Source organism: Palaemon carinicauda, chromosome 19 (genome assembly GCF_036898095.1).
Source record: "Palaemon carinicauda isolate YSFRI2023 chromosome 19, ASM3689809v2, whole genome shotgun sequence".
Lineage (NCBI taxonomy): Eukaryota > Metazoa > Arthropoda > Malacostraca > Decapoda > Palaemonidae > Palaemon > Palaemon carinicauda.
In genome coordinates, this window is record NC_090743.1 from 2,744,470 (window position 1) to 2,809,332 (window position 64,863).

Genomic DNA, 64,863 nt, shown 5'->3' on the forward strand with positions numbered 1-64,863 from the left:
CTAAATAAGAAACTGGAAACAGGCCATATTTGGCCTCAACTTTTGAAGGGGGCGGGGGGAACCTAGCCATTGTATGTCATAAGTTTAAGAAAAAAAGGCCCAAGTTTTTAAAGAAGATAATGCAAAACTAAGTCCTTATTTGCTTTAGATTGTATTGAGATATCACTGGAGCTCTGCTCTTCTCTGCAATATGCCCGAAATGTTGTTACTGTTCTTAAGATATTTTATTTTGCCATGTTTCCTTTCCTCACTGGGCTATTTTCCCTGTTGGAGCCCCTATGCTTTTAGCATCTTGCTTTTCCAACTAGGGTTGTAGCCTGGAGCTCTGCTCTTCACTGTAATATGCCCGAAATGTTGTTACTATTCTTAAGATATTTTATTTTGCCTTGTTTCTTTTCCTCACTGGGCTATTTTCCCTATTGGAGCCCCTATGCTTATAGCATTTTGCTTTTCCAACTAGGGTTGTAGCCTAGCAAGTAATAATAATAATAATAATAATAATAATAATAATAATAATAATAATAATAAAAAATGGGGAGGGTTGGTGGCAGGAAAGGCATCCGGCCATTAAAAATTAGCCAAAATAGCTATTGTCAGTGAGTATAATAATAATAATAATAATATAAAGTTAGGACTTTTCCCTTATTTATCCTTAGCTTGAAGGACAAATCCTTGTATAGCCAGTGGAACAATGGCCAGAATTATTTAATTAAAACAAGACGTTAAAGAGATGTCCTTCATCTGGTGATCTGGAAAACAGACCGCACGAAATGATAGGTTAAAGGATATTTCCATTTTCATCTTTAATGATTTGTACGTCTTGTTACATCCTGCCTGACTTTTCTTCTCGCTTCTGCAATTCTGTGCGCTGTTAAAAATTTGCAACATTCATTCCAGGATTTTTGCCATTTTTAAAAACAGATATATTGACGGAAATGAGCGATATTGCGGTCACCAACCCGTAATTTTACAAAGGTGAAATTACGGTCGCCTGTATTTTACTGAAATACGGTTGAGAAAAGGTATATCATTACGGATAATAACCGATTAAAATTACGTTTTTTTTCTAACAGTGTAGATTGTCTTTTCTCCCTCTGGTGTTCCCATCATCTCATGGCCCTCTCTCTCTCTCCTGGCTTCTCCCTTTGCAATCTCTACCATTCTCTTTATTTCCCTCTTTATCCACCTATATTCCTCCCTGGTTTGGTAGTTGTTACCTCCTTCCCACCTTCTCCTATACCCTTTTCTTTCCAACATTCTTTTAGCTCCCTGGTTGTCTCCTATACCCTTTTCTTTCAAACATTCTTTTAGCTCTCTGGTTGTCTCCTATACCCTTTTCTTTCCAGCATTCTTTTAGCCCCCTGGTTGTCTCCTATACCCTTTTCTTTCAAACATTCTTTTAGCTCTCTGGTTGTCTCCTATACCCTTTTCTTTCCAGCATTCTTTTAGCCCCCTGTTTGTCTCCTTTACCCTTTTGTTTCCAACATTCTTTTAGCTCCCTGGTTGTCTCTTATACCCTTTTCTTTCCAGCATTCTTTTAGCCCCCTGTTTGTCTCCTATACCCTTTTCTTTCCAGCATTCTTTTAGGTCCCTGTTTGTCTCCTAAACCCATTTCTTTCCAACATTCTTTTAGCTCCCTGTTCGTCTCCTATACCCTTTTCTTTCCAACATTCTTTTAGCTCCTAATTTGTGACTGGTTGTCGGCACACTTTCAACTCTCCCTCGGAATTGCATCTTCTGATAATAAACAAATTAATTACAAATACGAAAGTGATTTAAACACTTTCTGTCATTGTGTATATTTGTAAGCATTTAAATTCATATCTTTTTTTAAGGAAATAGAGCGAAATCCTCACGGGTTTAAGAGGAAATGAAAAGAGGGATAGGAAATTAGAAATCTGGAAGAAATGGCCTTCGCTGAGGGCTAAGATGATTGCCAGGATCTCGATTAGTCAAGAGAAAATCCCAGTGGATTTGTTTTCTGGATTACCCCTCCCCCGGGGGGCATTCTCATGCCTCACTATCCTCTCCTCCCTTCCCCTTTAACCCTTGGGGGGGGCGGGGTCCTTTATCAAATCCTAAGCCCCTCCCCCTTCCCCTACCCTCGCCCCTCATCGATCTTTAGTTTCTTCTCTCGTTATTGACAAGTAAGATAGTTTTTGAGATCGTGTACGATAAGGTTTCGAGTAAGAACAAATCCAGCCGGGTTTCATCCTCGATTTAAAGAGTGTTTTGAAGATGCATAACTACTCCTACTGCTACTATAGCCAATTCTTTTTAGCGAGGCAGCATTGCACCGATTCACAGGGGTGCCCTTTTAGCTCGGAAAGGTTTCCTGTTCGCTGATTGGTTGGAGAAGATCATTCTAACCAATCAGATAGCAGGAAACTTTTCCGAGCTGAAAGGGCACCGTTGCGAGTCAGTGCAAATGCGCCTCATTATAAAAAATTGACTGTAGTTGTAAGTAATGGAAAGGTTACTGTAGTAAAACTACATGGATTTTTTTTTTTTTTTTTTTTTTTTTTTTTTAGTATTTCTGGGCATTTTAATGAGGTTGAAAAATAAAACACATCATTAAATGATAGGAGTAGGAAAATTGCACGGGATTTTTAAAGATTTCTGTGCATTTTGATGTGTTTGGAAAATAACACATCACATGAAATGATAACAGTAACAAATTTACGTTGGCTTTTTAACGATTTCTCCAGATTTTAATGAGTTTGAAAAAATAATACACCATAAAATGGCAGTAGTAGTAAAACTACGCAAGCTCTTGCACGTTTTCTATTTATTTTATTATGTTCAACATAATCGAAGATTATGGGTATGCATTCACCCCTCTCTGTTTTGTCTGTTTGTTAGTTTGTCAATTTGTTTGTTTGTGAGCAAATTTACACAAAAACTAATGTCCCGATTTTGACCAAAGTTAGTAGTCGTGTTGGGGAGGAAAGTACATCAAAGTATAAGTACGCAGCACTACTTCGAAAATAATAACAATGTTAAGTAAAGTAAATGGCAGATATTTTGTTTAATTTTTTGTTTGTGAGCAACTTCACACAAAACTAATGTACCAATTTTGACCAAAGTTGGTAGTCGTGTTGGGTATGACTCAAAGATGGAACTGTAACATTGTGGATAAAGTACATCAAAGTATAAGTACGCAGCAGTACTTTAAAAATAATAGCAAAGTTAAGTAAAGTAAATGGCAGATTTTTTTTTTTTTTTTTTTTTTTTTTTTTTTTTTTTGAACATCACTCAAAAACCATTGAACTAATTTCAACAAAACTTAGTGGAACATATGGGGATATGACCCAAGAACAAATCCATTAGATTTTGAAGAAAATGCATCGAAGTTCAAGTACCTAGTGGAGTTAAGAGCAAAATAAATCTGCTTGCCCCTTTAGTTATATCTGTAAAATTCTCTCATACCATAACAATCGTTACTATAAATCTAAGTAACTGACTGATTGTGACCTGTAAAGGTTTAAAGGTCGCTCATGAATGGCAGAGGCAAGGGACAGTGACATTGCCCTAGCGATCAGGACAATGCCCTAGAGACTGACCATATATTATATGATCAGCGCCCAAGCCTCCTCTCCACTCAAGCTAGGACCGGGGAGGGCCAGGCATAGGCTCCCCCAAACCCCCCAACCTTAGCTCACAAGGATGGTAAGGTTGCAGACACTGAAGGAACTAACGAGGCTGAGCGGGACTGATTGACCTGTGGTAAGCGGGGCAGACCCTTTGGTGCATATTACTAAATCCAGGCATGAAGTAAAGGCGAATAGAGAAAGAAAAGAAGAGAGAGTCATAGTTGCCAGGGAAAGATATGTACTGTATGTATATACTGTACATCATATATGATTTAAGAATTAATTATTATTCATAATCAATTATTGGTTGAGATTTAAGTGGAACAGGGTGTATTTGAATAATAGAAAATAACGTATAATTATTTATTAAAGTTTATTTATAGGTTTCAATATGTGCAAGAGCCATAACTAAATGATTCTTTATTATTATTATTATTATTATTATTATTATTAGCCAAGCTACAACCCCAGTTGGAAAAGCAAGATGCTATAAGCCCAAGGGCTCCAACAAAGAAAAATAGCCCAGTGAGGAAAGGAAATAAGGAAATGAATAAATGATGAGAACAAATTAACAATAAATCCTTCTAAAGATTAATTATGCTCTCTCTCTCTCTCTCTCTCTCTCTCTCTCTCTCTCTCTCTCTCTCTCTCTCTCTCTCTCTCTCTCGACGAGAAAGAGAAAGAGAACTGTACATAGGATTATCACTACAAAATATTTGCACTTTAATAATAGCTATAACTAAGAAGGCCACATTGAGGTAATCCTCGCCCGCGAAGTAAATCTATTGATAGACTATTCACTCTTTTTATTCAATCCTTCTTCTCTTGCCTATTATGGTCTTTAAAACGAATTTACGACAACTACATAAAAAAGTCCAGTAACGCCATGTTGAAAAGAGGCGTGTAAATCCCCTAGATTTATCGCGAGAAATTCACCGAAGCAAACGGTTCGTGAGAATGGACTTGAATTTACTGCCACATCTTGATCATTTATAACCCGAAACTCCCAGCGCTATTTCACCCCTCATTACTCAATTCCCAGTTTTGTTTTTGCCAGTAAGTGCTGGTGAAAATACGGGAAATGAGTACCGGTCGGAATTAGTTCTCTTACCGGACTCCGTATTTAGGAATCATTTTCATATCCAGGCTCCGAGTTCTGGCTCCACTTTCAAACACTCGAAACACAAACAAAACGCTCCTACGCCTCCTGTCTCACAATGTCTTCTCCCCTCCCCCCATAACCTCCCCCTAACCCCCCACCCCCCTCATTTTCCCCCCTTCACCCATGAGAGGTATCTTCGACCTGGCCTGACCCCTGACCTTCGCAACACCAACCATACTCGCCAAGCATTGAACTTTATGACATATGTATAATGTATCCCATTGCTTACTCCGGCAAGTGTCTCGTCCACCATTGCAATGAAAATCCCCCTAAATATTAGGTATTGTGACTGAATTGCATTTATTTATACATATTTCTTCCATGAAATTCGAAATATTGAGGTGACTGATCTTATGTGTAATTGGGTTGCCGTCCCAAATAAATGGACTAAATTAGCCACCTCTCTGTTAACCTGGATTTATTGTCTGTTGGGCCGCTTCCTCCTCCTCCCCCCCCCCCCCTTCTCCCCCTCTCCCCCTCCCCCCTCGTGTTTCTCCACCGAAATTCCCCTCAGATTCAATGCGAATTTCTGTTCGAAACACCGCACACACGCTTGCAAATTTGGTGGGTTCTTAATCGTTAGATTAAAAACCTAACCAAATCTGACCGCACACTCGTGTCACTTGCTTTGAAGTATTTGGTGGGTTCTTAATCGTTAAATTAAAAACCTAACCAAATCTGACCGCACACTCGTGTCACTTGCTCTGAAGTATTTGGTAGGTTCTTAATCGTTAAATTAAAAACCTAACCAAATCTGACCGCAAACTCGTGTCACTTGCTCTGAAATCTCCCCTTGGTTATGCCATTCGACCCAACAAAAAAAATCCCCCAAAATATTAATCCGGATTTAGATTCTAAGGTTCTTCTGCATTAACCAAAAATATAATCCCCCATAAATCCTTTTCTTGGCCGATTTCTCCGTTTCAAAGAAATCCCCCAAATCGGGATTTCTAGTCGAAGGACTTGAGCCCTGATGGGATTTTGGATAAAGTAAACAAAACCGATCTCTCTCTCTCTCTCTCTCTCTCTCTCTCTCTCTCTCTCTCTCTCTCTCTCTCTCTCTCACAGAATTTAGGTAAGGTTTCACATTGTTTACCCTTACATTGTCTTAGCTTAGCTGCCCTGATCCCATCTCTCCCTCGCTTAGTGCATGGTTTCTCTCTCGTGTTTATTTTCCTTGTAATAATTATAGCTCTGTTTAAGATTTTTATTCTATATCGTTCAACGCTAATGACAAAGCAGTTCACTCTCAATTGTTCTTTGCAAACATTTCAATAGCTAATTCGCTTATGTGTTCTTTGCAAACATTTCACTTGAAGATGTTTTTAGATAACAATCACTGGTGTTTGATGTTTTTTTTAAATGTTCGCCAAATGTGTGCCTCCTATCTTGTCGAGCCAATGAATGTGACCAAACATTAATGCTTTATTTTGTACATGTTACTAATATGAACATCTGTTATCCTATCAATCCATTTCCAGGATCCTGCAGGACCTCCAGTCACCTCCGTCGGTATTCATTATGGCCTTGTCCTATTTTTTCTCCAGACAGATTAGTCCTTGGAAGTATGTGACTATTTGTACTTGTGGAGGAAACGCCCCATTCGACAAGAATCCAGTATTGTTTAGTGTTTCGATTTAAGTAGCTCCTTCTTGGGGCCTTTTAGTTTATAATATTCAATTTATATATATTATATATATATATATATATATATATATATATATATATATATGTGTGTGTGTGTGTGTGTGTGTGTGTGTGTGTGTGTCTTACTTTTAACTGTAATCATACAGTTTAACATGTTTCTTCAAAAAGGCCTATGAAAGAAGCAAAGGAAATATAAATATATCATTAGATTTCGAGCAATCCACATTGACCCTCTTCAGGGTGTAAAGAGAGCCAAAGTGCATTGGTTAAAATATAGTGTTTTATTTATATTTCCTTTGTTTCTTTTATGGTACTATTTTAAGAAACATATTTATATATATATATATATATATATATATATATATATATATATATATATATATATATATATATATATATATATGCTGTAAGTGTTTTCATTTTGATCGTTGTTCCAAGATTTTAAGTGAATGTCATTTTTGTGCATTAGTGTTTTTATATCTTCATTTGAGAACTTTTTTTTTATCTTTTGTTTCAAACAAATAACTCTTCGCTCATTCCTATCTTCAGCATATAGTAGTAACCATTTTTAGATAACTTTTTGATTATTTTTTTTTATTTCGGGTTATCTTAGCCAAGATAATAGATAATAAGAAGACATATTTTATTATCTGTAAGATTAGTCAGTGCTCCAAGGTACAAAGTATTTACTTGTAAATAATTTTCCAAAATGGCCATATTTACATGAAAGTTTTTTCTAAGATGGCGGTCTTTTCAAAATGGCATTTTTATCATAAATTTCTATTCGACATTTAACGAATATTTGATTAAGGTATTTATAGATGCTGTATTTTTAGAATAGTATAGTCCTCGGATCAGTTTACACATCATCATAATCACCCCCTACGCCTATTGACCGAAAGGGCCTCGGTTAGATTTCGCGAGTCATCTGTGTCTTGAGCTTTTAATTCAATACTTCTCCATTCATCATCTCCTACTTCGCGCTTTATAGTTTTCAGCCATGTAAGCCTGGGTATTCCAATTCTTCTAATGCCTTGTGGAGCACAGTTCACACATATGTACCAATAACCATTTCAGTTGCTTAGCAAGAAAGTTACACAATTGCCCTCCTCTGCTGTGACCAGGCCAACAGATTACAGTGGCCCAGGCTGGCTAAGGACATGGGATTGGCAATTCAAATAGCCTATACATGGTCCCTGGTCCTTCTAATCTAAGGACCCTTTTGTGGGCCATGAGATGGGACCATGTTCTTGAATATATCTCTAACCTTTACTGTTATTGTAACTTCTTACTAGGATTTAGGGTTGCCAATTTGTGAATTAGATTATGTTGTTGCCATATACACCCTAAAATGCTATTTTCTGCCTTTTGATTCATATCCATACTGAATACCCATACGTCATTAGACGTTATCCAGTTCCATTTATTGAGGGATAAATGCACGTCTACTGACGCTAGCCATCACGTCGGGGTTAATTCCATCCTATTTCTCTTCCCTTCTTGCAATCTATGATTTGTGTGTTATATATCCTCCCCTCCCCAGCCAAAATAGGTTTAGGATGCCACCCCCTCCCTATCCAAAATAAGCTTAGAATGTCAATCCATCCCCACACAAAATAAGCTTAGAATGCCAACCCCCTCCCCACCCAAAATGAGCGTGAAGTGCCACCCCTCCCCACCCAAAATAAGCGTAGAATGTCACCCCCCTTCCCAGTCAAAATAAGGTTAGAATGGTACCCCCTCCCCACCCAAAATAAGTTTAAAATGGCAACTCCTCCCCCCACCCAAAATAAGCTTAGAATGCAAACCCCCTCCCCACCAAAAATGAGCTTGGAATGCCACCCCTTCCCCCACCCAAAATAAGATTAGAAAGCCACCCCTTCCCCACTCAAAATAATCTTAGAATGGTAACCCCCCCCCCCATCCAAAATAAGCTTAGAGCGCCATCCCCCTTCCCACCAAAACATGGAATGGCACCCCGTCCCCACCCAAAGTAAGCTTATAATGCTACCCTCTCCCCCACTCAAAATAAAGCTTAGAATATCACCCGTCCACACCCAAAGTAAGCTTAGAATGCCACCTCCTCCCCCTCCCAAATTAAGCATAGAATACCACCCCTCCACACCCAAAATAAGCTTATAATGCCACCCTCTCCCCACCCAAATTAAGCATAGAATACCACCCCTCCACAACCAAAGTAAGCTTAGAATGCCACCCTCTCCCCACCCAAATTAAGCTTATAATGCCACACTCTCCCCACCCAAATTAAGCTTATAATGCCACCCTCTCCCCACCCAAATTAAGCCTAGAATACTACCCCTCCCCACCCAAATTAAGCTTAGAATACCACCTCTCCACACCCAAGATAAATTTAGAATGCCACCCCGTCCCCACCCAATATAAGCTTAGAATACCACCCCTCCACACCCAAAATAAGCTTAGAATGCCAACCCCCTCCACATCCAAAATTTGCTTAGTAACACCCCCCCCCCAAATACTTAGAATACCAACCCCCTTCCCACTCAAAATAAGCCTAGAATGCTAATACCCACCCAAAATAATCTCAGAATGCCACCCCCTCCTCACCAAAAATAAGCTTAGAGTGCCACCTCCCTTCCCACCCAAAACAAGCGTATAATGCTTAACCCTTCCCACCCAAAATAAGCTTAGACTGCCTCCCCCTCCCAAGCCAAAATAAGTTTAGATTTCCAACGCCCTCCCTAACCAAAATAAGCTTAAAGTGCTCACCCCTCCCCACCTAGAATAAGCTTACGCTTAGAATGCCACCCCTCCACACCCAAAGTAAGCTCAGAATACCACCTCTCCACACCCAAAATAAGCTTAGAATACCACCCCGTCCCCATCCACTATAAGTTTAGAATGCCACTCCTTCCTCTTCCCCTCTCCTTCAAGAACCATAAGCATGAGCAGCATTATTCATTCAAATGTTTTCTTTTTATGCTTTTTATATATTATGCTTCTTCTTCTTCTTCTTCTTCTTCTTCTTCTTCTTCTTCTTCTTCTTCTTCTTCTTCTTCTTCTTCCTGTCTTAATTCGTTACCATGAAGCGGAGTTTCTGCTCCTGACGGCGTACCCTTTTTTTCCTCCTTTTCAAGGAAAAAAAAATGTTCATTAAATTCGTTGCATTCTCAGGCAGCGAAACAAGTTCCTGAGGAATGAGGTCGTAATACCGTCTGTTATTTCAACGTAATGTGTCCGTTATTTCATCGCCTGGTGCGGATGTAATTCTATTCCAGTTCAAGGAGAATTTTTGCCAAATGTTTCACTCCGTTTCTTAGTTATCATTGGCTGCGATGTTGGCATTTGCGAATCTCGGTCTCGGCTTGGTTTTCGTTCTTTTGATTTTCTTGTTCCGTAGGAAATAAGTACTGAAAGTAGTTTTACTTTCTTTGCTTTAAAGACTGCTTTGCTGGTCCATAGTAGTTTTTCTTTCTTTAATTTTAGTCTTCTGGAAGCGTTTTAATCGTTAAAGATGCATTTAGAGCAATGATCTGGCTGTAATTTTAGTCTTCTGGAAGCGTTTTAATCGTTAAAGATGCATTTAGAGCAATGATCTGGCTGTAATTTTAGTCTTCTGGAAGCGTTTTAATCGTTAAAGATGCATTTAGAGCAATGATCTGGCTGTAATTTTAGTCTTCTGGAAGCGTTTTAATCGTTAAAGATGCATTTAGAGCAATGATCTGGCTGTAATTTTAGTCTTCTGGAAGCGTTTTAATCGTTAAAGATGCATTTAGAGCAATGATCTGGCTGTAATTTTAGTCTTCTGGAAGCGTTTTAATCGTTAAAGATGCATTTAGAGCAATGATCTGGCTGTAATTTTAGTCTTCTGGAAGCGTTTTAAGCGTTAAAGATGCATTTAGAGCAATGATCTGGCTGTAATTTTAGTCTTCTGGAAGCGTTTTAATCGTTAAAGATGCATTTAGAGCAATGATCTGGCTGTAATTTTAGTCTTCTGGAAGCGTTTTAATCGTTAAAGATGCATTTAGAGCAATGATCTGGCTGTAATTTTAGTCTTCTGGAAGCGTTTTAAACGTTAAAGATGCATTTAGAGCAATGATCTGGCTGTAATTTTAGTCTTTTGGAAGCGTTTTAAACGTTATAGATGCATTCTGTTTCTTTATTTTAAAGACTGCTTTGCTGGTCCTCAGTAGTTTTACTTTCTTTACTTTGAAGACTGCTTTGCTGGTCCTCAGTAGTTTTACTTTCTTTACTTTGAAGACTGCTTTGCTGGTCCTCAGTAGTTTTACTTTCTTTACTTTAAAGACTGCTTTGCTGATCCTCAGTAGTTTTACTTGCTTTACTTTAAAGACTGCTTTCCTGGTCCATAGTAGTTTTACTTTCTTTACTTTAAAGACTGCTTTGCTGGTCTTCAGTAGTTTTTCTTTCTTTACTTTAATTTTAGTCTTCTGGAAGCGTTTTAAACGTTATAGATGCATTCTGTTTCTTTACTTTAAAGCCTGCTTTGCTGGTCCTCTGTAGTTTTACTTTCTTTACTTTGAAGATTGCTTTGCTGGTCCTAGCACGTAGTGGAACCCTACTCTCTACAAGATTCTGTAGAGAGTATCACACTGCATAACTGTGTTTATTTTTTAATCCATAATATCAAAACATTTGGAAAAGAAAAAAGTCTTCAGTTTCTTCTTGATTGAAATATATCTCAGTATTTCTTTACAAGACCACGCTCTCCATATACTAAAATTTATGCAAAGCTTTTGTTTTTTTCAATTACTTTTTCATAATTAGAAACAATTCTCTACATGGGAAACAAGTTATGATTATGAAAAACTATAGAATTATAAAAATAAAACTAGCTTGGTTTCCTCACTAAACAACCTTAAACTGACATCGACAACATGGTCAACCAAACAGAAGTTCGTGATGACAGCCTACATTTGATATATATTCAAAATATGTACTAAATTAAAAATGAGTAATTACTCAAAAGTGTCACTATTTGTGAATTGTATATTTCATGGACAATTTTGAGTAATTACTCCCATTTTTAATTTAGTATATATTTTGAATATATATCAAATGTATGCTGGCATCCCAACTAATGTTTGGTTGACTATATTGACGATGTCAGTTCCAGGTCGTTTAATGAGGAAGCCTGGCTAGTTCTTTTTTATAATTATATAGTTATTTATAATTTCAACTTATTTCTCATGTGGCAAATTGTTTTAAATCATGAAAAAGTAATAGAGGAAAATAATAGCTTTGCATAATTAGTCAGTATATGATCTTGTAAACAAATACCTATTTTTCATTCATCAGTTCTCGAATTTGAATAGTTTTATAACAGATATAATATTTCTATGGGCGATTTTTATGACATCCTTTTTATCCATTATCCGTATTTTCTGCTAATCTCTTAGAATTTAGATCATAAGCTTTGCAATCTCCTGAGTTCAGTATATGATCATCAGGCTTGTTCAACTTAGAGCAGTTTCAACAATTTATCTTTTTTGACTTATATTCCTTGGTGGCGTAATTTCATGAACATTTCCCGCGCGCTTTATCATCAGTCTTGAACTTGCAATCTTTATCAAAATGTCCATACACCATGTAAAGATCTTGGGCATTCCTTTGGGTACGTAGATACACTCACCTTTTTATCTTATGCTTTACCTCAATTCAAGTTTTTTCTTCCTTCTTGTTGTCCAAGTTCTTACCTTTTACGTCACGTTGCAAAAGCAGGGTTTTCCCCCAGCTGCACACAGGCATTGAATGGCATCTTTGGCCCCTGTGCCAGGTCTTATGGTCCAAATTCATAAATAATAGCAACAATAACAATAATAAATTAGGTCTCAAAAGTCAATTTCCAAGGCCTGAATGATCAAAAGTCTTATAGCCCTAGGCTGGAATTGTCCGGCTGTTTGCACCACAAAATGACGGCCTAATATATAAATAGATATGCAAACACATTCAACCCTTCTCCTCCTCCCCCTCTACTAACTACAACACGGGAGTTTACCTCTGGGTATCCCCCTATTACCAGGGTATGACTACTCCCTCTCCCCCTTACCCGAGGGATGGGGAAATAACTAGTAGTTATACGTCTAGCAATGCTTCTGAGCTTGACTGGAAAGATATATATATTATATATATATATATATATATATATATATATATATATATATATATGTGTATATATATATATATATATATATATATATATATATATATATATATATATATATATATATATATAGTATAGCCAAACACGTGCTCTATGTAGGGGAGATAACGATAGATATATAGATACATAAATAATTATTCCAAGCACTGACTAATCTTCGGCAAGAGACCAAACTTCAGATGTGTGTCATTCTTTTCTATGGGTGAACTAAATAAAGAAAATACTTATATCTTTCCATTTAACTTTGACTGACAGTTTCTTGTGAATGATTGACATTGGCTCCCTTGATGGCTCATCATGATGTAGTGTAATAATCTCTGATAAAAAAACTCAAATCGTATCACAAACTGTATGTGGGAAGATTGCTCATATTAAAATCAATCACGGGTAATTGTCTAGTATCTTTTCCATTCTCTTAAATGTCATTTCATTGTGGCTGTGTCTTCATTTTTTTTAGATGTATTGTCACCCTTAGTAAAGACATATTTGACCATATTTCTATATTAAGGACTTGAAGAGTATTGATGTTTGGTTTTGCATAAGTGTTCGAAAAAGGAGCTCTCTCTTACATTAAAATAAGTTTACTATTTGTTGAATGACTGTATTTCTACATGACATACTAATATATCTCTTCATTTTCAGGTTGGTAAAAATGTTATATATCCAAACCTTGGTCAGTTCGTGGAGGGGCAGAGCTCTCGACGGGAGATATCCTACTATCAGTGGGTGACCTTCTTCCTGTTAATCGAAGCCCTTATCATCTACTTGCCGAGGCAGATCTGGCATCAGCTAACACACAGTCAGTGTCTGCCGTTTGACTTCACCAACCTCAGGCGCCGCGAGGACTGGGAGGACAAGAAAAACTTTTTGGTTTGGCACATGAAACAGACCAGGGGCAATCACGAGTACTGGCTGTGGCAATATTTGCTAACCGAACTGCTGGCCATCGCGTTACTGGCATCTTTCTTCATTCTCACCGACGTGTTCTTAGGAGGCGACTTCTACAATTATGGTCTCGATTGGTTTAACTTCATGCACAATGCAACCAACACTACCATCTCCCCAATGACTGCACGATTTCCACGTCTAACAGTTTGCAAGCTGCAGTATCACAGCCGAGGAGGCACCATCAACAGCTATTATCCCTTGTGCCTCCTTCCTATCAATTGTTTTAATGATAAAATTTTCTTGTTCCTCTACTTCTGGTACTGCATGTTGTTTGGGCTGTCTCTTCTGCGGGGTTTGTATATGATGGTGCTAGTTACGTGCAAGCCAGCACGTCGTATGCGCCTGAAGTTTAGCGCCAAATTGGTGCCCGAAGATACGTTGGACAGATTCATCAATGCACATAATCTCAGTGACTGGTTCGTGCTTTGCAACTTAGCACCTACGATGGACCCAGTACTCATTGCAGAGCTTGTCACCCAGCTTGTCTACGAGGTACAAGGTGGAGAAAGTTCAGACTCCAAACCGTCCCGCCTTGGTAAGCAAGAAAAATCGCTACAGTCTGTAAATTACATATGAGATTCAGCGCCGCGCACTTCCCCACACTCGCTCACACACTGCCTTCCCAATGGCCACCCAGTTTACGGAATGGGTGGACCCCAACAGAACCCGTATGGCCAGTATCATAATCGCTACCCACCCCAGCATGGGATCGGTAGTGTCTACTCCAACGGCCACTGTGAGGCGCTGTAAGTGTGGTTGGCTCCTGCCTGGCCTCTATGAGGTCTTCCATCCCTCAAGTAAGGGGCCACGGCAGCGCACAGGGCTCGGCCCAGCCCCCTTCGCCACCTGGACGCTTGGGGCTGCAGAACAGCACCACGCAGGGGAAGGCGCCGCGCGACTCTCATACCACCACACCACCACCTTGTTGGGGCCCGCTGCCCACCAAGCACCTGGTATACCCTTCCGGCCGAGACACTGTGGGGATGGTGGGCCGCGCGGCTCCACCATAGCATCAGGAATCAATCACAATGTCAGCAGCATAGAAGCAGCAGATCTCAAGAGCGTGGCCGAGCCCCGAGCTTTGCCATGGGACCTGCCACCACCACCACCACAATGCCAAGATAATTGTGGGGTTCCTCTGGTGATTGGAGGTGGCCACACATTCCAACACACCAGGACCCTTTGCAACACACCCACACTCTGCGTTTCCAACAGGGGGCCTGTCAGTAAAAGTATCAATAAAGTTATCATCATATTTGTTTTGTTACTGGCAAGAAAATTCTGGGATGCATCTGCAGAGGTCTTGGTCACTGTTGTAGCAGCCTCATCTCGAAATATCTCGACAGCTCTTGTTAAGTCGAATTTTCATATAGTGAATTTAATCTTTAAATGACTGTTTGTGTGTATTTTATATGCTCGTAGGTATATAATTTTTGCTTTATCTAAGCTGTGTAGCAGACTGGTGATATTACAAGAAAGTGTTTTCTGTATTATGGGAGTATGATCAGTATTTCAAGTATTCTTCAGTACAGTATTATTAAATGAACGGTCATACACTTCAAGAAATGTATAAGTTTTCCTATTAATTTTGCGTGTGGTCATAGTGCTTCTTGTTCAATAACTCAAAAACAGAAACACAGTGGAAATACATATATATATAAATATAAATATATATAAATATATGTTACTTTGTGGTTGTTGACATGCCACATTTAAGCTATAAAGGCAACAGCGTGTGTCTCTAAGCAGTCTCACACTTGGCGTACCCATGAAGCTGCTGTGGCCACCTCATCAATACCAACACCACCTCCCCTGGCCATATCGCCCCCAAGCCCACAACTGTAGTGAGAGAGATTGGAAGATACTACATTGCACACACACGGCTGCATCCACCTGACGTCTCATGGCAGCTGCTCCGATAGTTGTTCATTTATGGTTGTAGGTGTACTCTACAGTTCACGAACTGCAGTTTACGGTGTGAGGAATAAGGTGGATGACGTGGGTTCAATGAGCAGTTTGTGAGGCTTGGCTCATGGGTCACCCACACCACTGCGGGCTTCCTGCTTTCCAGGGGGGCTCTCTTAGTTTAGGATACCATGGGACACACCCTTAGCCATAATAGTGTGACAATTTTGCCATGTGCCTCGTAAGGCAGATTGGATATATTGTGAATGGACTTGTGCAATTATAGAATTAAACATAAGTTGACGTACCCACTGAGGTTCCGAAGTAGTGTTTTAGTCCCCACAACTTATTTCTAGGACATCGACATAATGGCCGTTCTCTCCTTGTTATAAATAAAGCCAAAAGGAGGCAGGGAGGGTGGGCTGGGACTGAGTGCGTTTTCAACGAGAAGAAAGAAGGTGAAAAGAGAATTGGGTTGTAACCCAAATCCTTTGGAATGTTTTGGCCCCAAACATGGGTGTCCTCGACCTGTCCATCTCTGCCTCCCATCTTAAAACAAACACCTTATCAGTCTAGGTTGTAGCAAAAATATTATGTTTCCTTGTCGGGCGGGGTGTCTGACGGGTTACTTAAGTGTTTAGACTTGTATAAAAGCTGGTTGTTTTCTCACATACTTATGGACTATAAAATGATCTTTTTCTATTGTTTTGTTGTAACGTGCATATTTTATATGTACCAAAATGTCTTTATTCCCGGCTAGGTGAAATTGAATTTTACTAGATCATATTTATGTTGTCTGTTCAATAAGATGTTTATATATCCTAAAATCAGAATGTTATTAGTTTTAGCTTCTTAATGGAACTGCGCATTACTTCTCTATTACCAAAGAAAGTTACAGTAGGGAGTTGCTTAATAAACACTTGCTTAGTTAACCTGTAGCTACTTGCAGTTTAGAGCTGTCAGTACCATACCTCTCTCTCTCTCTCTCTCTCTCTCTCTCTCTCTCTCTCTCTCTCTCTCTCTCTCTCTCTCTCTCTCTCTCTCTCTCTCTCCTTCTTCTTCTTCTTCTTCTTCTTCTTCTTCTTCTTCTTCTTCTTCTTCTTCTTCCAGTCTTTACTCTTCCTGATCTCTTTGCCTCAACACTTTCTTGTCTTTCCAAGTCTGTTCCTACATCTTCCAACTTTACCATCTTGATTACAATATCCTACCAGCGGGTGTCCTAAGACACCATCTGCTGGCTTCAGGATCAAGAGGCCCTCGACTTGCCCCCTTGTTGTGTATGTAGAATGGGACCTTTTGTATTCAAGCTGCCAAGAAGTGTGTCACAAGAACTTGGTGCCACTGTTGTTGATAGTTTTCATTACAAATTCAATGATCTTAGAGATAGTATATCAAATATATATATAAATATATAAATATATAAATACATATAAATATATCATCGTAAGTTGATCTTCATCATTTGTACCTAATCCTCCTGTCTGTCTGTTTGTCTATCTCTTCTCTCTCTCCCAAACCCTCTTCCTAGAATCTGTAGCGTGATGTTCCTGAAGCGTTCCTAACCTAACCTTGATTTTGCATCTCACTGTAGGTCACGCCCTCATCACCCCAGCCTGTAATCACTCCAGCCTGTAATCTATCTTTCCCCCTCCTCTAAATCATCCCATCACCCACCCATCCCCTCGTATTCCTTCCTTCTGATGATGATTTAAATCTTGCACCGTCATCAGTATTCCCCCCGAGATGCAGCCCCCTATCCTCAGTCATCAGCGCATATTCTAGGACTAAGGTGGCACCATGTTCTTATGGCCTTAATTAACAGATCTCACTGTCAACCCTGCTGGGGGGGTCAGATGCATGAGCCTATATAGTCAGTCTTGCTAGGATATCAGATTGCTTAGATTCTCAGTCTTCGAGACGACGATAAAACACTACTAGATTCTCAGTCTGTCGCCTCTTGACCGCGACAACCTTTTGGTGAGGTGATAATATTCTCATGGCATTTTAATGCTCTCCCGTTTCATGATGCGTTAGAAGTCTCTTTAATATGTTGTTGTTCTTCATTGGAAGAAACGTTCACTTGTTACTGGTTAAACTTTGGAAGGCCCATAGGGTGGTAATATAGAATCAACCTCATTGCCTCACGTGTGCGCGTAACTTTTCCCTTTTTGAAGTATCAATGCCATTTTCTTATATGTAAAACACAATTTTTGATGTTCAAATTGATAGTGAAAAGACTTGAAAGATGAACTCTGATCAGTTATAATCCTTAAAAAAGTATATATTTAAGAGACTAAGGCCTATTTGTGGTCATGTTATGGTGTGAACATGAGCTATCTAAGCCTTTGCGAATATTGACCCCATTTTGAATTCAGCGAGACTGTTGGTGCTTTGTATCATAACCTGATAGTTTTAAGATTTCTTATTGATGCCCACAAGGCAAAGAAATCCTTATCCCCTGTCGTGACTCTGTTTTCCCAGCACCAGAAAGCTATGTACTTCGTATGAGTTGGTATGATCGCTTGACACATAGAACAGTGACATCACTACACACAGACTAAAGAAGACGGAAACCACTTCTGAAATAGGGAGGGGTCCAAAAATTAAAAAAGAATTAAATAGTCAGAAAGATTTTTCAAAAGCAAGATTGACCATAAGGTGAAAAAAGCACAAGATGGGGGTTGACAGTGACGATATTGAAGACGATTAAAGATGATGATAATTAACGCAGTCATTTGTTCGTGATTTAATCCAGTATGGAATTTAGATAAAAGTTGAATATTCAGGGTTATATCTCTCAGTATGAGAAGTGTAAAAAAAAATAAAACTGGACTAAAAAAATGCATTTATGACGAGAATAAAATCACTTGGGGTTGTTTCCACTGACGTTGCATCTGACTGGCCTGCGCACCTCAGCTGACCTGAGCAAGGAAGGCGCTGATTGGTCAGCTGATGTCCTGGCCAGTACTTTCAAAAAAACCACATCACCTATACTAACACAGCCACTTGCGATTTTTGAAATGGCAGACAAACTAACATACAAAAAAAAAATAAATAAATTGTTCTCCAAGTATGAACTGTTAGACCTTGTATTGACTTGTTATAACTTTTGTGATTCACCTATTAGAAGATACTGTTTACAACTGCTTCGGTATAATCCTGTTTTATAGGTCCAGTAGACAGAGACGTTTTTATATATACGTGCAGTATATATATACATATATATACACTTATATACACTCGTAAAAAAAACTTCAGGTGACCCTTACTTGTAAACATTAGAGTCAGGGATGTTATGACTGGCCCAATCTGGAAGAGAACTCTAGTTGTCTGAGAGTAGACATTGGTAGGAAGGCCATTTGGGGCTTTTTCAGGGTGTCGAAACATTGGGCAGCGCTTGGCTGTTACTCGCGGGACACAGTAGGGTCCCCGGGGGGACGCGTCCCGCCATTTCCATTTGGGGCTTTTTCAGGGTGTCGAAACATTGGGCAGCGCTTGGCTGTTACTCGCGGGACACAGTAGGGTCCCCGGGGGGACGCGTCCCGCCATCTCCATTCCGAATGGAGCTAGGATACGCTACAGCGTAAAGTCTGTTAGTGACGACCATTGCCTAGAAGTGTGTATAACAAAGAAAACACTTTTAACTATTTAACGAAAAAAAAAATAATATTTTTGGAGTGTGTGTTCATAGATTGTATTGGCAAAAGTTTTATTATAAATGTTAAGCAGTTTTTTGTGCTTTTTTGACTCATAGACGTAAGTACCCAAAATTTCAGACTTTTCATCCAAAGCTACACTTTTTCATGACGTGTTCATATAAGATTATTTTTTGAAGTGTATGTGCATGATGAAATAGCTTTCGCAAGGTGTATTTAATTTCCCGTCTCTTCTTTTGTCTCTTTCAACTAGATTATCTATACTTTTCTTTGCTTGATCTTAAGAATGAAAAAAATATATATATATAACTTAATTAGGACTACTTCTATTTAGCATAAGACATTTCCAGGGGGAAAATACATTTTAAAAACTTAATTTTTCAGATGACCCAATTGGATTTTTTGGAAACGGGCTGGCAACAGTCTCGTTTTTATATAACAAATTAGGTGCTATTTTGCATATGGAAGAAAAATAAGATAGAATAAAACAAAAGCCAATTATGTTCTTGACCTTTAGCCCCTGTATTTTTGGCACCATCTTATGCGTCTCTGTCTATTGCACCGGAAATTACCCCCCAATTATAGTCAGTTATTAAGAGGAAGAAGCACCGAGCTGTAACTCCGCATTTCTAGAGGCAATAAGGACATATAGTTAATATACTGTAAAGTTCTCGTGTTGCAAATTTATTAAATAAAACTGAGAAACTGCAGATGTTTGTTTCAATCCACTCCTTTTCTGTGTTACTTGTGGAAGTGTTCTCACGGGAAGCTTCAAGATTTCTCTTACAGTGTTGGAGATTGTTGACACTGGCGGCCATGTTGTCACCAACTAGCCAACGGTTTTATATAGTTCCTTTTATACAAGACTTGCGCACTTATGACAAAGTGTGTCTAACCACAACTGAAGTCTTGAAGCCTCCTCTTACAGTAATGGAGATTGTTGTCACTGGCGGCCATGTTGTCACCAACTAGCCAACGGTTTTATATAGTTCCTTTTATACAAGACTTGCGCACTTATGACAAAGTGTGTCTAACCACAACTGAAGTCTTGAAGCCTCCTCTTACAGTATTGGAGATTGTTGTCACTGGCGGCCATGTTGTCACCAACTAGCCAACGGTTTTATATAGTTCCTTTTATACAAGACTTGCGCACTTATGACAAAGTGTGTCTAACCACAACTGAAGTCTTGAAGAGGCGCCTCCTCTTACAGTATTGGAGATTGTTGTCACTGGCGGCCATGTTGTCACCAACTAGCCAAAGTTTTTTTTATAGATCCTTTTTTACAAGACTCGTGCACTTATGACAAAGTGTGTCTAATCACAACGAAGTCTTGAAGCCTCTTCTTACAGTGTTGGAGATTGTTGACACTGGCGGCCATGTTGTCACCAACTAGCCAAAGTTTTTATATAGATCCTTTTTTTACAGGACCTATGCACTTTTGACAAATTGTGTCTAATCACAACGAAGTCTTGAAGCCTCCTATTATTGTGTACAGAAGCCTAAAGCCTGTTTGTTGAAGTAAGTGTTGTATTATTATTTTTTATTTATTATTATTATTATTATTATTATTATTATGCCTTTTTTTTAATTAATGCATAAGGCCCTAAGGAAAACCTTCATTTCAGTAGAGGAAATCCAATCACTTGCAGCCATGTCCTCGGCAAATGTTTTTTTTTAATATTTCTTTTTATCATCATCGTCATTATTATTATTATTATTATTAGTATTATTATTATTATTATTATTATTATTAGTATTATTATTATTATTATTAGTGGTAGTAGTAGTGTTATTGTCATTATTATTATTGTTATTATCATTATTATTAATATTATTAATAGTATGATTTATTATCATTATTATTATTATTATTATTATTATTATTATTATTATTTCTAGCTAAGCTACAACCCTAGCTGGAAGAGCAGGATGCTATAAGTGTTCCATTATGGTAAATAGCCCAATGAGGAGAGAAAAGGAACTAGAAAGAATAATGTGTCTGAGTATACTCTCAAGCAAGAGAAACCTCTAAGCCAAGACAGTGGAAGACCATGGTCCAGAGACTCTAGTACTACCTAAGACTTTTGAAATTTCCTACTCCCAGAGGAGCTGCTTACAAAGGTAAAAATAGAGATTTACTAAGATAATCTTTCAGATTGTCTCAGAGAAAAATATATAAATCTTTAGAATCATTGAGAGAATACAGATTGTTTTTCATTGCAAATACAAACAACTGTAATTCCTTTTACAAATCAATTGGTAAGTTAAGTTGTTAGCATGTTGTTTTATCTCGAAATTATGTAATATTTCAAAGTAATTAGAATTACTTATCCTTTTAAGAGAATTATATTATTGCCTATATAACAATAGGGTACATTAAGGAGATTAGCTTATAGGTATGAACCCTATGTACCTGCGTAGCCTACATACAGCAATTGCAGATATGAATTATCATTAGTAGTAGTAGTAGCAGTAGTAGTAGTAGCTGTATTAGTAGCAGTGGTAGTAGTAGTATCATTATTATAAAAGCAGGATGCTATAAGCCCAAGGGCTTCAACAGAGAAAAATAGTGCAGTTGGGAAAGAAAACAAGGAAATAAACTAGCTACAAGAGAAATAATGGCCAATTAAGATTTAAATATTCTAAGAACAGGAAGAATATTGAAATAAATTTTTCATATACAAAATATGATATAAAAAAAATAGAGAAAGAGAAATAAGATAGAATAGTGTACCGGAGACTTTACCAAGACAGTGGAAGACCATTATACAGAGGCTATGGCACTACCCAAGACTAGAGAAAATTGTTTGATTTTAAAGAGTCCTTCTCTTAGAAGAACTGCTTGCATTTTAAAGAGTCCTTCTCTTAGAAGAGCTGCTTGCATTTTAAAGAGTCCTTCTCTTAGAAGAACTGCTTGCATTTTAAAGAGTCCTTCTCTTAGAATAACTGCTTGCATTTTAAAAGAGTTCTCTTAGAAGAACTGCTTGCAATATCTAAAGAGTCTCTTCTACACTAACCAAGAGGTAAGTAGCCCCTGAACAATTACAAGTGCAGTAGTTAATCCCTTGAGAGTAGAATTGTAATGTCAAGTGTTGCCAGATGTATAAGGACAGAGGAGAATGTGGAAAGAATAGTCTAGACTATTTGGTGTATGTGTAGGTAATGAAATAAAAGAACCGTAACCAGAGAGAAGGATCCCATGAGGATTATAAAAGCATATTGCCCCACGGAGGCCACTAGCACATAGGAGCTTGCATTAAGGCCACAAAAGGGCTTAAGGATGCATATCTGTAGACTTTTTACATATTTAAAGGCTTAAAGGAGAGATTGGTATGGATTAATTTCAGAAAAAAAAATAGTGTTGCAATACTATTACTCTGATATCGTGTAGTTTCCGATAAAAACATTTGTTAACGAAAATAGGATTTGTTCTCATTTTCTATCAAATTTTTTATGGGAGCCTAAACTCGTTTTCAAGCCACTGAAGTAAGCCATACTCTCTCTCTCTCTCTCTCTCTCTCTCTCTCTCTCTCTCTCTCTCTCTCTCTCTCTCTCTCTCTCTCTCTCTCTCACGTGTTATTCTGTTATTCTATAACTTAAAGAGATAAAAAAATGTTCTCCATCTGGTTTCCATGCAACCCTATACCTTCAGTATTAAACCAAATACTTTTTTCAGTAGTTTGATATTATTCAAAATTCTTGATATGGGCAAAGTAGTAGAATAAGTTCCTCACAGTGTAGACTTCTGATGGGCGAAGAGCGTTTCTACGTCCTACAAGAAGAAGCAGCAGTGTTCACTTCATGTGTGACCATCGACCACCACGCTTCATGTCGCTGCTTGCTCCGTCGTTCCATGTTGAGTTTTATTTCAGTGAATTGGTTATTACAATATTTCTCTACGGTGTTAACTGTGTTGAGAAGGTAAGGTAATCTTTATAGTTCATGTAGTAGACACCTCATGTGTTATGGAGGTATGTTTATCCAATTTTCCGTTTCCTTAAGAAATAATTTAGCCTTGCCTAAATATGTGGCTGTCATGAATGTTTTACTGGTGGAGACTATGCCAGCTGTAGTCCTTAGTTAATTAAGGATTCGGGGTCTGTCTATCAATATCAAATATGTGTAAATGTTCAATCAAAGTTATTTCTATTATATGTTAGGTAAGAATTGCAAGAAGAAAGTTTTAATATACTTGCAGTAATTCTTATAATACAAAAATCCACTGAAGAAAATATAAGCTATATGAATAGCATGATTAGAAATTTAGAATGGGAGATTGATAAAGCGAAAATAGAGTATTTTAAAAGGAAGTAAAGTAATCCAATACTGGCTATACTTACACTAGCTAGTAGATGGTATAGTTACCAAATGTTGATAAAAATATCGGCTATTTTTCTATTTCTTATATGATATTAAAACCATATTAAAACGACTTTATGTTAATTTATTAAATGAAATGTCAATAGGCAGATGTAAGGGCTTGCAGATGTAAGAAAAATGTAAGAAAAAAATACAAATATAAACTATATCCACACCCCCATCTAAATGCGTAACCAGCAACAACAGCCAATCATCGACGATGTTAGTGACGTCATAACTACGTAATAGAAACGTCATAGAATTCCGTTTTCTATGGTTTCTGAACCATTGCAGAAAATGACATATTTGTTAAGAAATGACTTAGTTTTAATAGTGGTATTGTTAATGTCTGACACACGTCCTTGTACAGAGTCCTGTGGTAGGAACCTGAGGATACTTAGCCGTCTGATGTGCGTAAGTATATAGTCGTTTTACAATATTTTATTATTGTTATTTATTAACCAGCCAAATGAATCAAGAATGTTGTTTTCTGTGGTAATGTTTTTCTTTCATTGTGAATAAGAGTTTTATACATGGATCTAAGCTTAGTACATAATAAGAATGGGTTATTTTCTCATTGTTAAAGGGGTTTGTTCGTTTATAAATGCCTTGCCTTATTATTATTATTATTATTATTATTATTATTATTATTATTATTATTATTATTATTACTTGCTAAGCTACAAACATTAATTGGAAAAGCAGATTGCTATAAGCCCAGGGGCTCCAACAGGGAAAATAGCTCAGTGAGGAAAGGAAACAAAAAAAAAAACATTTTAAGAAGAGCAACAAGATCAAAATAAACATTTCCTATATAAAGTATAAAAACTTTAACAAAACAAGAGGAAGAGAAATAAGATAGAATAGTGTGCCAGAGTGTACCCTCAAGCAAGAGAACTCTAACCCAAGACAGTGGAAGACCATGGTACAGAGGCTATGGCACTACCCTAAGACTAGAGAACAATGGTTTGATTTTGGAGTGTCCTACTCATAGAAGAGCTGCTTACCGTAGCTAAAGAGTCTCTTATGCAAAACACGGGCTCTTGCGTAAGTTAAGTGGTATGTTCCCACATTAGCTTTTGTTTTACTAATTCAGGAATATTGTTCCCTGATTCAATATACCCCACATGAAATTAAACCGTATTGGAATAATAGCTCACTTTAATTTTGTTTTATTTTGCTCAAGTTTCCTGAAGTTTATTCAATTTTATGTATATTTTAATGTGTTCCTAGAGAAATTTTTAATTATAATTTTTATAAAAATTTTCTTGCTTTTCTCATTCAAGAATTGTGCAAATTTATTCGCAGGCTTTCCCCGAGAGGCCATGGGAAGTAATATTGTCTAAAATTATCATTATCATTAAACTATTCATCAAGAAACGTTTTACTTTGTATAGGCCTAGTCATGATTTTTTTATTCAACAACTCTCTAGTGCCGAATTTGGTTTATAATGAAGGCAGCCACTATATTTCTGTCAAGAAAATTCCATTTTCTCTTCTCTTAAACATTGGGAGAGTTTATTTTCCAATTCGTTTCTGGTTAATACTCTAGCCACTAATTCCTGTTTGCATAAAATATCTTCATTGACTTTTTAGAACTGATACCCTCTTGTTGAACATTAATCCGTACTGATATTTGGGCAATTGCAATTAAATAAACATGTAATTATGTATAATAATATCTCTAACTATACCATTAATGCCAAGTCATAGTCCTTTATACATAGTAAATAGCCATTCACATTCTTGCTAGTTGACGATATCTCGTAAAATGTCCTATATGTAATAAGAAAGCGGAATTACATTCATGAAATAGTAAAACAAAGAAAAAAATGCATATGAATATTCAATATTTCATTTCAACGTGAAACAGCTTAAACTACCTCGTAACTGCGTCAGACAATAGTTTATGACGTCACCAATGGTATGGTGTTTCTATACTCTAGAGTCCTTGGCAGTGTTGCTAGATATGGGAATTTATCCCTAGATTTGGAGATATTTGATCTCCAATGGGGATATTCTGTACAAATTTCTATGAAGGAAAAACAAAGATGAGTAAACCTTTATATTGTTGCAATTAGTTTATTTGCACTTATATGAATTATAGTGAGTAATTTCTATGTTATTAAAGCCTACATGATCTGAAGAAATTGTATTTGTGGTAATGGGGATTTTGGAAATGGGAATTTTTGGGTGGTTTTGGGAATTTTTTCATCATGATTTTTGGGGATTTTTAGACTAAACCATCTGGCAACACTGCTACGCTTGTCCCATTTGTCAGTTGGAGTTCGTAGTGAAAACATCAGGAGTTTGACAGGTGATGTATTCAGGAGAAAGGTTTATTATCTAATACATGTGTTAAGTGGTTTTCTATACCGAGTAAGGTAATCGTAGTCATATAGGCCTCGTAATACTTAAGAAAGGAAGATTTACGTGAAGGTAATATTCTGGCCTTGGGAGTTTACAGTAACTAGCCATTACAGTGTAGTGACTGGTAGCTTAGTTTATTACAATGTATTAACTTTGTTATAGTTTAGTGACTGGTAGGATTGCAGTGGTAATTATATAAATTATGTCCCATAGCCCTTGAGAAAATGATTTTTTAACACTAGTGCCTTAAACTAACCACTTATTGACGCAGTTATTTTTACCATAATGTAAGGTCTAAAATAGATTTGGCTAGGCCTGAAAACTTCATTTCGACTAAGTTTTAGTTCATAAGTCGCCTGATTCCTAGTCATTTGTGTAAAGCTAGGCTCTTAGGCAAAGGGCAATAGTGTGAAACTTATCCAGTATTTTGGTACATTTATAGAAAAACAAGGGACAACATATCTAAGAATAAAAAGAACATACTACAGTAAAGAATGTACTTTCAACGAATTTGACCTTTATTTCTACAGCAAATAAGTTAAAACCATTAATGACCCCCCCCCCCTTTCCCAAAGGACACGATGTGGGAACCTAGGAGTTTGGGTGTTGGAAAACAGAACAAAACAGGTTTATTTAACACTTATGAGATTTGTAAAAGACTACAGAACCTAACAAACCCACCTTACTTGATCTAGTATTTCCCAGGTCACAATCCCTGGAGGGGGCAAGCCCCCTGGATCCCCTTCCCAGGTCACAATCCCTAGAGGGGGGCAAGCCCCCTGGACCCCCTTCCCAGGTCACAAAACGTAATTATTTGACACTTTGAGATTTGTATAAGGGTAGAGAAACCCAGTGGCCATATACGTAAATCTCACCAAGCCAGTTTTGTAGAATTATAGAACAGTACAATGAGTGGTTTATAGAAGTTAAGTTTATTTTTAGTGTATTTTGTGGTGTTTTGAATGTCTTTGCTAATGATTTTTTACAGATATCCATAGATTTTTAGTTTGTTTGGTCAACTACCATAACCGAAAAGCTGTCTCTTTGCTCTAGGTATATCAGTGACGTTTGAAACGCCTTAAAATATACTGTTTACCTCTCTGAATATATGATATTTGAATTTACTTTTTAAAACTTTATTTTCTCCAGTCATCTTGAAAAACCGGTCATCGTAACAAAAACACCGTAATTAAAACAGTCCTTGTAATGAAACACTTTCAAATCATGGGAACCTTTGTTTGCCAGGACTTCCAGACGCATAGAAAATGCAATTTTACATCCTATTTTCTATGAAGTCATTCGTAGCTGTGTTCGTTGTAATATCTCCTTACTTAATTACGCTAATGTTTTATTGGTTTTTGCTATCTTAGTTCGCCTTGCTCCCTCTCAAACATTATCTCATTGCTCCTTTGTTCTGGACAGGGGAACATGATCCTCTATACGTGTTAGCCATTTGGGCTAGTATTTCATCGTTAATTACAATATCAATTATACAAACTTAACCAAGGGGTTAATACACGCTTAATGGGCGAGTTGTAGCTTTGTGCTCCTGCCTCTGTTGAAACATGGAATTGGCTTCCATTTCCCATTATCAAACACACTTTAGTACCCAAACTTTTCATTATTAGCATGATCAATATAATAAGAGCTATAATTATATTGTATATTTCAATATTGGAAACCAATAAAGAGGTTTATGATATGATGTACCCTTAATTCTGTTCGAACAAGTAGCTTATAACAGAAGCACCACCTACCGGTGTTTGTTCCGACACATATACAAACCTTCGCTATTTATAGGGTATTACTTTCGGCAACGCTGAAAACCAGCCAAAACAATTTTAGTGAGGGATAATTACCCCATCCGCTAGTTAGCGGGAGGGGGTTGGTGTTAACTAGCTACCCCGCTCACTCACACCTGTCGGTTTTGCTTTTGCTTTTGGCTCGGTAGAGTGCGGACGTGCCGTCTCTCTCTCCCGTTAAACAAACTGCCTTGACTTTATTACTTTTCCTTTTTCTTTAGTGTGTATCGGTGTGTGTTTGGTTATTGTCCTGCTATGCGGACATGTCCAGGGATTGAAGGCTGCCGCTGCGGCACCTTCATGTCATCCGTGGAGACGGACCCACACCCTTTATGCCCTGCTTGCAGGGGAACTCGGTGTTCGCGGGACAACACCTGTTCCGAGTGTAGGGAGTGGCCTGCCTCCCAGTGGAGAGGTTTGCGCGTAAGAAGTCTAAATGCGAATCTTTGCTTTCGGGGTCTTCCTCGAAATTGAAGAAATTGCGGGCTTCTGCTTCCTCTACACCCAAATCTCTGCCCGAAGCTAAATCTCGACCAGGCCCTTCCGGGGCACGGTCGAGCAGTAGCGCAGGGCTTGTGACTCCAGGTCAACCCTGTGGGATAGACGAAGGTGGTGGCTCCCCTAGTGAGTCGGCTCCTTCTCTTCCGGACCTTGTGTCTTTGTGGCCATCATTGGGTGTCAATGGTCCCCCTACGAAGGAAGTTCTCCTCGAACTCCTCCAAAGGGGAGCAGAGAGAAGACGGTCATCTCCTTCCTCTACGGAGGTCGATCTTCCTCTTATGGGCGCAGGCGCTGTTGCCCGTCGGTAAAGCCAAGAGTCTGGTTCCGACACCGAGGAGTTAGCTAACCCACCAGGGGCGGTGGCTGGGCTCTCTCCAAGGCAAGCTTTCCCTTCGGGGGAACATATCTCTCGTTCGCGAGAGAAGATTGCCTCTGTGCATCGGCAATCTCCTTACGCTTTAGGTTCTCCTCCAGGGGCGGAAAGAGAACCTTTTTATAAGCATACAGTAGTTCTCCTTCGGGTGAACTCTGCTCCTCTGCGGAGGAATTATCTGTAGACCTTAATCAGTCTCCCCCTCGGGCGGAGTTTATTGAACGTTCCTCTCCGGAGGTTTGTAGAGTGGAGGGGTGGGTAACCCCTCTCCACCCCGGACGTTCTCCTCCTCGGGCTGTGAGGAGACATCTTTTTGAACCTGCTGGTTCTCCTCACGTTGACCCTTCGGGGTCTCGTGACGATCACCCTTTGGGCTGGCGTGATCGTGAGCCTTTTTGCTCTCGTCATGTTGATCCTGCGGGTTCTTATGACAATAGGAGTCCTTCGGGTCTCCGTCGCACTGAACCTTCGGGCTCTCGCGACTTGAAACCTGTTACGTTGAACCCTCGGGCTCTCGTAACGACGGTAACATTGAACCTCCGGGTTCTCGTACCATCAGTCACGTTGATCCTTCAGGATCTCGTGATAGAGGAACCTAGGTTCCTCATTACATTGACCCTTCGGGGTCTTGTAACCTGAGTTATGCTGAAACCTTGGGCTCTCTTTAGTCTCGCTAACACTTCGGTGTATCGTGACAGAGAAACTTCGGTTTCTCGTTGCGTTGATCCTTTGGGTTCGTGCAACACAGTTCACGCTGAACTTTCGGGTTATCGTGACCATAGTCATTCTTTTTATGACAGTTTTCAAACTCGTGGTGTTGATCGTTCGTGCTCACACAACACAGCTATCGTGAACCTTAGGGTGAGTGTAGTAGTGAGTTCACTCACCAACCTGAGAGCTCTCGCGCGCACGACCAAGTTGGCGTGCATGACCAACTTGGCGCTAACAACCGACTTGGTGCGAGCAAACAAAATGGCAAACATGGCGCGCGGGTTCATCCTATGGCGCGCCATATGCGGTAACATCCTGTTGCTCGCCATGCGCGCAAACAACCTTATGCATGCCAGGTGCGCGAACAACCTTACACGCACCACGAGCGCGAAAAAGGTGCGCGCAATCGGGAAGGGCGCACGCACGAGCACCCTTCTGCCTACCAACAGTTCGGCGCAAGAGCGCACGACTATCTTGGCGCTCACAGTCAGTCTCTCAAGCCCCTTAGGCCTCAACAGAGACTTAACAGTCGCCTGCGCGACTGAGCCCAGATCCTATCCCAAAGGGCAGGCCTGTGCCGATCTTGCCTGTAGGGAAGCCTCCATCAGACAAGAGGGTTAGGAAACCTGCCCATGTTCCTAAACCCAGGGAGCAGTTCTTTCCTAAGGACCTCCCCCTTAGTTCACCAGGAGCCCATGACCCGCCGTGGCTTAGCACCTTATTCAGTGTAATGCGCCAAACCATGAAAGGAGTCGTTCCCTGCTCCCAGTCCTTAGGTGACACACCTAGGATCCCCTTATCGCCTCCTCTCTTCCCAGGGTCCTCTCCTCCCTCCGATCCTAGGAGGAGTTCGGAAGATCCCGCACAGGCGGGTCTTTCTGGCAAGGGGAGACGGTCATCCCCTCGCAAAAGACCTCTGGAAGAGATTAGGCATGAACCTCAGGGTAGCCCCCTGCAGTTCAAGACACCAGAGGCCAGACCAAAGGGGAAAAGGATAAGGATTCGTCCTTCGCCCCTCAAGAAGGATAGGGTTACTTCCTATGGAGACTTTCCGTCCCTTACCGGTCGAGATAGTGTCTAGGGAGGCACGACCTGCGACGGGACGGGACTCGGCCCATACGGAAACGGACTTACATTCCACCTGTAAGCTGACGGAGTCCTCTAGGCTCCTGGGGACAGAGGACCTCCGGCCTCGTGGAGGGAACCGAAGGATTTGTTCACCATCCCCAAATCCTTGGCCAGGCTTCCTTCCTCAATGCCTCCCAGGCAGCTGGAAGTGAGCACCTCGGTAGTCTCCCTATCACCAGTCTATCCAGTTGACGACTTCGACCCACTCCAGGCTCCTATGGATGAGAGCTCAGACATGGAAGGGCAGAGCGATCTCGAGGACAACGCTCTGCCAGCAGCCGCTAGCCCTAAGCTTACGGAGGGTGAGAGGAAGGAGTCGGAACACGCCTTCTGGCAGGTCTTAGCCTGCATCCGTTCCATCAATTGACTTCCAGATCCTTCGGCAGCCCCTCTAGATGGAAAAGAAACGGTCCTTGACCAGTTCTAAGCACTCAGAAACCTAATAGGACCAGTGCAGCTTTGCCCTGGTCAAAGGGGTTGAAGAGTGCCAAACAGAAGGCAGTGTCCCAGGAAACTGGGTCCACCTCCTCACTCCGCTCCAGCTCGTCCTCCAAGCTCCTACCTCCTCCGTATGTGTTTCAGAGGAGGTACTATGAGATCCTCAGGGAATCTCTTCCAACGCTGCCTCTTGACCACTCTATAGAGGCGATCTCGAAGGCCACACCCTTCGAGAAACTTACGGGACTTCCAGTCTCCTTTTCGGCCTCTGAAATCCTAAACCAGGAGAAGTTAGCGAAGTACGCCATGCAGGCTACTACGTGGCTGGATTTCTGGTTAGGATCCTCAGGACAACTGATGCGGTCTAAAAACTGGTCTCAGGAGTCCTCCAGGAAGTATTTGGAGACTTTCCTATCGTCTGGCACTTGGGCCATCGTGTTCCTCTCCCATCAGGTAGTGAACCTTTGGGCCAACACTACCCTGAAGAGGAGACATGCCGTCATAGGCAAGTTCCATAGACATCTCCCTCAGGCCGAAGTAGCGAGACTGAGAAATGCTCCTTTCGTGGGCAATTCTTTGTTCCATCCTGAGGATGTCGAGCTGGTGGCAGAGAGGTGGGGGAAGTCCAGTCAGGACTCCCTCATACAAAAGGTCTTAACAGCTAGACCCTACCCCTCTCAGCCACATCGGAAAGCACAGCAAATCCCACAACTGAAAAGGGCTAGAGACCCAAAACAGCAGGGTAAAAAGGGTGCGAAGCAGGCCTATCACAGCAAAAAGTCATTTCGTGGAGGAAAGGGTAAGAAGGATCCGGCCGAGGCCGGTCCCAATAAGACAGGCAACCCTCCCATTTGCTCACCTCTCGGGTTGCCTATAAAGCCGCTGGCAGAGGTGGCTTCACCACGGGGCCGAACCCTGGACGGTCGAGGTGATTCGTTCAGGGTATCGTATCCCGTTCACGCTCTCTCTCCTTCCGTATCCCGTTCACGCTCTCTCTCCCTCCACTGACTCGAGTACCAATTCTATCGAACTCCTGTGCGAAAGGATTCGCACAGGAGTTTGCCCTCGGCAGAAGTCCAGTCCATGTTGGAGAAGGACGCTCTCCAGGAGGTCGTCGACGGGTCCCCAGGTTTCTACAGTCGACTTTTTCTTGTGAAAAAGGCGTCTGGAGACTGGAGACCAGACATCGACCTCTCGGCCCTGAATAGGTTTGTCGAACAGATACCTTTCAGGATGGAGACGGCCGACACAGTCAGACAAACGATAAGACCCCAGGACTTCATATGCACTCTAGATCTGAAGGACGCATACTTCCAGATCCTAATTCACCCATCTTCCAGGAAGTATCTGAGATTCGTGTTCATTCGGAAGCATTACCAGTTCAGGGTACTGTTTTGGTGTTTCCACAGCACCCCAGGTATTCACGAGAGTATTCGCCCTAGTATCATCTTAGGTTCACAGAGTCTGTATCAGTCTCCTAAGATACTTGGAAGACTGGCTGATTCTGGCAGACTCGGAGGTGGCCCTTCTCCGCCATCGAGACGAGCTTCTAAGGTTTTGCCAGGATCTGGGGATCGTGGTAAACCTCGAAGTCTCAACTGCTCCCCTCTCAAGAACTGGTATACCTAGGCATGCGATTAGACACCCTTAGGCACAAAGAGTTTCCATCAGACGAAAGGATCCAGAGACTGAGGGAGATAGCACAGGTCTTCCTCAGTCGGGAAGAGCCCCCGCTGCAGTATTGGCTTCCCCTTCTCGGTCACCTCTCTTCCCTAACCAGACTGGTCCTCAACAGTCGCCTCAAGATGAGATCCCTCCAGTGGCAACTAAAATCCCAGTGGAACCAACACTCCGATTCCCAGGATCACCTAGTCTGCATAGGGCTAGAGGAACAGTCAGACCTCAGGTGGTGGCTGGCGGAGCCAAACCTCTGCAAAGGGGTCAATCTTCTCGTCTCTCCCCCGGAATTGATGCTTTTTTTCGGATGCATCAAAAGAAGGGTGAGGGCTCACGGGCTGCACCATTACATCTCCGGCCAATGGTCCGAATCAGAAAGGTACCAGCACATCAATCTCTTGGAGATGAAGGCAGCCTTTCTGTCCCTCAAAAAGTTCCACCTGGTCCTGGCGGGGCACTCCGTGGTGTTGATGAGCGACAACACCACGGTAGTAGCTTATCTAAGCAAACAGGGCGGTACCTTTTAGAAGTAGCTGTGCCATCTTGCAGTAGAGATACTCAGATGGGCAGAGGACTCGGTGACTCTATCAGCTCGCTTCATTCCGGGCAAGTGTAATGTGCTAGCAGACAAGCTGAGCAGAGCGACACTGATAGTTGGCACCGAGTGGTCTTTGAATCCTCTGATAGCCAACAAAGTCCTGACTTTGTGGGGTTCCCCGACTGTGGATCTGTTCACACTGGCCTTGAATTTCAGGCTCCCGTTGCACTGCTCCCCAGTCCCGGATCCCCAAGCTCTTTGGCAAGATGCTTTCCAACCACGGTGGATAAACCTGGACGCTTACGCGTTTCCCCTGTTCTGTCTGATGAGAAAAGTTCTCAACCAGGTACGAGCAAGCAACAACTTGCAAATGACCCTCATAGCTCCGCTATTGCATTACGCAGAATGGTTCCCGGATCTTCTGCATCTCCTCACGGAGATCCCGAGGGAGCTCCCTCCACAGCACGACCTCCTCAAACAACCACATGCCTACATCTTCCACAAAGCCATAGCTTCGCTTTGACTTCACGCCTGGAGACTATCCAGCACCTCCTCACACAGAGAGGCTTTTCACAACTGGTCACGAAAAGAATGGCTGGACACCTCAGGAGATCCACAGAGGCAGTCTACCAGGCGAAGTGGTCAGTTTTCTGTGGTTGGTGTCGTGGAAGGGGTATCTCTCCCCTCGATGCCTGTTCCAACCATAGCGGAGTTTCTTGTATACCTTCAGGAAGAAATGCTTCTCTCCGTCTCGGCAGTCAAAGGCTACCGCTCAGCCTTGAGTCTCACCTGTAGACTGAAAGGAGTCGATATTTCCTCCTCGTTGGAACTTTCTTTGCTCATACGCAGTTACAAGCTTACTTGTCCCCAGGCAGAGCTAAGACCTCCCCCTTGGAATGTGGTTGCAAAAAGAATGGCTGGACACAGGAGATCCACAGAGGCAGTCTACCCGGCGAAGTGGTCAGTTTTCTGTGGTTGGTGTCTTGGAAGGGGTATCTCTTCCCCTCGATGCCTGTTCCAACTAAAGCTGAGTTTCTTGTATACCTTCAGGAAGAAATGCTTCTCTCCGTCTTGGCAGTCAAAGGCTACCACTCAGCCTTGAGTCTCACCTTTAGACTGAAAGGAGTCGATATTTCCTCCTCGTTGGAACTTTCTTTGCTCATACGGAGTTACGAGCTTACTTGTCCCCAGGCAGAGCTAAGAGCTCCCCCTTGGAATGTGGTTGCGAAAAGAATGGCTGAACACCTCAGGAGATCCACAGAGGCAGTCTACCAGGCGAAGTGGTCAGTTTTCTGTGGTTGGTGTCGTGGAAGGGGTATCTCTCCCCTCGATGCCTGTTCCAACCATAGCGGAGTTTCTTGTATACCTTCAGGAAGAAATGCTTCTCTCCGTCTCGGCAGTCAAAGGCTACCGCTCAGCCTTGAGGTCTCACCTGTAGACTGAAAGGAGTCGATATTTCCTCCTCATTGGAACTTTCTTTGCTCATATGCAGTTACGAGCTTACTTGTCCCTAGGCAGAGCTAAGACCTCCCCCTTGGAACGTGGTTCGGGTCCTCAGGTCTCTGAAGGGCTTCCCCTATGAACCACTACGCCAGGCCTTCGATTGCCACCTGACGTGGAAGACGGTGTTCCTGCTCGCTCTGGCTTTGGCCAAGAGAGTCAGCGAACTTCATGGTCTATCTGCTGATGTCTCCCACTCTAGGAGATGGGGGAAAGTAATCCTCAACTACGTCTCCGAGTTTGTAGCTAAGACTCAAAATCCGGGTGTGCCGGACTCCAGGTTCGGCCCATTTCGGATAGAGTCTTCGTTCTGTAACCGAAGATCCAGACCAACTGTTACTATGTCCAGTAAGGAGTCCGAGATGTTACTTAAGAAGAACAGCAAAAGTTCGCCCTTGTGTACGAGCACTTTTTGTCAGCACGGGGAAGGTCAAGAGGAGGGTCACGAGGAATACTATTTCCTCCTGGATAAGGAAAGTAATCGAGTACTGTACGCTCTATATCCAGATCCTCCTCTGTCCAACCGACCCAGAGCTCATGACGTCAGAGGCATTGCAACGTGCCTGGCGTTCAAGAAGAATTTTTCTGTGGCACAGGTATTGCAAGCGGGCATGTGGAAGTGTCAGACGACCTTCACAGCCCACTACCTGAAAGACGTAACCCACAGGAGCATGGAAACCGTCTCCATTAGTCCTGTGGTGGCCGCACAACAAGTGACCTAATGCCTTAGGGTCCTTGATGGACAAGTAGGAGAGGATTAAGGGCAGAGGTTACCCGGGATAGTCTGGGGTGAATGAAAGAAATGTCTGGCTCCCTTCTTCCCCCCCTCCCCCCCTGGGGAAACCGCTCCGCAAGACCGAAGCATAGCTGACCTCGCCCTTCTGCAGGTAAGTTTCATTTCCCTTGTGCATCCTGAGTATGAATAAATACTTTGTCACCAATACCTCGAGAGGGAGGGTATTGGATATGTCTTAGAATTCATGCTTATCCTCGAGTTCCTACGTAAAGACAAGGCACGTGTCTCTCTCGCACAAGCTTCTGCAGGTCGCTATCATTGAGTTACCTTGTAACTACATTGATTTTAGTGAGGGTAGGGTTCCTACTAATTAGATCAAAGATCAATTAGAGGGAACCCCAGGTCATGACCAAGGCCAGTTTGTAGAACTTCCTCCTTCCTAAGAGTAAGTCACCCTATGAATAGCGAAGGTTTGTATCTGTGTCGGAACAAATAAAAAATTTGGAAATAATTTGTATTTTTCCTAACATACAAACCTGGCGCTATTTATACAAATTGGCCCACCACTCTGTCCCCCTAGAAGTCCTGCCAGGAAGTAAAAGTGGTTACTCAACCGACAGGTGTGAGTGAGCGGGGTAGCTAGTCTACCTCGACCCCCTCCTGCTAACTAGCGGATGGGGTAATTATCCCTCACTAAAATTGTCTTGGCTGGTTTTCAGCGTTGCCAAAAATAATACACTATAAATAGCTCCAGGTTTGTATGTTAGGAAAAATACAAATTATTTCCAAATTTTTTATTTTTCTGAACTACTGTGTAGAAGGATACTCCTGTGGCTTGTGAAAAAAATGAGCAAAATGGGAATTTATTACTAAAATCTGTAACTTCGTTAATAGAAGTTTCCGCCAGTATTTTAGTATATAGGATTCAAAATAGTGTACAGTATTTGTAAAGATCTATTCAATTATGCGAGTTCCAATGTCCTAACTAATATTGCACTGTTTTATAATGAAACCTACAGGTGGAGAATTGCTAAGCGCAGGTGTGTTAAATGGTAAATCAGGCTTTTGGTTAAGGGAAAACTTGAATTGTGCGAAATGCAGGGATGCTTCGTAATCTTACCATATCCACTTAACCCAACTAGGAGAGCAGGTCTTCACCGCTCACTTAACTGGGCCTTCACTCTCCTGCAATTGACCCTCTCTCCCACAGCCTCTCTAACTTGACCTATGAATCTCATCACATAAGAAGCCTGAAGTAAAACATGTTTTAATTTAATTGGAATACTTTAATAAATAAGATTTTATTCCGTACAATCATCAACTTGAGTTAAGGAAGAGGATGTTATGATTATTGCTAATAGATATTTTGTTCTTACGCGAAATGCAAACCATTGTCTTTTAAGTAGGGAATATGTTTTAAACGTGAGCTGGACGGCTGTCGAATCTTTTAACAAGACAGTTTAGTGATGGTAGGAAGCAAGGCTGAGAATCCCTGGCACAGAACACAACACACACAATGAGTATTCTTACTCTTCCTTATGCTGGACAGGATGGAGGGATGGACCAAGGCATCAACCCTTGGTCTTTCACTGCTTGCAAACGCTGTATGAAAGCTTCGAAAGGTGCCATCATCTCAACTTGTTCTACGAAAGTACAGTATCACGGGCACACTTTCAGTGGAGCAGCCACAACAAATACAGACTTAGCTGTTGTACCCTTAATGGAATTTTTAATTTTCTTCTTTCAGGAAGAGAATGCTGGCAGTTTATTACTTTTATTGCAAAGCAAGATGCTCATAGGTGCAAGGATGGATTTTACATCTAGTTACTATTGTTAAACCAGCTGTAAATCCCCACAGTGTCTTTGCTTCTTGCCAGTGGCATGATTGATTACAGTAGTAGGTTGGCCTAGGCACTAGCCACCTGTTGAGATATTACTGCTAAAGAGTTATTGGGTCTTTTGACTGGGTTGGTATTACTATTGTACACTGGATCCCCCTCTTGTCACAGGTTATTTTACCTTTACCCACATACACCGAATAGTTTGGCCTATTCTTTACACATCCTCTTTCTTTATACACCTAACAAAACTAAGAAAACCAAAAATTTCTTCTTCGCTGAGGGGGTTCATTACTGAACTGTAATTTTTCATTAGCTACTTTCTACTTAGTAAGGGTAGAAAAGATTCTTTAGCAATAGTAAGCAGCTCTTCTAGGAGAAGGCCACTCCAAAGTCAAACCATTGCTCTCTAGCCTTGGTTAGTGCCATAGTCTGTGTACCATAGTCTTCCACTGTCTTGGATTTGAGTTCTCTTTCATGAGGGTACAATTGGGCACAGTATCTGTTTTCTTTATTTCCTTTCCTCACTGGGATATTTTCCCTTTTTTTAGCCATGTGGCTTGGCTTATAGCATCCTAACCATGCTACTACTATAGGACAAGTTGAGAGGAGGGCACCCTTTGAAACTTTTATTGAGCATTTGCAAGCAGTGAAAGACCAAGGCTGGTGGAGGCATTTTCTCTCCATGCCTCTTGGCACGTGGCCTTGGTCCATCTCTCCGTCCTGTCCAGCATAGGGAAGAGTAAGAATACTCCTTCCATGTCTGTTGTGTTCAGTGTCGGGGATCTTTTCCTCATTGTTGTTGGTCTTCCTAGGCCATCTTCAGTCCCAGGTTATGTGGTCAATTCTGTTCTTAGGACAGACCAACCGTATTCTTTGGAGTTGGAGGAATGAATTGCTGGAGTAATGTGCCGTATCCTCTTTGCTGGCTGAATAAGATGGTACTTGGGGTTCGTCTACCCCTAAAACACCGCACCTTTGACCATCGACGAAGATAGATAATCCCGTGTCAGTGTTTCTGGTGAACATCTATACATCATGTGTACAATGGTCAGAGGGAGGTGACATTCACTTTGCCTTTGGAATGGCCTTAGTCATTGAGCACCACTTTAGTGCCCCTCAAAGGCCTGGGCTATTCTTAGAGCTTCCCTGGTCGAATCTGGCCAATTTATTATTATTACTTGTTAAGCTACAACCCTACTTGGAAAAGCAGGATGCTATAAGCCCAGGGGCTATAACAGGGAAAATAGCCCAGTGAAGCAAGGAAAAAAGAAATAAAATATATGAGAAGTTGCAAACAATTAAGATAAGATATTTTAAGAACAGTAACAACATTAAAACATCTTACATTTATAAACTATTAAAAGACTTATGTCAGCCTGCAAGTTTGAACTTTTGAAGTTCTCCCAATTCAATTATCCAATTAGGTAGATTCCACAACTTGGTCACTGCTGGAATAAAACTTCTAGAATACTGTGTAGTATTGTGCCTCATGATGGATAAGGGCTGACTATTAGAATTAACTGCATACCCAGTACATTACGAACAGGATGTTAGCAGTAAGTCGATCAACAAGGTCTTGTCCTCTCCACTCTTTAGGTAGAAAAGTTTCTTTTCAGGTATCAGCACCTGTTCAGGTTGACCCGTTGGTGTGCTCACCGATTTGGGGGCTTTTCTTGGATAGATTGGCCAAGGCACCAGCCCTCCTTTGAGATATTGCTAGTGTTTTATTTCCTTTTTTTTTTTACCCACACATACACGGAATAGACTGGCCCATTCTCTGCACATTTTCCTTTTTCCTCGCACACCCGACAACACTAATGTAACACAAAGATTCTTCTTGTGGTTAACTACTGCACTGTAATTGTTCAGTGGCTACATTTCACTTGGTAAGGGTAGAAGAGAGACTTTAGTTGTGCTAAGCAGGTCTTGCAAGCGTTGCAGTACCAACGTGGCAATTGTTGCCTCCGCGTCTGCATTCGCTGACATGTCAGCCCTTACAAGCTCGTCAACAATCGCCAGCTCGTCAGTGTTCGCCTACTCCCCGGAGATCTCCACCACGTCAGCTTTCTCCATTAAGGACAAGCTCGCCATTGCGTTGACGCTCGCTAACGCAGAGGCATTTACCAGTGCTTCAGCAACCTAATGTTGCTGAAGTACTGAACACGCTGAAACGTAGACGAAAGACAGCGGCCACCATCTTCCAGCAATTTCCAAGAAGTCGCAACATCCCGTGTGGACAGGGGTAGGTGATCACAGAGGGAAGCGCAGGACTGGAAAGGTATGTCATCACCTCCAGATCATCCTTCCTCTCTCCGAAGAAGGGTCGAGTCCCACTTCAAAGGCCATCATCACCCCATTCCCCTCCCTGCAAACACAAGAGTGCAACTGCTGGGTAAAGAGGGAAAGGGTATTCTTGGGGAATTTAAGGTTCTGAAACTACCGGCACCTAAGGCTGACCCACGTAGATCAACGGTTCCAGATAAGACTCCTTAGAGGGAACTTTCCGTTTCCTTCCCTTCAGGGTATCTGTCAGACAGTGTCAGCGTCAGCAGACAGCCTTGATTCAGAGCCATTGTCAGGGCAGTTGTGCAAGCTTTTGGGCCTGCTCTTTCAGCCCGCACCTCATGTCTGAGTACCTTGTTAAAAGTTAAATAGCCAAGTTCCAATTGCATTAGAATCATCTCCCAATTAAAGAGCTTAGGTTTGTATAGTTAGAAAAGATACAAGTTACTTAGCAAATTTTTGAATTTCATGATGTCAATTATGTTAAAGCTGTCCAACTTCCATGTTTTCCTTCTTCAATTTTGCTACTCCAGAAGGTTATAATACTGTACCTAATAAATTTGTGTTTGATTTAATTTTTTGTAGAACTGTATTTTTTTTTTCTTTTTTTTCAGGCTGAAATGATTAACGTGATTTAGAAAATGTACCTACAATTAGGAGAAATTTGTGTTATAATGGTTAGAAGCTGTCATTATCTGCATGCAGAGGTGAGATTTGAGTCAATATGCAGAGTAATACTTTACTAATATTTTTGGGTTTTTACGGTAACTTGTTATAGTTTTACTCTTTAGTTACTGCTGTACTGTATAGTTAGTTATTCCTGAAAATAAGGTTTTCTTTGTAAATAACAGATAATTCTAAACATTCCTTTTGAAACTCATTTGTACATAAGACTTTGTAGTGATTACAATTACATGGGGTTTTGTAATTGTGAGCCCCGCCCCCATTTCCAGTCGGATATTCCTCACTTTATTTTGGCTACTGTCACTGTATAGTACAGATGTAGAGACAGCTCTTGACAAAACTTTTTAAATTTCTTTCTCTTCTAAAGGTTGCTCATGAATGGCAGACAAGGGATAGTGACAATGTCCTAGAGACTGCCCATGTATACATATGATCACAGTGCCCAAGTCCCCCTCTCCATTGAAGCTAGGACCAGGGTAGGGCAGGCAATGGCTGCTGATGACCTCAATAGGTAGACCTATCGGCTCCGTCAAACCCCCCCCCCCTCCTTAGTTCACAGGATGGTGAGGTTGCAGTCACTACAAGAAACAATCAAGCTTGAGTAGGACTCAAACTCCAGTCTGGCAGATCACTAGGTATGGATGTTTCCAACTGCCCACCATAATGGTTAGTGATCGAGTGGAAGCAAGAAGTTTGTGTTTGCCCGGGGAAGGGAGGATGTTTTACCAGTTTATGGCAAAGCCCACTGTTGATCCTCACTCCTATGTGCCTCTTGTAGGGTGCCTAACTGTTCATGGTCATCTAGTGTCTCGAGTGCAGTGGAAAGCGTACGCCTGTATAGGGAAGAAGCGAACAAAGCGTCTGTTATGGTTGGACTGGGCAATGTTGAAGACTCGAGGGAAGTTTTTTGCCGCTTCTGTCTCATCGGGGATTCCACTGTTGCTGGTGCACCTGTGCTTATGCCCTTGGACCGGTCCATAGGGAATACACTGCAGGTATCAGTAGGACTCTTATCTGCATTGGCTGTTTTTTCAGGTTTTGCTGGTGCTTGGGGAACCCCTAGTGTTTGCCGCTCCCCTTTGGAGACTAAAGACTCATCTTTTGTGATTGTACGGACTGTTGCCACTGCTGACAATGAATTTTACCCAATGAAGGCTTGGGCTTAAGTCTTTCAGGTAGGCCCTCCATGTCCTTTGAGAAAGTTAGTTGCCAAGACTACCTCTCCCTCAGTACCCCTGGTGAATTTATCTGTCTCAAATGTCCCTGGTGATGGCAATGGTGAAGGGCGTGGTGGTTCTCACTAGTGTCAAGGATCCCGGTAGTTCCCCACTTGAAAGCTAAGGTTAAGTCAAGTAAGGTAGTCAGTCCTTGGCTGGCAAGTAAAGTGCCGGTGTCAAGAGCCGTGGCCCTAGTGTCCAGTAAAGACAATAGAAAAGGTAAAGCTAAGAAAAGTGTTATCCCAATCGCTGACTTGATGCCAGTGATTACCACCTCTTCCCCAGTGTCCGTTCCTCTGACCCTTGTCAGGGGTCCAGGGCCTGTTCCTACTCCCTCAGTGTCAGTGGTTGTGCCTCTGAACTTGTATGTGTTGAGGAAGAAGGCGAAGAAATCCAGGAAGGCCAGCTGTAATCACAGGGATATAACTCCTTGTGACACCACCTCTCTCTTGAGAGGCTATTAACAGAATTTATTTCCTAGATCACCCCAAGTCCCAGAAAAAGTAGTGTTCTGGCAAAGGGGTTGGGCTTCCTGCTACCGTTAAAAGTTAATGGCCGATTCCAGCTGTGATAGAATTATCTCTTGATTAAAGAACTCAGGTTTGCATAGTTAGGAATGCTACAAATTACTTTAAAAATATTTGAGTTTTAGGGTAAGGATAGTCTCAACAGTTCATACAGAGCTTTCTTTAAGGACTGCAACCCTTCGCCACATCCCAGTCTGTAACTCTAATTCCCACGAGGAGAACAGGTCTAGTCCATACTTTTAATGAGCTCGGATAATTCCCACAAGGAGGGAATATCTACTCCTATCACTGGCTCAAGGCCGAATGATACCCTCTTACTTGAGATACCGAGAGGTATTTTCCCATTCGTAGCAACTGCAAATGGCCCACTTTGCTTGGTAAACATCAGAGGACGACTTCCTGAGGTATCGGGGTTATGTCTTGTGCTCTCACATGAAAAGCCTCTCTTCTGGAAGAGGTTCTGGATAACCTCCTCCCATGAAGTGATAGAGACTACCCTGGGTTGTGGAGCCTATGCAGATGGTGCTGACAAAGCAGGTTGCACTAAGGTGGAAGCACTTTCAGAGTGTCGACTAGTAGAGGCAGAAGGTCCGGGTACCATTCTGCTTGAGGTCATTTTGGAGCTAGTAGAGTCAACTTTCAATCTTGGAATGATAACACTTCATCACCCTTCGAAGACGGCGGAAAAGCATAGATGTCGAGGCTATCCTAGGGGTGCTTGAACATGTTTTCAAGCGCTGCTTCCAGGTCTGACACTAGTGGGCAATTGTTTTCCTGTCTGGTCTTCAGCTGCTGAATCTCCTTTTAATATGTTTGAGAGGGAGGAACTTTAATAGAGTTTTTATTCCTGATCTAGATAATTTCTGGCACCATTGTTCTATTCGTTATGCATGTTGCGTAAGATTTTTCAATATTAATCTTACCCGATGATCATGTAGCTGTCAACTCCGTTGCCCGACAGAAATCTACGGTCGGGATACGCCAGCGATCGCTATACAGGTGGGGGTGTACACAACAGCGCCATCTGTGAGTAGGTACTCAAGTACTTCTTGTCAACAAGAACTCAATTTTTCCTCTGTCGTGCCGCCGGCAAGACCTACTTGGATACGCTGTTGATTCTGGAGTTGTTGTTCACGATTTGGTGATGTATTTACTCTAGAGTTTAGCCTTCGCTATTCAGGAAGCTTTATCATTAGCTTAGCAAGCTTTTGGAATTAATTTGGATTAATTGTTAACGAACTTTGCTAGATTTTGGAATTCCCCCTTGACTACTTCTACAATTCAAGATGTCTGACCATTCTCAAGTCCCTAAGTACAGGCAGTGTAGCGTTAGGGCTTGTGCTAGGCGTCTTCCGAAGGCCTCTATAGATCCTCACACCGTTTGTTCCAATTGTAGGGGTAAATCCTGTCAATTGGAAGATCGATGTGGGGAATGCGCTGGGCTTTCGGAATTCGATTTTAACGAATTCCTTAAAAATGCACGTAGGTTAGAGAAGGAGAGAATCAGGAGGAGTTCTTCTCGCTCTGTGGATTTTTCCTCTCCCCATGCCCCTCAACCTTTTCCTTCCCCTGTAGTGGTGACTCCCGAACCTGCTTCTAGTGCTCAGCCATCCATGGCGGATATGATGCGTGCCATTCAGGCTCTCGGTGACAGAGTGGAGTCATTGGCTAATGACCGTAATCAGCTTTTGGCAGATGTCAAAGAGCTGAAAGCGAAAAGTGCAGTGGGAAGTGTTATCAGTGCTAGTGATGTGAAAAGTGTCGGTGTCAGTGTTGCGCATGAGGGTACATCTGTGCGTGCCAGTCGTCCTCCCAGTCCGGGACCTCTTGCAAGCTCCCAAGCCCAGGGGAGAAGCAATGTCGAAGGACCAAAGGGTTCGGCAGGCCTTGATCAGCGCACGGATGTATCCTCAGTGGTTGCGGACGTATCTGTCAAAGATCGTCCCATCCACAAACACGAATGAGCCCTTACATTCCTCGTCTGTGGAAGAAGTTTCCAGGAGGAAACGATGGACCAAGGTTTCACGACCGCTCAAACGTAAGGTCCCTTCCGAGCGAGTCCAATGGCCCAGGTGTAGCCACTGGGTCAGTTCGGACTCGCTGCAGTCTTCCGATGACTGCACACCTCCCAAGAGAGGTAGAGTGGTTCCACAACAGGCTACTGCTCCGTCTGTTGCTGCTCCAACCACGGTAGACCCTAAGTGGTCCATGCTGCAGACTATGCAGTCTCAGCTTGCGGCATTCATGCAGGAGTATCATGCTGAGAAGGTTGACACTGCACCTGTTAACCTACAACCCGCCGAGGTTGTACGCTCAGCAGATACTGCGGCTGCCTGCTCCCACACTCCACCTGTGAGAGCTCCACCACCGATGCGCAGTCCACTCTGCCAGACGCATGTTCTTGTCGCACCATCCGTTGACATGCATGAGCTACCGCATCAGCAGTGGGAAGGTGCTGTAGAGCTGCCGGGTTCTGACTCTATGCGGCATGCTCCGCATACCATACAGCATGCTTCGCATACCTTACAGCATGCTCCGCAATCCACCGCAACCCCTCCCTCGCTCCAGCACTCTGCTTTTGTTGTTGCCAGCTCGCAGACTGACCAGCAGCGGCATGATGTTGGATCCGCAGCAGTTACGCATGCACCCGTACTGCCGGATTCAGCCGTTCAGCTTTCTGCTCTGCCTTTGCCACTTCCTACTCAGCTTTCAGATGATGGAGTATCAGATGACGAAGCTGCACATTTGGATGAACCGCACTCCGACATTGAAGGGCCCAAGTCTACGCCTCCCTCCTTAGACTTTCGTAAAGTCCTTGCCTTGTTCAGGGACTTGTATCCTGAACAGTTTGTGTCTGCAACCCCTCGCTCTCCTCCCTCCGAGTTTGCTCTGGGCATGCAGTCTGCTGCTCCTGCCTTCACCAAGCTTGTTCTCGCACGCTCATCCAAGAGAGCTTTGAGGGTTATGGGAGAGTGGTTGCAGTCCAAGAAGCAACTGGGAAAGACTGCTTTCATCTTTCCTCCTACCAAGCTTGCTTCTAAGTCGAGCGTCTGGTATGCCACGGGAGAGGAACCCGGCTTGGGAGTTCCTGCCTCTGCCCAGGGCGACTTCTCAAGTCTGGTTGACTCTCCCCGCAGGCTGGCTATGAGACGTTCGAAGATCTGCTGGTCCTTTTCAGACATGGATCATCTGTTGAAAGGAGTCTTTCGTGCCTTCGAGATCTTCAACTTTCTCGATTGGTGTTTGGGAGCCTTAAGCAGGAAGACTTCCCCTTCGGATAAGGACTCTGCCATGCTGATCATGTCTAGCATGGACAAAGCCATTCGGGATGGGTCTGGTGAGCTTGCGGCTTCGTACGTCTCGGGAGTGCTTAAGAAAAGAGAACATCTTTGCTCCTTCTTATCGGCTGGTATCACTCCTTGCCAGAAGTCAGAGTTGTTGTTTGCTCCTCTCTCCAAGTGTCTGTTTCCGGAGGAGCTGATTTAGGGGATGGCTGCCTCCCTTATCCAGAAGGATACCCATGATCTTATGGCATCTTCCGCACGTAAGGCTAAAACCTTACCTTCCGTGCCTAGACCCTTCCGCCCTGCAGCAGTAGACACTCCTGCTACTAGGTTCATCCCGCCCTTTCGTGGCAGAACCTCCAGCAGAGGAGGTACCCGTGCCGACAGTCACCGTGGCAAATCCAAGAAGGGTTCCAAGTCCGCAAAAGGCAAGTTCTGACTGCCTTACTCTCCAGACAGCAGTGGGAGCCAGACTCAAGACCTTCTGGCAAGCTTGGGAGAGCAGAGGTGCAGACGCTCAGTCTGTGAAGTGGCTAAGAGAGGGGTACAGAATTCCGTTCTGCCGCAGTCCCCCTCTAGCTACATCTCCCATCAACCTCTCTCCCAACTACAAGGAGAAGGACAAGAGGCTAGCGTTGCAACAAGAGGTGTCGCTCTTGCTACAAAAGGAAGCGGTGGTCATAGTCCGGGATCATCAATCCCCGGGCTTCTACAACCGTCTCTTCCTGGTAGCGAAGAAGACAGGAGGTTGGAGACCGGTGCTGGACGTCAGTGCTCTCAATGCTTTTGTCACCAAGCAGACGTTCACAATGGAGACGACGAAGTCGGTCCTAGCAGCGGTCAGGAAGGAGGACTGGATGGTCTCGTTAGACCTGAAAGACGCGTACTTTCACGTCCCATCCATCCAGACTCCCAACCTTTCCTAAGGTTCGTCTTTGGAAAGGTTGTGTACCAGTTCCAAGCCCTGTGCTTTGGCCTAAGCACGGCACCTCTTGTGTTTACCAGACTGATGAGGAATATTGCCAAATTCCTTCACTTGGCAGACATCAGAGCCTCCCTTTATTTGGACGACTGGCTTTTAAGAGCTCCAACAAGTCGTCGCTGTCTGGAGAATCTCAGATGGACTATGGATCTGACCAAGGAATTGGGCCTCCTGGTCAATATAGAGAAGTCCCAGCTCGTCCCATCCCAGACCATTGTCTATCTCGGTATGGAGATTCAGAGTCGAGCTTTTCGGGCTTTTCCGTCGGCCCCAAGGATCAATCAAGCCCTAGAATGCATCCAGAGCATGCTGAGAAGGAACCGATGTTCGGTCAGGCAGTGGATGAGTCTAACAGGGACACTATCATCGCTGGCCCAGTTCATCGAGTTAGGGAGACTCCACCTCCGCCCCCTTCAGTATCATCTAGCTGCTCACTGGAGAAAGGACATGACGCTAGAGGCGGTCTCAGTGCCTGTTTCCGAAGAGATGAGGTCTATGCTAACGTGGTGGAAGAACAGCATTCTTCTCAAGGAAGGTCTGCCTTTAGCTGTTCAGACCCCCGACCACTGTCTCTTCTCGGACGCATCGGACACGGGCTGGGGTGCGACACTGGACGGACAGGAATGCTCGGGCACGTGAAATCAGGAGCAAAGGACACTTCACATCAATTGCAAGGAGTTGTTGGCAGTTCATCTGGCCTTGATAAACTTCAAGTCCCTACAGCTAAACAAGGTGGTGGAGGTGAACTCTGACAACACCACAGCCTTGGCTTACATCTCCAAGCAAGGAGGGACTCATTCGAGGAAGTTGTTCGAGATCGCAAGGGACCTCCTCATTTGGTCAAAAGATCGAAAGCTTTCGCTGGTAACGAGGTTCATTCAGGGCGATATGAATGTCATGGCAGATCGCCTCAGCCGGAAGGGTCAGGTCATCCCCACAGAGTGGACCCTTCACAAGAATGTTTGCAGCAGACTATGGGCCCTGTGGGGTCAGCCCACCATAGATCTATTCGCTACCTCGATGACCAAGAGGCTCCCGATGTATTGTTCTCCGATTCCAGACCCAGCGGCAGTTCACGTGGATGCCTTTCTGCTGGATTGGTCCCATCTCGACCTGTATGCGTTCCCGCTGTTCAAGATTGTCAACAGGGTACTTCAGAAGTTCGCCTCGCACGAAGGGACACGGTTGACGTTGGTTGCTCCCCTCTGGCCCGCGAGAGAATGGTTCACCGAGGTACTGCAATGGCTAGTGGACGTTCCCAGGACTCTTCCTCTAAGAGTGGACCTTCTGCGTCAACCTCACATAAAGAAGGTACATCCAAACCTCCACGCTCTTCGTCTGACTGCCTTCAGACTATCGAAAGACTCTCAAGAGCTAGAGGCTTTTCGAAGGAGGCAGCCAGAGCGATTGCCAGAGCAAGGAGGACATCCACTCTCAGAGTCTATCAGTCTAAATGGGAAGTCTTCCGAAGCTGGTGCAAGGCGAATGCAGTTTCCTCAACCAGTACCACTGTAACCCAGATTGCTGACTTCCTGTTACATCTAAGGAACGTAAGATCCCTTTCAGCTCCTACGATCAAGGGTTACAGGAGTATGTTGGCAGCGGTCTTCCGCCACAGAGGCTTGGATCTTTCCACCAACAAAGATCTACAGGACCTCCTTAGGTCTTTTGAGACCTCAAAGGAACGTCGGTTGTCCACACCAGGCTGGAACCTAGACGTGGTTTTAAGGTTCCTAATGTCATCAAGATTTGAACCGCTCCAATCAGCCTCTTTTAAGGACCTCACATTAAAAACTCTTTTCCTCGTCTGCTTAGCAACAGCTAAAAGAGTCAGTGAGATCCACGCCTTCAGCAGGAACATAGGTTTTACATCTGAAACGGCTACATGTTCCTTGCAGCTCGGTTTTTTGGCTAAAAACGAGCTTCCTTCCCGTCCTTGGCCTAAGTCGTTCGAGATCCCAAGCCTGTCCAACTTGGTGGGGAACGAACTAGAGAGAGTACTTTGCCCAGTAAGAGCTCTTAAGTACTATTTAAGACGGTCAAAGCCATTACGAGGACAATCAGAAGCTTTATGGTGTGCTATCAAGAAGCCTTCTCTTCCGATGTCTAAGAACGCAGTTTCTTACTACATCAGGCTTCTGATTAGAGAAGCACATTCTCATCTGAAGGAAGAAGACCTTGCTTTGCTGAAGGTAAGGACACATGAAGTTAGAGCTGTCGCTACTTCAGTGGCCTTCAAACAGAACCGTTCTCTGCAGAGTGTTATGGATGCAACCTATTGGAGAAGCAAGTCAGTGTTCGCATCATTCTATCTCAAAGATGTCCAGTCTCTTTACGAGAACTGCTACACCCTGGGACCATTCGTAGCAGCGAGTGCAGTAGTAGGTGAGGGCTCAGCCACTACATTCCCATAATCCCATAACCTTTTTAATCTTTCTCTTGAATACTTTTTATTGTTGTTTTTGGGTTGTACGGAAGGCTAAGAAGCCTTCCGCATCCTGGTTGATTTGGCGGGTGGTCAAATTCTTTCTTGAGAAGCGCCTAGGTTAGAGGTTGTGATGAGGTCCTTTAGTATGGGTTGCAGCCCTTTATACTTCAGCACCTAGGAGTCGTTCAGCATCCTAAGAGGACCACTAGGCTCAGTAAGGAAGACGTACTTAAAAAAGGCAGAGTAATAGTTCAAGTCGACTTCCTTACCAGGTACTTATTTATTTTATGTTTGTTATTTTGAATAACTGCTAAAATGAAATACGGGATACTTAGCTTCTTTGTTAACATGTATGCTGGTCTCCACCCACCACCCTGGGTGTGAATCAGCTACATGATCATCGGGTAAGATTAATATTGAAAAATGTTATTTTCATTAGTAAAATAAATTTTTGAATATACTTACCCGATGATCATGAATTTAAGGACCCGCCCTTCCTCCCCATAGAGAACCAGTGGACCGAGGAGAAAATTGAGTTCTTGTTGACAAGAAGTACTTGAGTACCTACTCACAGATGGCGCTGTTGTGTACACCCCCACCTGTATAGCGATCGCTGGCGTATCCCGACCGTAGATTTCTGTCGGGCAACGGAGTTGACAGCTACATGATCATCGGGTAAGTATATTCAAAAATTTATTTTACTAATGAAAATAACATTTTTCATAATTCTGACCATCCTTTGCATTCAGATCTTCCTGGACAGTACCATCCTGTTCGTAATACTAGGTATGCTGTTAATTCTAATAGTCAGGCCTTATCCGTCCTGAGACTAAATAATACACATTATTCTAGAAGTTTTATTCCGGCTGTGAACAAGTTGTGGAATGATCTTCCTAATCAGGTAGTTGAATCAATGGAACTTCAAAAGTTTAAATTTGCAGTGAATTTTTTTTAAGTTGAACGGGCTCATAAATCTCTTTTTATAGTTTATTTATGAAAGATCTATTTTGTTTCTATTCTTAAGACATTGTTTTAATTGTTCATTATGTCTCGTGTAGTTTATTTCATAATCTCCTTTCATCACTGAGCTATTATTACCTGTTGGAGCCTTTGGGCTTGTTAGCATCCTGCTTTTCCAACTAGGGTTATAGCTTTGCTAATAATAATATTAATACAATAATAATGAACTGGCAGTCTCTTGCCATCTCTTGTGGCCAATATGTTTATTTGAAAACTCTAAAAAATCATGAGCCTCATCTCTGCTTGGGTATATAAAATCCATTCTGATCCAACTCTTTACCCAACAAGTGACTCAACGTGTCAGCTATGACATTCCTGTTTCCGGGAATGAACCGTGCTAATAGGATTACTGCATTCAGGACTATCCATTTGTGTACCAATACAGGTAACTGGCATAGTGTGATACTGTGCCTCTTCCCTTTTTGACATAATCCACTACGTTTCCATTATAGTTCATCAGTGTAACCGAGTGGTCGATTAGCAATGGCCAAAGTGTTGGAGTGCTAGATAGGCTGCCTTTAACTTTAGCACATTGATGTGGATAGGCTTGTCCTCTAGAGACCACTGTCCTCATGCCAGATGTTCCAGCCCCCCCTCTGACACATCTGTAAAAAAGAGGGGGTCTGGAGGTGAACACTGTAAGGGAGATCTCTGAAACAGATTTGCCCTGTCTAGCCACCAAAGTAGGTCAAATTTGGTGTCTTGCTCGATTGGTTCCGGGTCTCAACAGGAATCTGTGGTCTGCGATTTTTGTCGCTTTAAGGCCGATTCACACGACCCGTTTTCTTTCCGACAGGCTCGCCGTCGGTTAAGCGGCGTCTAGGTTTCTTACGTGTATTCAAATGCAACTGTTCACACGACCCGTCAGGCAGACGGCGGCCCTCGGACGTCGCCCTTCCGAGGCGGCTCGGCTTTCTTCCCAAGAAACCCCTACCGGTTTGACGGACGTTAGCCACCCGTCCCAACCAGCGGGTGGATGATGTTTTATGTGAACGAGGACCTGTATTGTACCCGTTCGTTTCGTGGCCTACAACCCCGACTTTTCCTCATAGTATAGAGTCATAGAAATTAGTTAGTTTGTTGTTGACACCATGTATTAGAGGTTAATTGAACTTTTTCAAGGGTATGAGGAGATGTTTGACATGGCAAACAAGATTTATAGAAATAACTTACATAAATAAAAGAAATGGAAAATGACTCGAGAGGCATTAAATAAAACAGGCAATTTATCGCAATTTTAATATTCTTTGCATAGTGCATAAAGCATTATGTTATGAAGTTGCATAACTTATTTTGTCAACACAGTAATCAACCAACATTTTAAAGTGTCAAAATGATCGTAATTTACTCAGTCCTAACGTGACAGAGTCTAAGTACACAATGAAAACCGCGCGCTGGTAAACGGATACGGAACGCCTCGTGTGAATGTACAACATTTCGACGGCGGTTAGCCACCACCCAGCCTGTCGGAAAGAAAACGGGTCGTGTGAATCGGCCTTTAGTCGTCATTGTAACAATCATAGGTGGAGGTGACTATGAGGAAGGGGATAAGTTACTTTCCTGAATCGGGTTACCATCTCCCTGTATGTTTAAACTATCCCTACTACTTTGTCTACGTCCAGGCCAAGATATGTCTTTCTGTGCTTGGATGAAAGCTTGGACTTCTCCAGATTTGTAACAATCCCCAGATCCCATCAAAACAAGAGGAGCCTGTTCCAATGATGGCAAAGTTGGGACTTTTGAGTCCTCCAGTATTAACTAGTTGTCTTTCAGACGAATTCCATTGCCATGGGCCCATGCTGCCAATACCTATGTGAATTGAAAGACTTTGTTTCCTAGGACAAAGCATAGATACCTTCTTGAAAGATTCACGGGGATCTGGAAGTGTGTCCCTGAGATAGTGAAATCATACTCATTCTTCCTTAAAGGGTGTAAAGGGTGTCCGACTTTGCTGGGTGTTTCCATCTTGAATCGAGTCCAATGACTGAACTCATTCAGGGCTGGGAGATCTATTACTCTACTGGTCTCCAGTCCCTCTAGTCCTTTTATACAAAAAACAATTGGCTGAAGTAGCCTGGAGACTTGTCTCGGCCATCTGCTAGAGCACCCTTTAGCAGCCGAGTGTGCACCTCCAACTGAAAGGTAAGGCCTCTCTCGCTTACTAGTTGAGAGTAAAACCACATCATTGGGACTAGAATGAGGGGAGGGGGAGAGCTAGTGAACATGAGTTGGTATGTGAGTCTAAGCACCTCCAATGCTCTGCCCAGTGAAACTGTCACTGACAAGCATCCCCCCACTGGAGGTGGCTGAGCCCCCGGGGGTAATTTCCGGCCCTGTTGTGATCGAGGGCCTCGCCTACCTTTTCCTCTATGATTCTATTTCTTACCCCTTCCTTGGCAAAATGGCTTTCCAGAATCAGAGGGCTTTCAAGACTCCCATTGGGTGGTTCTGGAGTCATGTCTACTTGTCTCCAGTCTGGGGCCTAAACTGGAAGCTTGTCGTAGATGGAGGAGATGGCCTATTATGGTTATTGGAGGTGGAAGACTGAGGGCTGCTAAAAGACACCCATGGAAAAGCATATCCTGATTGCATTTTCTCCATTTATCTGCCGTCAGTTCTCCTTGTTCAAGATGGAGCAGAGAAGGACCCTTAATGACTGCTCTTTTTTATATGGATAAGTACAAAAAGATACGCACCCTCCCCCCACTAATACAAAAATAAAATGAGAGCAGTAGCAGATGTGCTCCCATACAGGGCCCTCTATAAAGCAGGTGAGAGGTTACTCAAGCAGAAAAGTTTGAACGATTGATCGCGAGCAGGTGAGAGAGTGTACGATTGATGGCGAACTGGCATGCAATCGTGAACATGTATTATGGCACTCTGTTAAGGGTGAGCGAATACGTAATAGCATGCCTTAGTATTGCTCTAATGGAAGTGTGAACAGGTGAGATAGTGCTCCTGTAGGAGCAAGCGATTGCGAGCTTGTGTGGTGGCACCTCCCAAGATGTTAGCTTATGAGAAAGAAAGTAGCACATAATCTGACCACCTCTTTCTTCCACCTTGGTGAAGGATTGGCCACTCAATCTTTCCCATAGGGGGAGAAACAAAACCAGTGACTTAAACGAGACTCCTATCAATCAGTCTTAAAGGATTTATTGTCCAATAAGGGAAAAGGAAGGGCAGCTGCCCTGTTTTCTTCCAACCGACAGTGTGTATGAAGTCGCCTGACTGTGTGTCTAGACCAAAGGGCCTTGGAGGTATGAACAAACACAAGTACAGGAATATGTAGTGTCCCTCCATTCAGTAAGCATCCTAATCTATGCTTAATGTGTGTGGAAGTTTCACCCTGGCACACTTTTTTTATCACCTATCCTCTGTCTGGGAAGGCAAGTACTTCATTATCTCTAGTTTTGTAATCATCGAACTCGTAATCGCAACGAGTTTGGAATATAAGGGAATATCTCCCCTTGGTAAGAGCGTTAGGCTGGAGGAACGTAGAGAGTAGTCCCGTTTTTGTTTTGTTTCTTTGTTGATGTCGGCTACCCCCCAAAATTGGGGGAAGTGCCTTGGTATATGGATGGATGGTAAGAGCGTAGTAAAGGTGCGCGCAAATCCATGGCATAGCGCAAAGTTCTGTTACTGTGTGCGCTAGTGTGAGAGCTGGCTGTTGTGTGCACATACCAGTAGCACCCTGAGTATGGACAAGGTCTGGCAAGGTAGGTTTTCTGATCTAGTTGGAGAAGGTTGTGTGTGCAAGAGCGCCTTCATTGGTAAACAGAAATTGTCTAAACCCCTTGCATGGTAGGAGACATTTTCGTTGCGAGATATCTAATAATCAATCAAAGGAAGGACTATGGTCTATCTTTCAGGAAGGAGAACTTGTTCCTCCTGATAGTCTTCTTTTAAACTTGTAAGGGGTTGGACAGTCGGAAAATTCTGACCCGAGAGCAGAGTACAGTACTGTATTAGACGGCTGCTCGAGTTCAGAACTAGAGACAATGTCACAACGCTGAAGTTTATTCCTCTTCAAGGGATCAAGTCCGAAGGTATAGCACAGTGTCTTCAATGGGAACAAGTATCCAAGAATAAAAGAAAGAAAATGTAGAAAGCCAAATTTGCAGACACACTGATAGCTCATCTGTGTTGTTTGGCAGTAGGAAGCAAAGTTACTGTTCAGTGTACCAACAGAAGGGGCGGGGGCCTTCCGCCACATGCCGATAACTCCTGGCTATTGCTGACACCTCGTCATACTTTTTAACTGCTGAATCGCAGCTGCGCTTGCATCAATTCTCATATTAAAGGATGAAAATTTGTATTCCTGTTGGAATGGTGGAACAACTGAATTTTCAGGCTAAACTTTCCTTCTCAACCATCCCTCTGTCCTAAGCCAGGAGGTCAAAAGTGAGGCTAATCCAGTTGGTGGGTGGGTCGGGGCTCCTCACTTCGCTAAGTAAAAAAATTCAATGGCTATTCAGCTCGCCTTGAAAATATATTCCCCAATTAAAGGACTCAGGTCTGTGTAGCTAGGAAAAATAAAAATTCATTTTATAAATTTTGATATTAGCCACAAGCACTGCCTTTTAGCCCTGAACATTTCCTATGTTAAATTTGCAGTTTTAATGAAGGTTCTATTTTAGATATTAGAATATATTCTACCTACCTTGAATAATGTGTTTTGAAAGAATTTGAGCTGTATCATTAAGGCCATAAACACATTTCTCTAACTTCCATAGTACATTTTTATCACACCCTGCCTCTAAAACAGGGAGAACAAGATAGACTTCACGCTCAAATCTTTCACTCTGTAGGAATGCAGCCTTGATGTCGATTGAACTCGCCACCCACTTTTTAAGACAAAATTGCAAGAAAAGACCTCAACACTTCTTTGCTGACTATGGATTTCTTCCTCTTCCTCAAAATCTCTGGCAACTAGCCGTTCTTTAGTGTTTCTTTTTTTCCTTCACTGTTTTTCTTCTGTTACCACCCATCTGATAGTGCTCTCTGACACGTGTTAGGAACTGTTTCATATACCCCAAAGCTCTTCAAACTTTTCAGTTCTTATTTTTCTTTTTTTAAGTTCATGACTTTATTTTCACAAGCCATCAGTATTTTGGTGGATAACTGCATTTCATCCTTTGCCATTACTAGCACCAACTTTTCTACACCCCTTTTCCAGTCGAGGTCAGATGTATGTCCAGCTTCGCGTTCAATATTCCTGCAGCTGCTGTATTTTCCCATAGACTTTCCAGCTCAACTATGTATAGTTGCTGTCTGCCATTCATCTGACACTTTTGGTTTTTCGTACGGGCTGTCCAACGACAAGAGCCCGTGTCACGCTATATGCATGGAAATCTACATGAATGAATGATGGAAAGAACCTTTATTTTTAGTTTACTGTTTGGAATTTTTATGAGTGTTACGCTTTCCCTGGGTGTGTCCTCAACAATGGGTACGTCCACTTTTGGCTTTGCTTGACCTCTATTTTCATCGTCTACAAGAGTTTCCACTGGATTTACAACTGCTTTTATCTCTGTTATTGCTTTTAACCTTTCCTTCCTTTTTGCCCTGGCCCCATAACATGTCAAAGCTATATGATATCTACTGAACATGAGTTTCATGTGCTTTTAGGATATTAAGAGCTATATTTGAAAATCAGTTTTACCATCTTGACCAATAATTCTGGCTGGTCCTTTCCATTCCTTTTACTCTTCTCTCTTGAAATAGACTTGATCACTACTTCTAAGGATTTTAGCAGTGGTTCTTATTTTGTGTCTTGGCGCTCTCTGTATATTCTCAGATGTTTCAGCAGCAGTCAAAGCTTTCCTTGCAGAATGGCTGGCATTAAGATGTTTATCATCGATTTCACTTTATGTACTACCTTCCAGTGCAGGGAGTTCATCACTTGGGCAACATGCTAACTTAGGGTTACATTCGTACACAAGTTGCTATGGGCTGAAACCCCCTACCAACTGAAGACAATTTTCAGCATTAACTGCTCACGCTAAACCCACTTTTAAGGACAAATCAGATTGCACTGCCATTATTTTGCTTACCATTTTATATATAACTGTATGATTATGCTCACACATGCCACTGCAGAAAGGAGAATATGCTGCAGTATGCATCACTTCAATATTCTTGTTCTCATATTTCCAGGAATGTGGTGTTAGAAATCTCCCCACCATTATCATACAAACTTCATAGGTGCTCCCAAATCAGTTCCAACCAAGTTTCAAGAATTTTCTCATCTACCTACTCAGGATCTTTCCTCTTTGTCATGACTTTGAGAACCTTGTTGCCTTGTCCATCATATGCATCAAATTGATATCTCCTTTCTTATACTGTAGTTTTATTTTGCTTTATCAATCAAGACAATCTGGGCTCTTGGGTTTACCTGTCCTCTCGTTGGTACACTGCTTCAGGAGATGGGTATATTTTGTTTACATGTGTATACTGTATGATAAATTCAGGGGTGGATGGTATGGCTCCTTAATTTTCAATTTGTTGTTTACCAAGTAAGCAGTAGTGCATTATAGGAATTACTTTTAACCGGCATCCCGCTGGCTCCTAGCAGCACATACTTCTTAGTTTATTTATATTTTACCTCTTGTCTTATAAAGTGTAGTATTGTATTACATTCTTTGCATCTTGCTGCCCAACCTCCTAACTTTTACTTCCTGGTGCAACAGCAATTTGCACCATAATGTTTAATAACTTCATTAGCCCCAGCTCTGGGCCATACGACCCAAATGTTTGACTCCATCCGTTGTTGAATGACCTCATTAGCCCCAGCTCTGGGCTATACGACCCAAATGTTTGACTCCATCCGTTGTTGAATGACTATATTAGCCCCAGCTCTGGGCCATATGACCCAAATGCTTGACTCCATCCCTTGTTGAATGACTTCATTAGCCCCAGCTCTGGGCCATACGACCCAAATGTTTGACCTCATCCATTGTTGAATGACCTCGTTAGCCCCAGCTCTGGGCAATATGACCCAAATGTTTGACTCCATCCATTGTTGAATGACCTTGTTAGCCCCAGCTCTGGGCCATACGACCCAAATGTTTTAATCCATCTGTTGTTGAATGACCTCATTAGCCCCAGCTCTGGGCCATATGACCCAAATGCTTGACTCCATCCATTGTTGAGTGACCTCATTAGCCCCATCTCAGGGCCATATGACCCAAATGCTTGACTCCATCCATTGTTGAATGAGTTCATTAGCCCCAGCTCTGGGCCATATGACCCAAATGCTTGACTCCATCCATTGTAGAATGACTTCATTAGCCCCATCTCCGGGCCATATGACCCAAATGCTTGACTCCATCCACTGTTGAATGACCTCATTACCCCTAGCTCTGGGCCATATGACCCAAATGCTTGACTCCATCCATTATTGAATGACTATATTAGCCCCAGCTCTGGGCCATATGACCCAAATGCTTGACTCCGTCCATTGTTGAGTGACCTCATTAGCCCCATCTCAGGGCCATATGACCCAAATGCTTGACTCCATCCATTGTTGAATGGCCTCATTGGCCCCAGCTCTGGGCCATATGACCCAGATGCTTGACTCCATCCATAGTTGAATGACTTCATTAGCCCCATCTCTGGGCCATATGACCCAAATGCTTGACTCCATCCATAGTTGAATGACTTCATTAGCCCCATTTCTGGGCCATATGACCCAGATGCTTGACTCCATCCCTTGTTGAATACTTCATTAGCCCCAGCTCTGGGCCATATGACCCAAATGCTTGACTCCATCCATTGTTGAATGACTTCATTAGCCTCAGCTCTGGGCCATATGACCCAAATGCTTGACTCCATCCATTGTTGAATGACTTCATTAGCCTCAGCTCTGGGCCATATGACCCAAATGCTTGACTCGATCCATTGTTGAATGACTTTATTAGCCCTAGCTCTGGGCCATATGACCCAAATGCTTGACTCCATCCATTGTTGAATGACTTTATTAGCCCCAGCTGTGGGCCATATGACCCAAATGTTTGACTCCATTCATTTGTTATTAAGGCCATTATTTAACCTCATTTAGATTAGTAGTAGATTGAGTGTGTTTGCAAGATCATAGATTTGAATTTTCTACCTCCTTGAAACTTCAAGCTGAAAATAAGTTTTTAATTTGTATTTGATAATGCTTTTTATATGCTTGATGAGTAATATGCTTTATTTTGTTGCAGATTGTGATAGATAATGGTTGGTAAGAGGACTAGCAGATTGAAGTAAACATAATGGCATACGAGTGTGTCCCAAAGATATCAAAGTGATGCCCCCCTCGGATGGAGATAATGAAGATAAGAGCATTTTCTTCCATCGGGCAGAGAGATGGCTGCTGACATCGTCCACCAATTCCCATAATTCTCCGAAGAAGGAAATATTAACTACCAACAAAAATAGTTTACCATTGGTTGTAAACAATAACCTCAGCACCTGGCCACAACTTGATGTTTCTCACTGAAAACAACTTCATCAATGACAAGAGGAATGCCTCTAGTACTACCATCTTGATGAAATAATTTTCTCCCAATATTTAATACTTCCAGTATCAATAGTTTGTATCTGTGTAAGTATAGGTATGTGTCTTTTACATGGCTACCATTTGACCATTTGACACCCCATGTATAAATGTGTTATGTTGGGGGCGCAATGTTCAAACTGGGGATGATCTGGTTATTTAATTCCTTGTAATGTATCTGTCTGAATGCAGGATCACTAAAGTATGTTTTCTGGCACTTCAATGTTAGCTGACTCTCTCTCTCTCTCTCTCTCTCTCTCTCTCTCTCTCTCTCTCTCTCTCTCTCTCTCTCTCTCTCTCTCTCTCATGCTCTATTTTTCTCTCAACCCCTTGCTATCTCTTTCTCTTTCTCTTAACCTCTCGTTTTTTCATGCTCCCTATCTCTCTCCTCCTCTCTCTCCTCCTCTCTCTCATACTCCCCCTCTCTCTCTCATACTCCCCCTCTCTCTCTCATACTCCCCCTCTCTCTCTCATACTCCCTCTCTCTCTCTCATACTCCCTCTCTCTCTCTCTCTCTCTCTCTCTCTCTCTCTCTCTCTCTCTCTCTCTCTCTCTCTCTCTCTCGTGCTCTATTTTTCTCTCAACCCCTTGCTATCTCTTTCTCTTTCTCTTAACCTCTCGTTTTTTCATGCTCCCTATCTCTCTCCTCCTCTCTCTCATACTCCCCCTCTCTCTCTCATACTCCCTCTCTCTCTCTCATACTCCCTCTCTCTCTCTCTCTCTCTCTCTCTCTCTCTCTCTCTCTCTCTCTCTCTCTCTCTCTCTCTCTCTCTCTCCTTCTCTCATGTTCCCTCTATCTCTCTCCTTCATTCTCTGTTCCATATCTCTCTCCCTCAGTCTCTCTCATGCACCCTATCTCTCTCCCTCAGTCTCTCTCATGCTCCCTATCTCTCTCCCTCAGTCTCTCTCATGCTCCCTATCTCTCTCTCCCTCATTCTCTCTCATGCTCCCTATCACTCTCCCTCATTCTCCCTATCACTCTCCCTCATTCTCTCATGTTCCCTCTATCTCTTCATTCTCTCTAATGCTCCCTATCTCTCCCTCATTCTCTCATTTTCCCTATGTCTCTCCCTCAATCTCTCTCATGTTCCCTATCTCTCTCCCCCAGTCTCTTTCATTCTCCCTATCTCTCTCCCTCAGTCTCTCTCATGCTCCCTATCTCTCTCTCCCTCATTCTCTCTCATGCTCCCTATCACTCTCCCTCATTCTCCCTATCACTCTCCCTCATTCTCTCATGTTCCCTCTATCTCTTCATTCTCTCTAATGCTCCCTATCTCTCCCTCATTCTCTCATTTTCCCTATGTCTCTCCCTCAATCTCTCTCATGTTCCCTATCTCTCTCCCTCAATCTCTCTCATGTTCCCTATCTCTCTCCCCCAGTCTCTTTCATTCTCCCTATCTCTCTCCCTCAGTCTCTCTCATGCTCCCTATCTCTCTCCCTCAGTCTTTCTCATGCTCCCTATCTCTCACACTCCCTATCTCTCTCCCTCATTCTCTCTCATGCTCCCTATCTCTCTCCTCCTCTCTCTCATACTCCCCCTCTCTCTCTCATACTCCCTCTCTCTCTCTCATACTCCCTCTCTCTCTCATACTCCCTCTCTCTCTCTCTCATACTCCCTCTCTCTCTCTCTCTCATACTCCCTCTCTCTCTCTCTCTCATACTCCCTCTCTCTCTCTCTCATACTCCCTCTCTCTCTCTCTCTCTCTCTCTCCTTCTCTCATGTTCCCTCTATCTCTCTCCTTCATTCTCTGTTCCATATCTCTCTCCCTCAGTCTCTCTCATGCACCCTATCTCTCTCCCTCAGTCTCTCTCATGCTCCCTATCTCTCTCCCTCAGTCTCTCTCATGCTCCCTATCTCTCTCTCCCTCATTCTCTCTCATGCTCCCTATCACTCTCCCTCATTCTCCCTATCACTCTCCCTCATTCTCTCATGTTCCCTCTATCTCTTCATTCTCTCTAATGCTCCCTATCTCTCCCTCATTCTCTCATTTTCCCTATGTCTCTCCCTCAATCTCTCTCATGTTCCCTATCTCTCTCCCCCAGTCTCTTTCATTCTCCCTATCTCTCTCCCTCAGTCTCTCTCATGCTCCCTATCTCTCTCCCTCAGTCTTTCTCATGCTCCCTATCTCTCACACTCCCTATCTCTCACACTCCCTATCTCTCTCCCTCATTCTCTATCATGCTCCCTATCTCTCACACTCCCTATCTCTCTCCCTCATTCTCTCTCATGCTCCCTATCTCTCTCCCTCATTCTCTCTTATGCTCCCTATCTCATGCATTCCCTCTCTCCCCCTTTCTCTCATGCATTCCCTCTTTCCCTCTTTCTCTCATGCATTCCCTCTTTCTCTCATACATTCCATCACTCCCTCTTTCTCTCATGCTTTCCATCTGTGTTTCTCATATGCTGCCTAGTTCTTTCCTGTGTGTGTTTAATGCCGTCTCTTTTTTTTCTCACTCATCTACCCTTTCTTATCATACCTTTGATTTTTCTCTTACCCTTGCTTTTTCTCTTATACCCTAGCTTTTTCTCTCATACCCTTGCTTTTTCTCTCATACCCTTGCTTTTTCTCTCATACCCTTGCTTTCTCTCTCATACCCTTGCTTTTTCTCTCATATCCTTGTTTTCTGTTATGCTATTATCTTGCTTTTTCTCTTATGCTATTGCCTTGCTTTTTCTCTTTTGCTATTGCTTTTTCTCTCATACCCTTGCTCTCTCTCTCATACCCTTGCTTTCTCTCATACCCTTCCTTTATCTCTTATGATTTTGCTCTCATACCCTTTCTTTTTATCTCATAACCTTGCTTTTTCTCTCATACCCTTGCTTTCTCTCTCTCATACCTTAAAGCCTTTTCTCTTAGACCCTTGCTTTCTCTCTCATAACCTTGTTTTCTCTCTCACACCCTTGCTCTTTCTCTCATACCCTTGCTTTCTTTCTTGTACCCTTGCTTTCTCTCGTACCCTTGCTTTCTCTCGTACCCTTGCTTTCTCTCGTACCCGTTTTTTCTCATACCCATTCTTTTCTCAATGCTTTTTCTCATACCCTTTCTTTCTCTTATACCCTTACCTTTTCTATCATACCCCTGCTTTCTCGCTCTCATACTCATGTCATATCTCTTTTGCACACTCATGCTGTATATCTTTTTCTCATACCCACTCTGTATCTCTTTCTCATACCCACTTTGTATCTCTTTCCCATACCCTTGCTGTATATCTCTTCTCATACCCACTCTGTATCTTTTTCATACCCACGTAGTATATCTCTTTCTCATACCCATCCTCTCTCTCTCTCTCTCTCTCTCTCTCTCTCTCTCTCTCTCTCTCTCTCTCTCTCATTTTTTTATACTCGTGGTGTATCTTTCATAGCTATACTGTATCTCTCTCTGCCTCGTACCCTTACTGTGTATCTTTATACCTGGTAATTTATATACGCTTTCACTTTCTCGGTAATTTACTAACATTGAAGTGCAAGAAAACGAAAAATAGTGACCCTGTCTATATGCAGTAGAGAGATGCATTCATTATAAGGAATAAAATTGCTTGGTTATTCCTGGTTTGATGTTTGCTGCCCAACATAACACATTCATAGGTGTCAAATGGCAGTAATGCAAAAGGCTCTACTTATGCTTATTACAGATTCTAACTGTTGATACTGGAAGATTTAGCATTGGAAGAAATTATTTCATTAAGAAGGTAGCTCTTGATGTAAACCTATTTTCTTTGATGTACTTGTTTTAGTGAGAAATTGTGGTTGTTTAAGTTTAAATTAAGAGTTTTATGATCATCATAAGCATGAATATGTAATTAATGTACTTGTCAAAGAAGAAAATAAAACACAAAATCTACGGACATATTTTTATTTAAAATCTTAAATACAAATTATATAAAGGGGAATAAAATTTTCTTTTTACATTTTTTTTTACTTTATCTTTTTTTGTTGGAGTCAACACTGCAGTGACTCCAGGAAAGTGAGCGAGTATTCTCAGTATTAGGACAGCCAGGCAAGTGTCATTGCCCATTCTAGAAAAAGGTCTAAACTCCTAAGCCATGAGGAAGATTTCATGTCATATATCAGATATGTTCAGAGAAAAAGGGAACGGTTCAAGTCTATGTTTTTACTCTCAAATACTTGAGTGTGTCCTGGCAATGCTGAAAAACTAGTAGTCTGAGAGCTGTAAATTGTTTATTCATAATTAGTACAAGGTATTTGAACAGTTGAATAGAATCTACTTCATCCATAACGAAAATTGAACTTCACAAGTTACGTTAACCTTTGGTTTTAAGCCAGGCAAGGTTATTTCTCAATATCTCCATAAATGGTAGGCTGAAGCCTAAGATATTTTTTTTCAAAATTGAGATAGAAAGGCAAGAAGTGTCTTATTGGAGAGAACTCTAACGTATGAACAATTTCTGTGAGGTAAACTACTCTAAAAACCATAATTTAACCTGTATAGGCAAGTAAAGTCTTGCGGACATTAGTATCAATAATACTAACATGAGCCTGTGCAAATTAAAATAACATTTCTCAAAGTCTATGTAATAAGTTTTTCAGACATTCAAGTTTATTATAAAATTCTTTTACCTTGCTATCTCAATTAAGAAAATGGACAAGATCTTAGACTAAGACATTTCTTATGGTTGATATTGAGAAATATACCCTTCCTTCCTTAAACCAAAGGATTACGAAACTTTAGGATGTTTCATTTCAGTCATGGATGAAGTAGATTCTATTCAACTGTTCAAATACCTTGTACTCATTATGAATAAACCCTTCACAACTCACAGACTAAAGCACGTTTTCTCTTCTCTGCTTATGATGTTAGAGGAAGGTAGTAAAGCTTTAATACTATTGGATTACTTAGCAAACTCGGTGTTTTGAAGGCGCAATATATTATACGTACGAAAGTTTCCAATTCTGGTTTCTAATATTGGAATATTCGTTTCTGACCAAATACTTTCGGCCATAATAATTGCCGATGCTGAAAAAGTTTACCTGACAAAGTAAAGACTGGACTCAAAATTGTCTAGTTACTGCTTCAATATTACACGTTTTCTATGTAGTGGCAAAGACCTCGACTTGGTAAATCTTGACTTATCGATATAAATTGACTATTATTGATATAAACTATCTTAATGAACTTTATCTTAGGTTCTTGTTACATCAAGATTATTTGGATAGATTTTTGTTACATCAAGATTATTTGGATCATTTTTAAATTATGTATTAGAGATATTAGTTCCTATATTTTCCAAATTAAGTTTTATAAACGATTTTCAGCTATCATAGAAAACGTACCTTACTTAGGCTACGCCTTTGAGCTATGACTACGGAAATTTCATAGCCAGTTAATAGGCATTCTACGTTTCAATAAACTTGTAAATTTTCAGAGTTTTAATAGCACATTTTCTTACACGTACATTTTAACTTGGGTAATGATATACAGCAGTTTGTACTTTTTCTAACCAGTTATGTGATTATGAAAACAAACAAATACTTATTGAATGATTTTGTATATATTTCACGTAATATATGCTCATGAACTAAGTAATCAAAAGAAATTCAGAGCCAATTATTGAATTATTGCCATTTTTAAGGATTGAACCATACTTGGTTCTATAAATGGGAAACTTAAAGGTTATCCAGGAAAACCAAGTAATGCTAAATAAGATATTTATTTAAAAAAGGGTTAAAAAGTCATCCATAAATCTACAGTAATGATACATTTTAGTTGCAATAGATCCGACCAGCCCCCTCAAAAGCAGACAAGACAACACAAACGTCAAATCTCGTCCAGATTATCTTCCATGCCATGTAAGTGATTGAGTTGGGTAGAGAGGAAGAGATGCACAGCGAATGTTCTCATTATCTCTACTTCTTCCACCAACGAGATAATCAAATCGGACCGAAGTCGCCTTCTTCTGCACATGGACCACGAACCATCTCCGGTAATAGTTATGAGAGATTCTTTAATGTGCATTCTATTTTACATCGGTATTTGAACAATATTTTCTGTATTGAAATAAATATATTGATGCATTTTTCATTTCATGCCTAAAATACTGTATTTTACATCATTTGTAAATTTTTATATTTAAAATTCAAAATATATTGATGCATTTTCCATTTCATACCCAAAATACTATATTTTATATCAGCATTCGTACATTTTTCTTTATTGAAATTTCAAATTTATTGGTGCATTTTTTTTCATTTCATGCCTAAAATACTATATTTTAGTTCCTAAATTAAATCTTAAGACACCAAAAAGGACACTAGGCTAATCACTTCTAATGCTATTTAAAAATACCATATTTTAGTTCCTAATTTAAATCTTAAAGACACCAAAAAGGACAAGGCTAATCACTTCCAATCCTATTTACAGTCTTAAAACTTGCACATTCCTATCAGATTATTCCTTTGCTAAGAATGAATTTTTACAATGAAACGCTAATTAGATATTTAGAAGATATTCAAGCTGATTTACCTTCTTGAATGTCTACATTTAGATTAATCAACCAGATAGCTTTATCAATATTTTGTACATTTTATTGATAAAGTTGAGAAACTTAATGTCTACTTACAGTGTTTGCCAGTACACAAAGAACAAGAACGAGGGAGAGAACGAGATGGCGAGAAAGAACAAGAGAGAACGCGAAAAAGATCATAAGACAAAACGAGAGAGAGAGAGAGAGAGAGAGAGAGAGAGAGAGAGAGAGAGAGAGAGAGAGAGAGAGAGAGAGAGAGAGAGAGAGAGAGAGAGAGAGAGAACAAGAGAACGAGAAAATGAAACAGAACGAGAACAAGAGAACGAGAAAATGAAACAGAACGAGAACAAGGGCAAGAGACTGAACAAGA

General features: G+C 42.0%; 1 protein-coding gene and 1 long non-coding RNA gene across 2 annotated transcripts; both read left to right on the forward strand.

Moving 5' to 3' along the window:
- Window positions 1-13,186: 13,186 nt before the first annotated feature.
- On the forward strand, window positions 13,187-18,632 carry LOC137658882 (innexin inx2-like; the record flags this gene model as incomplete). Its single annotated transcript, XM_068394006.1, has 1 exon — window positions 13,187-18,632. A coding segment is annotated over one exon (900 nt), but the record flags the coding sequence as incomplete, so codon positions are not given.
- Window positions 18,633-22,889: 4,257 nt separating this feature from the next.
- Window positions 22,890-57,791, forward strand: LOC137658112 (uncharacterized). The gene is made up of 4 exons (XR_011047250.1): window positions 22,890-22,993; window positions 36,225-36,460; window positions 39,944-40,036; window positions 57,676-57,791. It is a non-coding gene; the product is annotated as an uncharacterized lncRNA (long non-coding RNA).
- Window positions 57,792-64,863: the final 7,072 nt, after the last annotated feature.